Source organism: Apodemus sylvaticus, chromosome 2, assembly GCF_947179515.1.
Source record: "Apodemus sylvaticus chromosome 2, mApoSyl1.1, whole genome shotgun sequence".
Taxonomy (NCBI): Eukaryota; Metazoa; Chordata; class Mammalia; order Rodentia; family Muridae; genus Apodemus; species Apodemus sylvaticus.
In genome coordinates, this window is record NC_067473.1 from 38,354,062 (window position 1) to 38,426,150 (window position 72,089).

A 72,089-nucleotide genomic window follows, 5' to 3' on the forward strand; every position below is an offset into this window, starting at 1 on the left:
AGAGGTTCATATTTAAGAGTGAGAACCCCAGAAACTTAAAAGATGGCAATGATTAAATCATATTTCTTATTTTAAATAAGGATGGCATATGTAATGATCCGCATTGATAATTATGCTGCTATGCCCTCATGATGCCCATGGTCAAACTGTGGTAAGAGGTGAAACTGGTAGCTATCGATTAAAAAAAAAAATGACCTTTCCTAAGATGGCCCATTGCCGAGTCCTTCTCGGCAGAGGCTACAAGGTTCATCCTACCACTCACTCTAATCCAGCATAGAGATGTGACCAAAAGAGACTGACAAGCCCAGCACCTCATATAGCAGTCCTTTCAAATGTCCTTGTGCCTTTATTTCAATGTTTGAAAACATAGGTAATGTTTGAAAAGTCAGTTTAACCCAGTATTTCTTCTTTGCATCAAAGAAACACACAACTAACGAGTGTTTAAAATCCTTTGAAGCTTGTTCCTGTTTTGTTAAAATGCATGAGAACCTTTGGTGAGTTAATGTTACGAGAAATCAAATAGAAGAGGTAAAGGGAGTTACAATGATCATTTAAGGGAAGAATTCTCATTCTAGCACCTGTGCTCATAAAATAGTGCCTTTTTCATTAAAGAGATAAGCTATGTGGACTAGAACTCTTAAAACATAGAATTAAGAAAAAACTCCAAGCCTAAAAGAACTGGTGGAATGCTAACTAATTCCAACTTAACTTAGACCTGACAACAGAATATGAGGGCAACAATTTTAGAGATAATTTCTAAGGACTGCTTAAAGGAATTCCACTTGTATTTGATGGAAGTATGCATCTCAAAAAGCAAATATTTGACCTACATTCTACTTCAGGATGTTTGCATTTGGTCAACTAAAAAGTTAGAGTCAATGACTCATTTTCAAGGAGACTTGAGAAAAGCATGCAATTACAAGATTGAGAAATAATTGTATACAGAAAGAAACATTAGCAAACCACTAGGTATCAAATGAGAAGTCATTTTAAATATTTTATTTTCTTATAAGTTCATATTTTTGAGATATATGAGATGATATGTAATTTTATAGATAAAAGTAAATAAAAATATCATACTGTTTTCACCTGAACTTTCCCTGAAAGAAATTTCCATGAAAGATGACTGACTATTCAATAGGATCCCTCTCTGTGACATTTTTTGTACCCCAAGCTAGTTAAAAATATACTATTTTGCTATATACATGGATTCATATATGCAGTGTATAAAAGGACCTCCATAGAATAGTACATGGCTTTATATACTACAATTATTCAATAATGTTGCTGAAATAAATTGTGAATGAATCTTGACTGTGTTTCCACTTAAGTAAAGAAACCTCCATTATTTCATACCTTTATAATTACAGTAACCAAAATCACTGCTTTATTCTATGTTAACATGTTTTACAGTATGCTTCCAACTATACCTATTTTGCCTTACAATTTTGAGTTATCATCTCATAGCTTAAAATCACATAATGGGTATCGGCAAAGATTAGGAGTTTGTTCTATAAGTTCACCTTAGGATACAACTCATCTCCTTACTATGAGAAAATATTAACAACCACTCTAAAAAAAAAGAGCTATCAGGAAGAACAAACCAATTTAGTATCTATTATATTATTACTTAAGGCCTTATGTTCTATAGCAGGGGGTTTTCAACCTTCCTAATGTTGTAACTCTTTAATAGAGTCCCACATGTCGTTGTGACCCCAACCATAAATTTAGTTTGTTTATACTTCATAACTCTAATTCTGCTCACTGATGTGAATGGTAACATAAATATGTGATCTGCAGCTTCCAACACAGTTGTAAGCCACAGGTTAAGAATTGCTCAATAAGTGCAAAGTCACCTTGAAGCAATGATTACAGAATGTTAGAATTTTCATGTCTGGTCAACACTTATCATTAAAATTGTTCATTTGTGTTATAGTCTACCCATTCAACTAAATAAAAATAAACAAACAAAAGCATCGCTTAAAACAGGTTATTCACACAATTTGTAGAATTCCATGAAAATTTTCTAATTATTATAGAAGTCTTGGCTATAATTAGTTTATGAAAACCCTGACATCATAGGTACAAAGAGAGACAATGGTATGCACATGAAGTATAATGTGAGTGTGCATAATACATATTTCCAATTCAAGTTCTTATATTGCAACATATAGGGATATTTTCTTAAAGGCATAAATAGAAATTTTAATATATGATCTCTCAATATGTGCTGATAAAAGACACAATGCTAAATGAAAATTTCATGGCTAATTCTAGGGACCAAAAAAAAAAATTTCTTTCCGATTATCTGTGTTTTATCTATTTTTTAAAAAAACCATAGGAGAGAAATACTCTCAGGGAAAAAAATATCCAAAGCTTTACTGTGAAAGAAATGAATGCAGGAAATAGCACTTTAAATAGTGAAGAGACATGAAGCATTTCAACTTCACAGCCTGCTAAGGAGCAACAGCTGTACCTAATTCCAACTTGATGTGCTTCACATCTCATATTCATATAGGTATTTAATGATCCAAGCATAATGGTCCTATATAGAATAATTACTTATATGAAGGAGCAAACTTCATACGCATTCCTTTTTAAATGATCCTTCAAGAGAAAACTGCACTGACTTTGAACAATGACTAGTCTCTCCTGCCATTCCAAATGTTTGGGACTAAATAGCTTATCTTTCAAGAGAGAATAGCAACTGTGCCAAGCTCACTTTTTCTTGACAGATTCTCTTTGCCTCCCCCCTTCCCAGTACAGCCAGTACAAGGAAAAAAGATAGAACGCCAAGCCGATCATTAAGTCATAGTAGTAAACGGTTGCAAGAAATATCAGAAACAAAAGGAAATAAGGTATTTTAGAGTTGGTGGATATTGAAAGCAGAGACTCCCTGCCCTGAGCTTCAAGTTCCTGGACAGGGACAGTAGCAGAAGTAGAGCTCTCTGACTCTTTGTCACCCAAATAACATTGTGACTCTCCAGAATGTATTAACCCTTCATTTCCAGAACTTGCTTCAACCAGATTCTCAAGAGGCTTATTGATTAAGCTCATCAGGCCTTGGGACTTTTCCAAGCTACCTTCCTTTTGTTGCCAAATCGGACCCCTGCCTCGTTCTCCTCCACTCCCTGATTTCATTATTTCTGAACTGTTGAAAACATCTTGAGGTTTAGACATGCCATGACCCAAGATCTCACTTTCTGCATGCCAATTATATTCTGATTTGGTAGGAATAGACTGGAGAGTTGCGTTAGTAACTGCTTTCTCTTCACCATAAGAAGGTACTGATTTTTTAGAGCAGCGCCTGTAAACTTGAGAGCTGCCCTGAGAAGCGCTGGCAGTGTCTGAGTTAAATGCAGAGTGAACAGCACTGAAGTCTGTTCTCCTTGATAATTCTTGAAGCAGCTCAAGATCTGTATTTGCTGGGAATATTGCTCTGTCTGTTGATAACACTCCCAAATGTAAATCCAGTTTTGACGTAGCTTTTTGATTGCCTGTAATGACCTGTGAAGGTTCATCTATAGATGTTACACTTCCAATTCCATGTTTCTCCTTGTCATATGTCTTCCTAGGAGAGCACGTAGATGTGGTTTTCTCCTTCTCCATTTCATCTACACATACATTACAAATATCTGAATGTGACTCCCTTTCAAAATCCTTGTCATGGATTACACCTGCTGCATCTCCATGACAAAGGGAATAATGTGAATCATCCTTCCTCCCTTCATGTGGATCAAACGCTGTTTTTTTTACCTCGATGGGCCTGTCATTTCGTGCTGTCTCTTGAGGTAGCTTAGCAATTATTGCTTTTCCTCCAGCAGACACGCTTTCTGGAGTACTTTCTAATGTTGTCTTAATTACATAAGCTGTTACTGCTTGTGCTTTCTCAGTAATACTATGATCAGCTAGAGAAGGCAGTTCGTAGCATTCTGTCTCTTGGCAGGTAAACAATTGTTCTCTAGGAGTAGCTTTCCGATTCCCATTGTTATCTCCTTTTCCCCACATGTCTTTATACTCTGCTTGTTCTTTGGTATGCATGGTTATATTTGTTTCAGTCTCTCTTGTTTCTGGCTGACTTTCCAGAACGTTCCAATTTTTCCTGTGCTGTGTGTTCATATTCTGATCTTGAGGATTACTAGGGTCTGATTTTTCCTTCTCAGTTTGACAAAGATGATCATCACTCAAAAGACTGGACTTCCTTGGAGAACCAAGATCAGTAGTTCTTGGTGCTAAATTGGTACCATTTCCAACTTCTCTCCAACTCACTGTTGTATTTGTGGAAGGAGAGGGATCTACAGTTACGGCCCAGGTATTAGCTGTATTATCTTTGCTTAGTAGGGTTGTCAAGTCTTGGTTATTAGCTGTAGCCCCTTCAATGCTTATTTTTGGGTACCTCATTTGTTCCTCTTGGTTCAGGTGTATTGATTGAAAATTTTTGCTTGGATTCTCATTAACACCTAAGCATGTTTGCTTCTTTTTATCATCAACTTTGGCATAATCATCTTTGGAAGATGCATTTGATTCTTCCAAATTTGTGGATTCCTCTAAATAAGACTCTCCATGCAAATATTTGTAATCTTTTCTTCCAGGTTTCTTGATTCCTGCTTCATTATTCTTATGATCAGAGGAAGAACCCTCTCTGCCACTCCCATGGGCTGGGTTGGCGTTATCATCCAGGTCTTCTTTGCTGCAGAGTTCCAATGGCATTAATTCATCAGAAGTGGTATCTCCCAGTGATGGCCCTATTTCTCCTTGATCTGAAATAATTTCCTCTGAAGGCAGATGAACATATTCATCTCCTGGGGAATATTTTCTGCTGTGGTAGGAATCTCTATTTAAGGAAATTTCTGCTGATAAACTTGGAGACAAAGGCCCTCTGAATAAGTCAGTGTGGTTTTCATGGTGAGCTTGCTTCTTCTTTGATGCCTCAGCTTTATTTGAGAAATTGACTGCATCTGTTGAAAATGTATTCTTTTCATCCTGGGAAGTTATTAATCGTTGGTTTATCTTATGGAAAAAAAACAACACAATTATGACAATATTTAAATATATGAGAAGTGAATAAGATTTTATTAGTTCAAGTCATTATCTGGTAGACTCCCTTGACTCATTTCTTTTGTGGATTTCATACAAACTCTGGAAGTTGGATGTTTGGGGCAAGATTTTTGTAAGGTATGACTTGGGAATTAGATCAGTAAGAAAAGGGGCCCAAATTAATCACACTCCATCTCTGCTTCCAAATATCACATTGTATTATTCAACCATTCTTGCTTGTCATTGCACTTTTTCCTCACTTAGGATATACACATTGATAGCTCCATGCTAATCAATTAGAGAGCAGCTTCCTGGGTGCCCCTTGCCCATTTATACGTGCTGTAGGTGCCCCCATTACAGTTTCTCTTATTAATATGTTTTCTGCAAAGCCTCTGCAAACTATTAATAGCAAAACGTCACTCAAAGAAAAGTGAGGGAGTTAATGTCTCTGCAAATTCTGTTTTAATGACCCTCTGCCAACTGGTACTCAAATGTATTTGAGCTCTTCAGTGATGCCAACTGTCAGGATTTAACAGTGAGATGCCTGTGTTTTTTTTCCCTCCTCATAACTGACATTTGCATGATCTCAATAATTATATGCAAATCTTACGTCTTCCCCTTCTTCTCACATAAGGCTCATGTTACTTGTCAACTGCACAGCTGTCTTGTAAGCCAATGCCTGTGGGTTCCACAGATTTGGTTGTATTTCCATCTATTATGTGGCTTCATTGTTTTATGCAGTCACATCAGCATGGAGCAAATTAGCATCTAAATTACAGCTCCCTCTTCATTTATTGGGCGTACAATCTCAGTAACTTCTAAACAAACTTTTATATTTGAGGCTGCTCATGGTAATGAGGTGTATTGGTGATGTATGTGATTTTTCAGGGTCCTTTCATTATATTCTCTGGTTTGAAAAAAAAAGGTGATGTTAACTTTCAGCTGGTGAGGATTCTCACAATGGGTGACAACTTTGTAGTGCCTTAACGTTGGAGCACAGTAAATTGCATACTTTAGTGGTGCAGTTGCAGAGGTGAAATGAGGGTGGGGGTAGATGAGTTCTAGTTCTTTTCAGTTTCAGCATTGACACTTGAAGAGGCAAATGTCATTTTAATCTTAGATGATTATGAATCCATGTATCGCCATGCTAGGAGCCCCAACCAAATACAATGAAGAATAAATTGCATTATGTGACTCATTTGCTTCTGCCTCTCAGTGTGAGCTAAAAGTGCGAGCTGAACCATCTCCTCCAAATTTCAGAACCTATTTGAGGTTCACCAAGTGTGAAATTTGTATTAACAAAGTTTAGACTAAATTGTACAGTATTGAATTTGTTTCCTGTTTTAAAATTATGTAGCACTGGTTCTTTTCTTCTTTCTTTGTAATTTAATATTTTCCAATGCTGAGAAACTTTGGAATTTCTACTTGGGCAGAAATAGTGAAACCAAACAGGACTAAACATCAGCATTACAGGCTTCTTAGGTTAGATAGGACTTTACTCTTCCAGCCCTCTTACTTTACAGTTGACTTTATGCTAAGTGCACACCTGTCATGAAGATTAGAACTGTGCATCAGGATGGTGCCCCTTGCTTCTAATTCTTACAAACTATTACTCAGAGCTACTGGTAAAGAGATAAGAAATCATTGTCATTAATTTACCACTGCGGAGAGCAGAAGCAACATACTGAAATCAAAGTGCCTTATTGCTCAAGCTAGATGGAGATGCTGGGACAGAGCCATGCTTCCACATTTGCAAATTATATTAGCTGAAACCATTGAGAGGCAGGCATTACAGCATCTTTGAAGCATAAATATATCTGTCTTCTCTAATACCGTGGCAACCAGAACACTTACCGTCAAGTCTAATTCTTTTTCATTTTGTTCGTCATGCTTCTTGTTGATGTCTTTTACATTTTGATGATTGGCTCCCAAGTCATCCTTGTCCTCATGAGAACAAATGATTGTTGGGATATAGGACTCTGAAAAATTAATATGCTTGGCTTTTAATTATGACTGTTTTTAATGCAGATATTAACAAAAATAGATTTGGTTTAATTTTAAATAAATATTACCTGTGAACTTTAAAGTCTCAAATTTATTTTCTTCTGGTGTTAGCAATGGTTCTTCTTTACTGCTAAAATTTAGAAAAACATACATTTGTTTTGAAATTACATCTTTTAAAATATCTTCACATGGTGGAAAGTTATCAATAAGACAAATAGTTTGTATAATCTTTCATAATTATGTATTATGGTATGTAAGTAAAACTTGCATGGTGATACAGCAATAAATTCTGATTTTATGCAAACTTAAATAATCTATACAAAGGCATATTTCTAAATGAGATTATGTTGTGCTTACTAAAACATACCCAGAATAAAGCTATAATCAATTATAAATTTTTCATTATATTTTATTTAACCTTTCAAATCGAGAGGCTGGTCATTCTGGAATTAATGGCAAAGTTTTATGAATTGATTTTCCATTGTTGGTGTAAAATTGGATTCTAACATTTAGTTGATTATATTTTATAGCCTGTTTATCTTTCAACTGCATTGTTATAAAAGTAAGTTTCTCTCTGTAGAAAAGAAAAATAAAAAAAAAAAAACAGATCACTAAAACCTGAAAAGCAGTTAGATTAATGCTCAAAAATCTCATGTGTGAATAGTCACTGGCCAGTTTTAAGATGGAGACTTCAGCATGTTCATATACAAGTACATATCTTATTTCTCCACACTTCTTGAGACTGTGTTACTTTTTGTAGTATATTTTGCATTCTTATTAGTGTACTTTTCCCTTCTCAATGTCAGTAGGCAGATTAATGAGGTCAATAACTGTATTAGTCTCTGATACCCAACAGATAAGTATAATTAGTGAAAATTTCAATTTATGTACAATTACTCAAAAGCTAATTTATATCTTGATTTCCTTTTAAAATTACTGTCATTTTTACTATCATTACTAGGTACATCTGTGTACGTGGATGAGTTCTTGTGTGCCATTGCCCAAATGTGATGGCAGAGGACAACTTTTTGAGGTGATTATCTCCCTCCATCTTTACATGGTTCTGTGGATTGATCTCAGATCACAGAACACAGGTCTTAGCCAGCAAACACTTCACCCACTGTGTCCCCTCAGTCTTTTTGCCAGTCTTTTCTCCCACCCATCCCCAGAGTGTCTCTATATAGCATGCTGTCCTAGAACTCTATATGTAGACTAGGCTGACCTTGAACTCACAGATATCCATCTGCATCTGCCTCCCAAGTGCAGGGATTAAAGGAATGTGCCACCATGTCCCACCCTTAATCTGCTTTTCTTATACTGTCCCCCCCCCCCAGTGAGCTTCTACAACAACAACAAAATAAACAAAAATTACAAGAATTCTAAAAAGTGACAATTGCTGATAAACTTGTAAAAGTGAATCTACCCTTTTTTTCACTCAAAATTCCAGTATGGCTAATTTTGTTTCCATAAACCAGGTGTAATTTGTAAACTCTCCCCTCCTGATTCTGTAAGAAGATAACTTACTTTCTATATATTTTTTATCATTTCATTTTAACTTTACTGAAAATATTTCTAGGCATTACAATAAAACAAATATTCTATGTACATAAAAATTCATAAACTATAGAATTTGAAGTATGGAAATTGAATTAATCTATTAGCAAGACCTATAACTATACAATGATTTATTTTTATGAAATTCAACTATAAAGCAATAATTTTGCAAACAACAATATCTCTTTGAAGAAGATGCAAGTCTGAGATGCATCCACCCCTCTGGATCTTACAAACTATCTTCCTCTTGAGTAAAAAGATCTGGGTCTTGGGAAAAGGTATGTGAAATAGATAGCCTATTTAGGACTGAAAACCCTGTAGCATCTTGTTCAGTACTTTGATCAGTTTTAGGTCTCTATACTAATTGCCATATACCTGCCCCCCCCCCCCCAAAGGAGCTTCTCTGATGAGATTTGAGACACACAGTGATCTAAGGTTATAGTAATACATTATCTGTAGTTAGAGGTATTAAGAGAACTGTTTTATAGGTGTAGCAGGACAGCCATATGTTTGAACTCTCAGGGATCATGATATCATGCACATTACCTGTGCAAACTCAAGTCAGACAAAATGCTAGCATAAAATCCCACCTCCAGCTGCAAATGTATTGGCATTTGAGAGATGCTGGGAAAAGAAGAGTCAGTTTTGTAGATTAACTTAATGATACGGACTTTGGTAAATCAACCACAGCCAGGGAAGGACAATACCCAACAGAAGTCAATCAACACAACACATTGAATTCTATAAGTTTTATAAAGGAGAGAAGTGAGAGAGAAAAAGAGAGAGACAGAGACAGAGAGAAACAGAGAGAGGGAGGGAGGGAGGGAAGGAGAGAGAGACAGAGAGAGAGAGAGAGAGAGAGAGAGAGAGAGAGAGAGAGAGAGAGAGAGTTAGTTGGGTGTGTAGAAGAGCTGGGCTGCCTTGTATAGCCTCAGTGGGAGAGGAAAGAAGTGCCTACCCTTGCAGAAACTTCAAGTGCCAGGGTGGGGGATATCCTGGAGGCTCCAACCACTCAGAGGAATGGTGGGATGAGGAAAGGATTATGGGAGATGTGACTAGGAGGAGGTCAGTGACTAGGATGTGAAGTGGATAAGTAAAACAAAACTAAAATTGAATTAAAGGAATGAAAAAAATGAGTGGGTAGAGAGGTGGGACTGGGTCTGGGAGAAACTGGAAAAGGCATTAGATAAAATCAAACCACACTGTATTCTCAAACGGTGGATAAAATATTTTCAAGAGAACATATATACTCTCTAAATAGAAATATTTAGTTATTCCCATTTCTTATTTGCTCTTAAAACACAACTATAATTTATTTGTAGAGGGAAATTATTTGCTACTAAAAGGCTTTTATTTACCAAAACACTACCACTGAATTTTCTAATCAATTTTAATTGCTTCATTCAAAATGATTGTTTTGAAAGGACAAGAGCTTCATTTGTAAAACCTTATCCTTGAGACATGTAATTAGTGACGAAACATCCTTATTATGATTGAGTGTTCTCGAAACATGGACATTCCGTAATATAAGGGAAAATTTTATATTTAAGGATATATGTAAGGATGAAAGCTTGATGCTCCTAAACCAAATCATATAACACTTGAATATTTTTCTAAATGATAAAACTATATAAACAAATATTAAAGAAGTTACATATACCATGTTCATAGATAGTAAGGAAATATTGTGCAGGTTGATGTACAGATTCAATGAATTGCAGTCAAAATTATCAGGCTATTTTTCACAGAGTTTGGATATGTTCTTTTAAGGAGAAGAACAGAAGGATAATGACATCTCTATAATTTTAAGTGTTCTTATGCAGAGTGAACTTCAAAGACAAAGCAATAGAAGAGCTGCAATGTAGCTGAGAAATGAGACTCAAAGAATAGTGAGAAGGAGATGCATCATGGTCAAATCTAACGTTTTGGAAAGCAGGGAGATAAGGCGATATTCAGAAACAAAGACAGGGACATGACTATACTTAGAGAAAATAATGAAATATGCAAATAACGACAATATGCAAAATTCAGCTCTAGGTGAACGAAATTATTAGCATGCCAAAATCTTGAAAATTCCTAAAAAAATATATGTGATTATACCAAGCAGGGAGTATATATTAAATCATAAAAAAGTCATCATAAAATAAAAACTTTAGTTTGTCTCTTTTAAAATTTAAATACTTAAAAGACATTTCTTTTTATTGTAAGTGCATGTTTTAGAGCATGAGTGTCTGTGAACTGCTTGTATACAATACCAATGAATAACAGAAGAGAAGCTTGTATCCCCAGAAACTGGAGTTACATGTGATGTTGAGCTACCAAGTGGAACCACTCCCCTAGGACCTCTGTAAGAGCAGTAAGTGCTCCTATTCACTAATACATCTTTCTAGCCCTACTACTAACATTTGAGCTCTTTGTTCATTGAAAGGCATTAGAAAAGGTGACCTGAGAGGTAGCTTAGTGCTTGAAAACACTTGTGGTTTGCAGAAGACCCAGTTTTAATCTCCAGCATCCATACAGTAGTTCATAACAACCAAGAACTCCTGTCCCAAGGGATCTAATACCATCTTCTAACCTATGGGGGCACCAGGCATGCTTGCATAATACAGGCATACATGCAGGCAAACCATTCGTGCACATATAATAAAACAAAATATATTTTAAAAAGACTTTGTAAAATTGAAAAATGAAGATTAAATTTGGGGAAAAGATGCTTGTATTACATAAAATCAACACAATTAAGAACCACTACCTGAAAGAAATCTTGATTTTTCAGGATTGTAGTTACCATAGGTAAGGCAATTTAGGAGGAAGAAATCAATATATCTGATCATCAAAAGTCGGGATTTTGTTGTTGTTTTTGCCTTGTTTTTGCATAGAGTTAATTCATCATTTGCACTATCTAAACATTTCAATCCTATTTTTAGATAACGTATGAGAGCACATATATTATATATCTTTGCAATATATTATAGGATATGTGTAAACAAAGCATCATTCTTAACTTTAAAGTAACATTTATTTGACCAATTACATCTAAAGTGTTTAATTAAACAAATGGATGGAGCTGGAGAACATCATCCTAAGAGAGGTAACCTAGTCTCAAGAGATCACTCATGGTATGCAATCACTGAGAAGCCGATATTAGCCTAGAAGCTTAGAATACCCAAGACATAATTCACATATCAATTGATGTCCAAGAAGAAGGAAGGAGTGGCCCCTGGTCCTGGAAAGGCTCAGTGCAGCAGTGCAGGGCAATACCAGAACAGGGAAGTGGGAAGGGGTGTATGTGGGAAAAGGGGGAGGGAAAGGGCTTATGGGACTTTTGGGGAGTGGGGATCCAGGAAAGGGGAAATCATTTGAAATGTAAATAAAGAATATGAATAAAAAAGTATCATTAAACAGGTTTACTGTTACAAAAGAGTGATGAACCCAAGGGCAAGCACCAATCCCTGACACTATTAATGATACTCTGTTATGCTTGCAGATAGGAGTCTAGCATAGAAGCTCCACACAGCTGCTGGGTGAAACAGATTCAGAGACCTACAGCCAAACGTTGGGTGGAGCTCAGGAAGTTTTATGGAAGAGTTAGGAAACCTGCAACTAACTAACTAACCTGTAACTAACTAACCATAACTAACTAACCTGTAACTAACTAACCGTAACTAACTAACCATAACTAACTAACCATAACTAACTAACCTGTAACTAACTAACCATAACTAACAACCTGTAACTAACTAACTGTAACTAACCATAACTAACTAACCTGTAACTAACTAACCGTAACTAACTGTAACTAACTAACCTGTAACTATGTAGCTGACTTGCAGCTCAGCCTTCATTGCAGTTCCCCAACAATAGAAGCTGGGGTGGGGCAGAGGGGGCCTGTCACTAAAGCTGTTGACTGCCTGTGGATCCTGTGGACTGCCTTGTCTAGCCTCAATAAGAGAGGATGTGGCTAGGCCATCAGAAACTGTGTCAGGGTAGGGGGGATACTCCGGGTGGGTCTCTACTCTCTCCGAGGAGAAGGGGAAGTGTATGATGGGGGCACTGTGTAAGGGGGTCAGCCTGGAAGAATGGGCAGGCAATGCTCAGGATGATCAGGATGTAAAGGGAAAGAATGAATGAATAAATAAATAAATAAATAAATAAATAAATAGGAAAAATTGGTTATTGACAGCCGGACCCACCTCCATCAGTCTATCTAACTATGACATAGGTAAAGTCATCTTTTAGTATCTCTCAGATCTCTCTTTTGTTACTGAGAACTTTTTTCCTTTTTTTTTTTTTTTTTTTGTATTCCTGGTGATTGACACACTGCCTGATGCAGTCTAATAGCAACGAAGTGCCATTGAATAAATGCACAACACTCCTTCTAGCTTCCATTTTTCTTTCTATCTCTTGCCAGCATTTTAATGATGCTATCTCTTCTTTACCCAAAATCTAATCAAAGAAAAGCAGCAAATGATCATCTGTATATATTCTAAGGCTCAAAGTGTTATCACTTCCTAAGTTTAGAATTCTGGGGTCAAATAATTAAATGTAATTGTTTTAATTTAGGTTTCTAAAGTTAATTTTAAAAGTTGGTTAAAGCTAATCTAAGTTCTTTGGAGCAATAGCTATTGCCATACAGCTTACAGTTATATAGTATAGTTTTCCATATTATTTAATCTGGAGAGGCCATTCATTCTTCTACAGATAGTTTCTACAGATGCAGATGTACTATTGACCATAACAAATATTGAGAAATAAAACATTAGTAATATCTAGATACTCCAAGCAAACAATGAGATAATGACAGTAATAAATAAGTCAGTAAAGCATAAGTACAATGAATTATAAATATTATAATAAATAATGAGATATGTTAACTACTGCCTTAGAGATGGAAGAGCATTAAAATAATAAAAGTTGGGGACATTTCACAGATTCATTCTGAATTCACTAGTTGAGAAGTAAGAAGCTTCTGCTTTCAGAATAATCAAAAAATTACAAATAACAAGTATAAAATATAAACAGCACAAAAGAGGATGCACCTGAGAGTGATAAGACTCTCAGAAAGTTAGAATTGTTTTTCAAGGTAGAAAAATCAAGGATGAAACTGGCGTTAGTTTAAGGCAGACTGTGAAAAGGGCTACTGTATGTTTTTGATTGTTTGGGTTTTTGTTATTGTTGTTTTAACTAATGTATATTTGGCAAAGACATTAAATGAGGGAAACATGAGTTCATTTATCCTCTTAGAAAGGATTAACTAATTTAAATAGGATTTAGTTCTATATGGAACCTCATATTAAGAAAATACCATCCTATCATAGAGAGAGAAGAGAGAAGGAGAGAAGGAGGGAGTGAGGCAGAGAGAGAGGGACAGAGAGATGGAGAGGGAGAAAGAAAGGGAGAATCTGCTCTACAATGTTGGTAAAGTTACAAAAAGATATCTAGTGGTTAAGTTAGATATCCTATTGTCCTGGTTCCTAAGCCTGGATTCTTTTGAGATGATCAATAGCCTTGGTAAGAACACCAATTCAAATGTGTTTTTCCTGTTACTGAACTTGTATTTAGCTATCACTAGCACTGTGACTGCAGGCCAGATACCAACCATCTCAATACTTTGATTTCCTCAGCTACATCACTTAGTCTCTTACAGAGTGATTATTTTGTATCCTGTCTAATACATGGACCTGTTAACAGTTGTTAACATTAATACTGTTACTAATAATGATGTGTCATGATCACTACACATGCTGATACCACATTATAGAATAGCAGCTGATGCCCATCTCTTTTCTAATTCGAACTTTTCTGTTTTTAATATCTACCACATTTCCTCATTAATTCACAAGCCACTTATAGGACAAAAACCTGCAGAATCTCTTAAACCTTAAAAACAGTCTTTTATCATAAGTCCGCAATCCAAGAAAGCTCAGCAGACATTTTAAACAAGCAATCTTTACTTAAATGCATCCTCTAAAAAGTGGCCTGCCTGGGTGCCTGTTACCACCTTCTTGTGAGAATGTCACCAAATTAATAATTCTAGACACTTAAGGGGCCTGCTATTCTACCAATCCTGGGTTATGGTTCATTTTATCACTGTTGAAATGTAGTAGTTTTAGGATAATTAATAATAGAGTTTTTCCTAAACTCCTATAATGCCATGGTGCTAAAATCTCACATATGACCAATCTCTAACTTATTGGAGAAATTTCTCAAAGTCATGTTCAACACCACCATAGTCTGGTATGGTGAACGTCATCAACCCATCATGGTGAGTGGCAGAATGAGGGTTCAGGAGCAAAACATAACTACTCTTTCAGTGTTAAAAATGTTGATTATTACAAAGGACCATTTCCAAAAGAGTAATGGCTGTTGAATTTTATGCACCTTAACACTACTCCAAACTACATAAAACTGTGCAGCCTGTGTAGACTGTGTAAACCCCTAAAGGGTCAGCCTTCAAATATTTGTTCATCACCTCTCATTTTATGCTAAAAGCCATAATTAAGATACTCTACATGATGGTCTGTGTTTCAAGCTTGGGTTTCATTTATGCCTCTTATGAACATCTTCTACAAGACTTTTTCCTTTTTGTTTCTTTAAAACATGATGTTCTCATGTAGCCAAGGGACAACCTTAAAATTGTTGCCCCTCTTGCCTCAACCTCCAAATTGCTTGGATTGCTAGTACAGGTTAACTGTTACCCAAAGAAGAACACAATATTTAGCAGAGAACATTGCAATGTTAAAGCTGGCTCTGTGGTTTTATTGTTGTTGATTGTTTGTTTGTTTTTATCTACTAAGACTTCAGATTATTACCCAACATGATGTGCTCTCTCTATATTTTTCTTACTGTTTTTTGTTTGCTCCTTTTGATCTTTTCTTTTCTTGTTCGCTTTAAGACAGAGAGAGTATGTATATATGAAAAGGAGAAAGAACATGAAGTTGGGTGGATAAAGAAATGCAGAAGTTCTAGCAGTAGTTAGAGGAAAAGAAATATATAATAAAAATATATTGTATGTGAAACTGTTTAAGTAAAACAATAGAAGTAATTGTTAACTTGAAATTTTGCTTAACCTGGAAAAGCAAAACTATAAGGCTTTTTTCTTCTCCACTGTGTATTGTGAAATAATCACTTATTTCCTATTATTTTATACATGTTCAAGTAAAACTTTGCAAGTATTAAAACTGTTAATATGTACCATCAGTTAAGATAGACAAGTATATTAGGTAGAACCTAACACAAAACTAAATGCATAAGAATGTAAAATACAGTGAAAAGCCAAAGACAATAAAGCACACGATGGTTGGGTGAATTGAGTGAACTGCTCAAGCATGGAAGAGAATATGCTCAAACTCTTGGAGAACTTAAGGAGTTATTTTTCTGTTTTAGAGAAAGTATAATTACTGTTTTAATAACTCCTAGTCAGCTAAAATGCCATGGAATTTCTTCCAGCTTTTCATCTCTTCAAAAATTTTCAATTATTTGTGTACATGGGCATGTGCATGTATGCATGGGTGTATGTGTGTGTGTGTGTGTGTGTGTGTGTGTGTGTGTGTATGTGTGTGTGCACATGTATGTATGTCTAAAAGAAGAAATGTGGGCTTCTAGTGGGAAACCATAGACTTGGAACTCTTTACCTGCTGAACAATCTCTCCTGCTTTTTAACCCTACTGAGACCCTGAAACTATACTCTGAAATATATTTTGTTTCAATATACATATTTGAACATTGTGTTTCACCTTGATACTTCGATTTAAAATCAATGATACTTTGTCTTTTTTTTTTCCTGAAAAATAGGTTCAATAACAGAGAAAGAAGCAATTGAAAGTCACACTTTCATGGACCAATTCCAGGTAGATTTTTTGTTGTTGTTTGTTTTCTCAGATTCTTCATTATTTTCCATCAAGAAAAATTACAAGTCTGTATGTGTCTCCTCATGTCAGTGTGGTGGGCGCTGTTGTGTCAGGCTCCTCTCCATAGCAGAAAGGACATCTTACATTTTATTATTCTGTCATTGACTCAAGCATAACACATCTTGATGGAAGTGATGTGCACATCTCAAGGCACTGACTGAGGAGGATCTAGTACATCGTTAAGTAGAATCTTGGAAGTTGAGATGTGGACTAAAAAAACATTGTAGGTTTCTTGGGAATGTGATGTAATTACGAGCAGAATTCATGAATTTTAAGTAGAAGAAGACTATAGATAAACCTGGCTTAAGGGACTTCTCTGCTATCACCTGCCAATTATATTTTATGGAGAGAAATGTAAATGTCTTTAGGTGATGGGTCCCGAACAACTAAAGAATGTATATCAGCAACTTGTCTGGGGAAAAAAAAACTCTCAAACTTACTGCCCTAAGCTCCTTCCTTTATCTAAGTTCTTAGAGGACATAATTACACCCACGAAGCACGGAGATGTCAGGAAACTAGTGACCATCCATCTGAAACACTTGCTGTCTCCAAAGTTTGATTGCTCCTTCCTCAAAATCTACAATTGGATTCCTTAGATCTACCTACTGCCTCCATTTTTCAAAAAAAATTTTAGAATATCAATATATGTGTTTCCCCTAAATTAATACATTTCAACTAATACTTTCTTCAAATTTGTATCAATTTTTGTTCTATAAAAACTTATTTTAGCAGAGTTAAAACTGAGTGAGATATGTCAGAACACATATTAAAAAGCATGTGTAAATACGCTGTTTTCCCAATGAAATCTATAGTGTTCACAATTATCATCAAGTTTTTTGGTTTGCTAAACACAGTGGTTTAGGTACTGAGAAGTGGCTCCGTGAACAAAGTACTGACCATGGCATGTGAGTTCAGAGACTACCACTGATCTACAAAATCCAGTGTAGTGGCACCTGACATCCCAGTTCTGATAGAGCAGAGACATGGGGATCCAAGGAGCTGCTAGCTAGTCAATCTAAGCCATTGGTGAGATCCAGACCTAATAAGAGATCCTGTTTCAAAAAGTTAGATGGAGGGGCACTCAAAAAAGACACCTGAGGTTGACTTCCATCCTCTACTCTTACAATACTATATATTGAAAATATACATAGTATTTATACATATTTATATATTATACTTATAACACACACACACACACACACACACACACAAAGCTATAAGAGGGCTTCAGATCCTGAAATTATGAATCATCCTTAGCTGTAATGATGATTTTGGAAATTGATCCAGAATTTTCTGGAAAAGTAGCTGTTACTCTTAGCTTCTGATCCATCTTTCCAGCCTCAATTCTTCAATATTTTTATGAGACATCATAGACTCCATGTTTATTTTAAAGAATTAACTAGTATCGTTAATATAATAAATAGAATTAACTAGATAAAGAGTTCTAAGCTATGTAAAAATTTTAGGATACTAGGAATCTTGCTGTTTAACTTTAATTTGAAAGTTAAATTTTAAAATTATGAAATAATTCTTTCAGATCATTAGCTGTTCAGCCTATTATTAAATCAACTATGCCCAGCATTTCTTATATATATTTAAATTATTTCTACTTTTAATTGTTGTTTTTGCTTAGATAATGTTTCATAGCCTGTATGTTATAGTCTTTTGGAATCTAATTCCATTTTCCAGTCATTTCATTTTATAATCATACTTTCAAACTAGCTCTTTTCTACTTGCACTAAACATATCAGAAATTAATATATCAAGAAAGTCAGGAACCAAGAAAATTAGACTAGATGATTCATATTAAAACCCAAATAAGAGCTCCCTTATCAAACTAGTTTTGTTTTTAACTGCATTTAGGAACTTTTTAGGCAGTCCTGGTAGGTCTTAAGGCACCATTTCTAAATTTAATGCATTTGTGAACTTAAGTCACACATTAAAATTATTTTAATGGACCTTTTTTGTCATTTCTTCACAATAGTATTACAAAAGGAAGGGAAGAAAAGATACATTTAAAAAGCAAATGAAAAAGAACTCAATGGGAACCTATTTAGGCGACCTGTTGATGAGCCTGTTAGAGAGTCATTAATATGCGGATCATTGACATGATAGACCATAATGACTCCTCCAGGGACATATCAGTCTATTGTGTCAGAAACTAGTTAGGGATTCATTAATGTGAAGGCTCCTGACTTCTTAATATGCAAATCATCAATGCTAAGCAATGAGGCATACCTCTCAAATGTCCACATTTTGTTTTACACATTTTTTTTTACCACATCCACACCTCATTCCCCTCATCCACACCTTCTGTGAACTACTTTTTTCCTATCAATCTTCTGTGTCAGATTTCTTCACAAAAGAATCTTTGCTTAAGTGAAATCTACCAGTTCCTATTCAAAGACCTCCTCCCCTTCGCCCCCTCCCTCTTCTTTGATTTAAGCCAGGTTTAAATGTACAAACCACTTGAAGCATTTTGACTAAGTCAGTCAAAATTTAGTATTAAAATATGATTTTATATTTTTCTCCAATGTCTAATTCGTTTCGGGTTCACAACAGAGCAAACTGAAGAAGGCATTTTGAAAGGCCATGGGCTTCTAAAAGGAAACCAACCATTGCATAATTTGTAGTGGAAGTGAGTGGGGCAAGGAGAGTGCACTAAGGGATGAACAAGAGATCAGAGCAGACAAAAGCTCAAAGAAGTCCATAAGAAAGAAGGCACAATGAGCTCAATCAAGAGTAAATATCCTAACTAATGTGCTGAACTGAATGAGTAAATGAATACACAGCACACAGTGTCCAGCCACAGCCAGCAAGCCTGTACAGTGTTATTGTTTTGGAATTTTGCATACACGCCAATAGAGTAAAATAACTACTACCTATATTTCAACAATATATAAAATGATATAGAAGGAAAGTTATTCAGTCTTTGAACTAATATATGTTTACAACAGGCATCCAGGACATAGCACTGCATTAACATTATCTTGGAACCCATGGAAAGGTCCTGAGTTAGCCTGTGCAGCGTCTCATGCTTCTCACCTGAGATCTCATATGCTGCCTTTGTTCACTGTCTGCTAATTTAAAGTATTATGCAATCCCTTAAAATAGAAACAAATGTGGATTTATTAATATGCGTAAGAGATGCAATATACTTTGCTGCTATTTTCTGTGAAATTTCAGGAAACAGACCATTAGTTTTTAATTTGTAAATTCCGTACGCTGTACTGTCTTATGCTGTGTTCACGGAAGTCTTCAGCAATCTATCATAAAATATAACATAATGCCAAATCAGTCATACAAAAATTAAATTATGTTCTCACTACCTTGAATAGATTTTTACATCAGTTTTATTTTATTCATGCTGTTTACCAGAAAATAATATTAGTTTAATGTAACTAATGTTTATAGAATAATTATCACTGCAGCAAATTATTCTTCATATCCTGGCTAGCAATCATTTTAATGCTAAATGTCAGAAAGAAATCTAAACTTAATTGTCCTGCTTAGGTCCCAGACTGAAGTATAGAAACACAGATTTAGAATTTATGTGACCATGTAGATTTAAGGGAAGAAATTCAAGAAGCTCACAAATCAGATGCTATCGCATTGTCTCTAACATAGGTGGTTTTAGAACGGATCAGAAGGAATTCATCCTGTGAAGATAGATCACCAGCTGAATGTTAAGGCTCTGCTTTGAATAGAGTGGTTTTCATTATTAAGAACCCCTAAGAAAATGAAGTAAAGTAGGCTGAGACAGAATATGTTTTGAAATCTTCAAAATAGTAATATGGTGGTTAGGAAATTAGAATGAAATGCTACAGAAACCCACATGGAATTGCTCATTTTAGCTGAGAGAACCAAGTGTCCCTGAGATGGAGTTGCATAGACACAGATCTCAGCTGCATATGAGTAGTGCAGTCCAGAACTTGCAGTTATCCTTGTAACTAATTCTGTGGGTGATTTTTAAAAGAACGTAATACTACTATTGAATGTTTATAATAATGCTAGATAAAATTGGAAAAGCATTTGTTACAATGAAGTTTAGCAAAGGCTGGGCAGTAGTCTTGAAATTGAGCCACAAGGCAGACATTGAACTAACTGACTATGTCTTCATAAAGTTTCAAATCTAATGAAAGACAAGCTGGCTCTTTCAAAATCCCTTTCATGACTGAGTGAGATTTCCTCAATGCACAGTGCTTACTATGACAGCGTGTGGGCCCAAATTAAAATCTCTAATGCAAATGGTTCTGGTTTTGTCTGCTCACCTGCAGGGACTGTGGTACTGTGAAAAGGGTATCAGGACTGCAGGGACTTGCTGGCTGCCTCTCTAGTGCTAGTTTAAGTTCAAGGGAATGAGGCAGAGAAAGTGCTAGGTTAATGTATCTGAATCCATCCTTGAGACTCCACATGTACAGACCAGGATAAAACACATAAACGTCCTATGTGCAAGAAGAATGCATACATGCATGCATGCATGCATGAGCACACGCACACGTGCGCATGTGCACACACACATCCACACACACAGATACATGTCCACATAAACACACCAAAGCATAAAAATAAGTTTTAAACAACCTTAATTTCATATCTATGTTACATGATCGAGGTAGCATGGACCCCCTGGAGCACATGCAGCAATTAACAAGGAACTGCCTCACACATGGGGAAGTACAGTAGCCAGGCAAGGGTTTACTAGAAGTGGGAACATTTCATCTGAGATCCTAAGGGTATTGTAATTATGCGAAGATGAGTCAGTCAGGCATCGCCCATGCATTGAAAGCCAAGGAAGTAGATGGAGGGGGAAGATTTTATTGTTCTCCTCTTTCTAGCTTAAGGCAAATAATACCAATATAGTATATAATAGCTCAATAGTACAGATTGGGGTGATCATATATGTCCAAAAGCCCTACCTTCCAAACGACTAAGGCTGCCAATGGAGCTTCCTGTATTTTTGCAGCACAGACTAGGTCCCATGACCATGTTCTTTAGAAATGACATTGTTCAAAGAAATGGGAGTTATCTAACTCTACAGAAAGACAGGATTCTAGATCTATTACTGTCAACTGAAGCCATAGCCTAATCTGGAGTTATGTAACAGACACTGGTGATTGTTTGTTTCTGACTGCTCAGATGTCTTTTGGCATCTCACTATCTTTCTTCTCTAAACAGAATGCAGTTTGCATTTCCCCTCTTACCAAGGTGTCTTACTATCTGTCTTTAACCCTTCAGTGTCTTCAAAATGAGAAACACTCCTTAGAATTTCCCTTTATTTTTAAATGGAAATTTACTTTATACCATGCAACATAGTGTTCTTTTGTTCCTGAAAGAACTACAAAGCGTATCCCCTGCATTTCTGTCCCATGAACCTTAATGCTGCAGCTACAGATACATAGAAACTGTTCATGTGATCTTTTTCCAATGTATCATTTCATTTGTATTTCTGATTGCCATAGCTTAAACAGTCTTATTACATTTTCAGGATACAATAACTAATAACAGATTTTGGATATATTTAACATTACAATTCAATCACATTTCTATCATTTCTTTACTCTCCGTTCAATCTCTCATATACCAGAGTCATCTGAAAAGCTTTAAAACTTTCCTTGTACCAAGAACTTGTTCCTGAGTATGGATACATTACTAGTCTCTTTTCTCAAGGTATCCAGGTGGAAGACACTTTGGTTAGCATTAGTTTTTAACTATTAGAAGGTGTGACTAGAATAAAATTAAGACCTAGCAAAACCCCTTTCTTTGTTCCTGCAGATTTATTGTGGAGGGGGGCACTGAGGAGCACAATAAACATAAGCAAATGCCCTAGTGTTGATACAAATTGTGTGCATATTCTATTTCTGGTACAATTAGATCTATTAAACATTAATTTTAAGTAATCATAGAAATTACGCACTTATACTTTAGTGAATTCATATTTCATTTTGTTTAGTATTTTATAGTAAGCACATTACATATGATTCCTTTCTGTAAAATATATGATTGTATCAATTTATTCACTGTTACTGCTTTTTATAAAATTGACTGTGTTTATGAAGATTTGAAACTGACATAGCAAAATATTTTCTAGTTGTTGTACTCAGTGGCAAACTGCCAAACAATTACTGTAAATGCAAGCATCATAAAGCATATTACCAAGGGCACTATAGGACTAGATCCCATAAAAGAAATAATTAGAGTCTGCAGGTGAAAATAATGGGCATGAGGTGATTGTTGTTTAAAAAGGCAGAACATGCAGTAGATTGACTTGAATGCAAGTTAATGGATAATGCAAATAGTTTGGCTTTTAATAACGTGTAAAGGAATATTTCACATAACAATATGAGTAAATACATTTATTTTGTTCCTTATTTTCCCAATATAGGACATGAGTGAAGAGACTTGTTCTCATTCAGATTCATTTTTCAATTGTTAGCTTGACTTCTATGCACATTACACTGATTCATAGAAAACATTTTCCTCTCACAAAAGCCAGTTTACAGAAACTTGTCCACTCTGTACAGAAACCATAGCCTATATCCAAGACAAAGAATTAAGAAAACAAATAATGATATACAGTGGTTTAGAAATTTACAAGAAAATTCAGCTGTGGAATTTTTTTCTTTGATCACACTAACTCTTAACAACTCCATCTTCATTCAAACAGAATTACTAAGGTAGCCATTTAGTAAAAACCAAGATCTAAACAATAAGATTTGTAGAGAGTTTGGTGTCAGACAAGACAAGAAATCAATTCCTGTACTTATCCTTGTCTTTCTGGTTCCCCTTCCTTTGTGCTCCCAAATTGTTGGGTAGTAATCATCCCTGAAGGAAATAGGCACAGATATCCATAGAAGACTGTAAAACATGAAGGTCTTTTTTCATCATTCTAAGCCTTAAAACTCTTCAACAAGACTTTTCTCTTGTCTTCATTGTCAATTAAGACTCAATGACCATGGGACTGTATGTCAGTGCGGGATGGCTCCCTTGAGCATGGAACCCTTTCTCCTTTGATAGCTGCACTCATCTACTAAAATCTTGTATTAATCTTCTATTATTTATGTCAGTTTCTTATCTAGTAAAATGTGAGCTACAAGAGAACAAAGTTGATGTCTTTCACTGACATATCTACAGTGTTAAAGACAATACTTGAAAAATGAGTTCAAAAAACAGTTCTCAAATGAATGAATATCTGACAAATATTTTTTTCTGGTAATTGTTGTCTGTGCATTTAAGGAACCTAGTCACTGCTTTGATTTACTTACTCTGTGTTAACCAATATCCCAATCTTCTTAAAAGTAAGGTTATTATAGCAGCAATCATATTAATTTACATGGAGTCATTAAATATTATAGACTGAGATAATAAGATTATTGTGTGAATGGTGTGTGTGTTGTGTGTGTGTGTGTGTGTGTGTTTCAACCTATTTTTAAAGTTTGATTACTATAATCCTTGAATAGGAGAGAAAAATTGATCAAGTCCTTGACTTAAGAGCGGAAGAAGGAAGGCATAAAGAAAACAAAAATGGTTTAAGTTAGGGGGGCATAGAAATAGTAAAGAAATGTGAAAGAGCTAGAGGCTTCATTTTGGAAGATGTCTGTGCTTTCAGGAGAAATGAAAATACTCTAACAGGGATTACTGAACACACAACGCACTGATAAGACATTATGTTCTATAACATCCCTATTGCTACTACAGTTTGAGCATAGTTTTGTATGTATAAACTTTGAGGAACTTTCTAAATATATATTTTCAAGAACATTTATGGTCCATTACCTAATTGAGATTTAATATTCTTAGTATATTTAGTAAGGCAGTGGTTACTATGGAAGGGAACATAATTAGGATCAGCTGTAAGCCTAGCTTTGTGCAGGATTATATTGAGAAACCTGAGTTAAGTTTCTTTGTTTATATCTATAATAAGCTGCTTGCAGGTTTAAAGGAGTATAGTTTTGCAATTTAACTATGTTGGTCTAAACATTTACCCCCTACCCTCCCACTTATGGCCAGGAAAACGTAGCCTGTGATTTTTTTTTCAGTCGTCCTGAGTGAAGTAGTAAATAATTATTTTTGAAAAAAGGATTTAATGAAATGGTTGGCAAGGAAGTCCTTTTGTATTTTATACAGAGGAATGTAAATATGCATTAAGATATAAAATTTATAAATTATAATATACATTAGAAATTTTGAAGAGTAAAATCATTTGTATAGGAACTGTCCAAAATGCCCTATTGCCAATACACTGACTCAATTTGCAAGGAGAGCTGTCTGGCTGAGACTTTTGAAGACAGATACAAAAATATTAAACTAAGCAGGTTTGTGCTAATGTTGTTTATTTCCAAAAGTAAGCTGTATTAAATTTATTATGTCCAATGCAAGCCTTTTAGTTAAGGAAACCTGTTTTCTTTGTACCCTGTGAGCAGGAGACAATAGTTATTAGAGCAAAGAAAGCATGATAAGCAATGATGAGTAAGAGTAAGCCTTACAATGTGGCCACGTCCAAAGTAACACTAAGATTCTTACATAAACACATTTATAAGTCTTTAAAAAATACATTGGTGTTTTTATTATCATGATTGTCTACAAGTTAACCTGGTTTATAAATTTTAGCCTTGACAAGGATATTGCAATGCTGAAGCACAAAACCCTAACCAAATTGCTAGCAATTTGGAGAGGGTATTGTGAATACATGTGCATAGACATACCCACATACACGCAGCGGGGCATAAAGGAATATATATATATATATTCAATGATCTCTGCTTTAGATACAGTATTGACTTAATCATGCAATGATATACTGAAGCCATTTTAAATTCCACCTGTCTTACAGAACTTTGGTGTTTTACAATTTATTCAAAACAATCTTTAATATCTTACTTGTATAATTTCATTGAATGAAATTTTATTTTAAAATTGAGTATCTATCAATATAATATTATATCAATATCAATAGTATAATTATCATTCTAAACTATTCCCCACTTTTTTCTAAGAGGTTTAAGTTATTATTGTACAACTGTTTTGGTGTAGATTACAAACTAGGTGATCATCTGAGGTACCTTCAGCTTCTAATGTCATGAACTGAAGTCTTCTCTGTGCTGCACAGACATGCCATCATAGCAGTTCTGCCATTGGGAAGTCAGCAACGGACTGCAGGGTTGGGAAACTTTCTTAGCCAGCTGCCACTGACCCACACCATACCTCCAAACTTCAGATCTGGGAATGTAAGTTCCCTGTGATGATGATGTCATTCAGACCATAACCAGTTAATGGGTTAAAGGGTTCTATTTTTTCTCTGACTTTAAACTAAGCCACTGCAAGTCAGCTTATAAGTTTATTAACTCATACCTCAAGGAAAACATCTAAAATTATTGAAGACATTGATACAGAAAATAGAAATCAATGATAAAACTATATCTGCTTAAAGTGTAATCATAGAGATTCCAATATTTAATTCAACTGAAATCCAGAATAACTGAATGACTAAAAATGAAATATTATGAATAGACTTATTATAATTACAGAACTTTATGAAACATGCTACTGAATAATATAATATTCCCAGAAAACAATTAGGAAGAAACCATAAACACTTGGCAATTTTAAGCATTGTTCTGTCTGAAAGCATAGAATTAGACAAATTTTCCAAACATTTGAGTCAATGAAAATCATTCAGAAATCACATCCTACACACTAAAGTCATGGTTCAGCAGTACAGCATGAATCAATCAGGCAAAGGCACAAGACCCTGGGTTTGAACCCTTAGTACTGACAGAACAATGGGGAAAAAAGAATGTAATCATTTAGTCAAGTGATGTATTAATGTTAGAAAATATGATCATAACTTCATTAAACACAGTCATGCGGTGTTTAAACATATGGTCATGCTAAAGAATATAGCACATTTTCTGTTGTGCCTAGATATGATATTTCTGTTGATTACTTTAAATACTTATCTGTTGTCAACATTTTATAAAGCTAAAAATCTTAATCTTCAAAAGCAGATGTTGGTAATGTTTTGCCAGTTTCCTTTCATTACCTGACCCATGCTATGTGATTTGTAATTAGGTAAAGACATTTACTAAAATCTTTTAAGAATGGAAGCTTGCTGTTTCTCTGCTATACTATAGTTAATAAGTACATTTTCATCTTAGCTGAATTATGTAAAATAAGTCAGAATTCCATCAGTAGTGTTGGTACGCTGGTCCTGTCCAAAGACAAGCAGGTGTTTGTTCTTTTACTACTCAACAAGATTTACAAATATCAAGTTGAGAATATACTATTTTGATCTTAATGACCGCTATCAATTTCAAAAATCAAGTCAAGCTCAGAACTCATACACAGTACAATCTTTCTACACAATATTAGAATTCTCTGTGTAGTTGCATTCTGAATATGTCTCATAGCCAGCACTGAACATGCATAGGAACATTAAGGGAGACACTATCAAACAACCCAAAGATAGACTTATTGAATACATATTTGATCTCAGTGGTGGTGAATTAATTAACCAGAGAGTGCTGCACCAGCCCAAGAGCTCTCTAAATGAAAGACACACATATGCCACCTAAGTTTGTTAAGTCTTTACTAGCTCAATGGCTGTGCACTTCTAAACCTCCCCACAGCCAGAACAATCTCACCTCCAGCATTCCTGACTTGACACCTTTTAAATCTGTATTTTATCTTATTGCCCTGACTCCTTCTGGTCAGCTCCATTAACTTTGCTTCCCAATGCTCTTCTGGGAAGCCCTTCTAGGGACCACTTTCCTTCTTGTATTTATATTTATTTCGGCCTTTACGCCTTCCTGTTCCTTCGAAGGACAGGGGTGTTCCTTCCTACTCTCTTCCTATTAAGATCCTTCTTTTCTCCTGAGAACCTACAAGTCCCGCCTCTCTCACTGCCCAACCACTGGCCTTTGGCTCCTTATTAATCAATCAAAAATCAACTGGGAACTGGGATCTTCAGCTCCTGGACACACAGATTCACAATTTGGCAGCCGAATCAAGAAAGCATTAGAATCAATTCCCAGCAGATCTCTCTACAAACAAATAGTACAGAAGTCCAAATCATTAATTTATTTGGGTATTTTTCATTTTGTGTTTAGGAACAAAGGTGTATAATTAACCCTTCAAAAGAAATCATAGGTAAGTGCATATTAGTTAAGACATCAGAAAAGCACCAGGACAAATTTGAACTCTGTCTGAGGAAATGTGTGTACCTTGGTAGGATACAGAGCATTCCTTAAAACACAGAGGTTACAAACATGCAAAGATATATAACATATTATACAAATTTTATCCTCTGATCATGAATATAATTAGATGACATGGTGAAATCCAAGTAGCTAGAGTTGTTTGTTGCAAAGAGCATCTTCTAAAATACACCATGACTTTAAAACCGTGTTATAATTCATTTTAAAAAATTACTTAGACTCCAATTTTCAAATAGGCTTATATCCTCATTTATATGTATCATTCTCATATGTATACAAACACACACATATGCACTCACACTCTAACACACCTGCCTTCTCCCTCAAGAACAGACTCAGCCTTCGTAAGGGATATCATGTGCTCACTGAGATCTGAAGCACATCGACATTTGAGTTTGAATGGATAATGCAAATGAATTTTAAAGATCAAACTGCTGTGGGGAACAAGGCATATTTACATGGGTAATTGGGACAAAGATTGGGTCTGGAATAGTCTTCTCTACTTGGGTCCTAAAATCAGTAAAGTACAATACAAAGCAAATCCCGTCTTTGACTCTAGTTGCCATTTTAGCTTGGATAAACTGTATCTTGCCTCGATTTTATTGATGTAAAATTGGAATAATAATTACTACTGGGCAAAGCTGCAATAAGAAACATAAAAATTTACACACATATGCACCAAACCAAGTCGCTGCTGACATTTGGAGATATTCCAAAACGTCGTCTCAATGGCAGTGGTGATAAATTCCAGAGTTTACCATCTCAAATGTGTCTAGCTCTGTGCCTAGGGTAAATGGGAAAATGCTTCGCCTCTCATTATCATTCCTTCTGCCCCCAAGAAAGGTAATATAAATAGTTTCCAAAATTAGTCACATTCAGCAAGCTCTTGACACCAACTGGAAAACTGCAAAATTGTGCTTCTGTTGAAAAGTAACTTTCAAATCTCAAACCCTGAGTACAGCAAAGATTCAGAATGCAGCGTACCTTTTAAGTGCAACAGGACACTGGAGAGTCAAATCCACCTGGAGCTTGCTCTATACCACCATATTTTGGTAGATAATAAGGGATCTGGCTCATAGTTCTACTGTTCTCTCTAACCTTACAGGTTGAAGATAGGTGTCAAAGGAGGAAATGGACTCAGGGGGAACTTATCACAGGGACTTGCGAGATATGGCTTTAACTGTGATTCCTTTTACTAGAGATTGGTCGACACTGCAGGACAACCCCCTACTCATGTCTCCAGGCAGAAAGCTTCACACTAATGCAATAGTAGTCTAGGCCTATAAGGGTGCAGGCTTCCACAGCATTAGGAAGCCATGGAACCTTGGTGGGTCTCCAAGGACAGTCAGCAGGTTGGCCTCTCACTGAAGCAGCTGGCAGCTCTCACACCCTCTTGAGGGGCCTGCGCAGCTGTGTTTTATGTTTCCACGAGGCCTTGCCAGAAGTCCCTCCCCTTAAATAGGCCAAGTGTCCACAATTAGTATGTATTCAAAATGAGCTCTGTATGGGACGCCTTAGGTCCCAGAGGCCTCGTGGAGCTGTTTACACGGCTTTGGACCACTTCCAGGATCGCAGCCGATGTGGGATGTGTAAATTAAGGAAGTCTCACAGTCCAGTGGCTACGGCTGGAACATACACCATGGCTTTAGCTCAAACCCATTTTCTACTGCTTTTCTTGGCCTCGTTTTCACGATTTTATTGTTCTGAAAGATAAACGTTCTGTATTCTTAAAACCACACTTTAGAAAGAATTTCTCTCTCCCTTTCCTTCATGTGCCTGGTTCTGTACGTCAAGTATGAAGCAAAGTGAAGACCAGTCATTCTTTTCTTGGAATTAAGGCCACTTGGGGGCTTTACTTGCCTTCACCTGGCCAAGTCATAAATACCATTCAACACCTATACATACTGTTTCTTTAGTTAGAATAATAAATTGATTTCACTTAATAAAATAAAAAAAACCAGGTGAGATCATCTTGTATATACTGGAGAACACACATTAGGCAGGTGGTGTGGAAAAAAATCTGGGAAAGCCTCTTTTCTGACCTTGCAATCTAAAAACCCAAGTCACAAATATATATTATTTATTTGTTAATTTGTGGCTTCCACATAGCCACAGCCTATGGGATTGGCTCTGTTGGTTCTTTTTCACCCTCTCCCATACTCCTATCTGTCCTCTGAGCTCTGTTCTTCCAGAGTTTCTCCATATCTTCATAGGCCCAAGATTTTTGCCTCACTTACCAATTTGTCACTATGTTTAGTATCATAGGGCTCAGCACACTGTCCCTGTATTTACACAATTGAATTTTTTTGGGATCTGGACACCAAGTGTTTGATGTCAGGAGAAAAAAATAAATTTGAGTCCAAGGGTCAGGAAATTAGTTATTTGCTGTAGAATGTTAATGATGGTGACAATTCCGAGAGCTTAGGATGCCTAACTTGTATGTGTTCAAATTCATTTGAATTTTTAAAGATACAATATCAGTTAATTTTCATTCTGGCCATCCTGATATTCTTATAAGGCAGGTAAGTAAGCTGATCTCTTAAGAAGAATAGCAAGACGCCACACAGCCATCTACCATAGGTGCCTTTTATTTTTATTTATTTTGGCTCAGACTAAAAGGTGAGTTTGTTCAATGTCCAAAGTAATGCCTCCTTTACTTCTTCAAGAATGGTATTTGGGAACTGGAGAGATGGCAAATTGGGCTTTAAAATCTTGCTGCCAAACCTGATAACCCCAATTCAATCCCAGGAACCCACATGGAGGAAGAAGAGAAATGACTCCTATACGTTGTCCTTTGACTTTTTCATGTGTGCTTTGACACACAGCAAGCCCCACCCCACAACATTTCTAAAAAAAATAGAACTTCAGTTTCTGTCTATTAAATACAGAAATTTTAGCAGTGACTAGCTTCTCTTCCCATACTCAAAGGTCAAACATATCGCAAGATAGTTGAAACTTTAAGTTTTCTTGTTAGGCAAAATCTTGCAAGAATATTCTCCACCTGATGATATATAAGTCCTGAAATTAAAAGGTTGCAAAGAGGTGCCTTAGTATAGGTTTTTACAGATTCCTGAACTTAGTTAGTTTGGATTGTTTAAAGCAAGTAACTGGAACTTCTACTCATTTGTTAGTAAATTCCTAAGAAATGGAAGCTAATATACACATACATGCTACTTAAATACTCATGAATGCATATAATGGATATGTCAGGTATATCCTCAGTAGCCTATTGTTACTCACAATTAATGGAAAGGAACTTAATCCTACATGCCCAAGTCCAGGTGTCTACTCTATGGGAGAGACGGAATTCAAACGTAAATATGTTTAATTTTTCAAGCATAATATATCTGCATTCTCTTTTTAACTTATATAAATCAGTACATTGCTTAGTTTCTTTGCTAACACATTCTCAACTGCTGTATGAGTGGTGACACCTAACAAATGTCAAGATGCATGCTTTCACTGATACTAGAAACTCTGGGTAACTTGCAGTCATATACCTATTAGTAACTAACTCTGATTTTCTTTCTCTCTAAATGTTTCAAATCACATAGAGTAACAAGCCTCAAATAAAAATAGACACACCATACCAAAAAGACATTTACAAACTCTAACCTGAGAAAAATTTCCACAATGCAAATACCAAGCCTGTGAGGGAGATTGGCATAAGAGAAATCTTGGCACACCCAATGTGTGCATGTAGTGTGCTCTATACTTATTTGAAGGGACTGAAATCTTGGCACACCCAATGTGTGCATGTAGTGTGCTCTATACTTATTTGAAGGGACTATTGACACTTTCAAGAAACACAATCTCACAGACACTGATAGCAAATTACCTTTGGTATTAAGAGTAATTGAAATGAGTTGTTACTCTGTGCACTAGGTCATCCTAATTTTCATTTTAACTCTGAGTTATTTTGCACACTATTTATTCTTAATCTACATGTATGTAAGAAACAAAAATTCATGCAAATTTCTGTTTACTTTTATCTCAGAAAAGAAATGTCTTCAAATCAAACAGCACAGTGAATATAGAACTGTTGTAAAAGATCTTTAAGATCTTACAAGTCTTTTGTCTATAGGAAGGATATGTTGAAACTTTAATCTTTTATCAAATGACTATTATTTTATTTTAAGCATAAGTGCATTTTGTAAAATAATACTAATGAGGGGGCCTTCTTTTTTCCTAACCAAATTCTTCTCAGTGAAATCTAACTGCGCTATTCATTTAGAAATTTGATAATGCTCTCCTGTGTGAGTTTTAGGAATATTTGAAAGCACATTGCATATAAATTATATCATGGAAAAGCTGTATAAATATTCTATTATGGCACATGCTGTTCTGAGGATCTGTCAGGATTTCCTTTATACACTCCATCTTGAGTGGTATATAAATCAGATGTAAAAATTCATGTTGGACTGAAACTCAGCACAGAAAGCCTCCTCCAGAGGCAAATGCTTTCTTCAAAATGTGGTTTGAATTATGTTGGTCATTTTTAAGTTATAGAAGTACAGAAAATGTATTTGTGGTTTCGAAGGAAAGAGGTTTTTCCATTTTCATAACTCATTAGGAAACTTTACAGGCCTTCAGACCATTTTGTGGTTCAGTTTTTCTCAGTTCTTTTTTTCCTCCAAAGCAATATTAAAACCTGAGTGGTGTCTGCTGTGAACTGATGATTACTGTTCTGAATACAAAGGTGTATGTGAATATATATATATATATATATATATATATATATATATATATTCCAATCAAACCATGGCTAGAGTGCATGATTAAGCCAGGCCTATCAGCTGCCCCCTGTTTACTCTGGGTAGCAAATGAAATTTAGTTTATCCCACAAAAGACTTTTGAACTCAATTCAGAATGTACTACTTTTGAAGCCAGATTTTTAACTTGTAGAAACACATACTGAGTTAAAAACCACTTCTTTAGCCAAATATTTTTACATTTCTTAAATTCTGCTTGCTCTAACAGTGCCTGGCTGCATGGTTTTAAAGTATTAAATAAAGTTTTAAAACTGCATAGCTTTTATATGCAGAGGTTAGTTTGAATTTCATTGAATTACTGTTTATTTTTGTAGATAATGTTACTGAGTATTTTCACAAACGTCTAATTTTTATTTTAGCATAAGCAGAAGTTATGACCATGTTTTCTGTTAATAATATAAATTACAGATTAAGAAAGTTTAGTTTGAAATAAGGAACTTAGAATAGTTCACAAAGTTGACTAAGCTTCTTTCAAATGACATGAACATAAAATTAAAAGTGTAATATCGCATATATTTGGATTGCTTTAACTGACATTAGCATAATTCACGAATCCACTAGATCAACAATTCTGGTAATCAATACTTAATTTTTTATCCATTAAACCATAAAATTATGAATATCTTCTCGAAAGAATTTCTGAAAGTTTCTATTTAGCACTTAGATTCTGAGTGTTTTCACTCTTTATACATTTTTCTCTTCATCATATCAAAATGTTTCTTTTGAAGTTATTAAATTATTTGTTTGGCAATACTTAGGACTATCACACAGAAAATAATCAAACGTTTGCCCATCACTAGAAGAGGAAGTGGCCTGTTCCTTTCGGATGCAGGGTGGAGCACACAGATATCTGACTGTTTATGAGTGTTTTATCTGCTGACTTACTGTCATGGAAATTAGCCAGCTCTGTACTACAGAGTGAGCTCAAGGCTACTTCTATATTTCGACATTAACAGACAAGCCAGGTTACTAATGAGGGGTCATGTCCCAAAATTCTCATCAGTATAGCTGAATATCCTTATTTCTATCTGGGTCATTTTTTTAATTATTCTGCTCCACTTACTTTTACAAAATTAAAGTGATTTGTGTTCCATAATGTTACACTTGATATAATTATAAAGTTTTATGTGCAATGTATACTTCACTCATAATTGTCTTCTTGTTAGTTCATAAATAAGTTTTTGTTATGTTTTAACCTGGTATAGATTACTCCAAATGTCTTTATAGAACCCACTAAGCAATTAAAATCTTTATTACAGCTACTGAAAAATCTACAAATATCTGAGCACCAGGTACATATTGAAATACCATTTTATATAGATTAAGTATATTGCAGGGTAAAGCATGGGCACTTCAGAAGCATTACAAAAATGCACTCTAAATAATATAATTTTGTAAATGAAGCATCTATAATTCCGGGTTTGTAATCAAAGCAAATAGGATATACAACACATACTATTGTATTACACATGAATTTCCTAAATTATGAATATGAGAATGCTATTATTTAAGCAGGATTGACCTGTTAAGTCTGACATACCATTATTTTTATGAACAAGAAACACATTTTTCAATTTAATTGTCATTTCTTCTAACATCCAAAATAACAACATTTTATAAACATTCAAGTTTATAGAACATGTGCTCACCTTGATTTTACCTTTAAGCAGCCTTTTATTTGTCTGCTAGGAGCTTCTTCCAGTGGTTTTACAGGCTCTGGTTCCTTCTTTTTCTTTTGACAAACCAGTATATAATTTGTGCCATTATTATTTGACCAAAATATACCAGCAGAAGTTTCATAGCGTATACAGAACTCCACTTTACCACCATCTTTTTGATAAGGTGGAACCAATGAAATCTTAAAAGAGAACTGGTCAGTTTCACCATCACACGAATTAGGAACATATTCTGCTAAAATGTCATAATGTGTCTGCCAGTCATCCAAAGACATGCGCACATACACTAACTTCTCAAAAGAAATGTTCAGAACTCGAATAATGCCCTTCACACTTGTCGACCCAGGAAGATGTTCAGTAGACTCCAGCACTGCTTTCTGGACTTGAAGTTGCTCCATAAGCTTTTCTTTTGAAGAAGGCAAGTCAAACAGTGGAGATAAAACATATTCATCTGTGTGGAAAATATCCCCACGTAAGTCAAAATCAGTTGAAACACTTGGTAATTCCCAGCAATCAAATTCTTTAACAGACACAAGACTGAATCCAAGGCTGTCAGCAAAGGAAACTCGCCGGGAAGCTGAGGTTGGAGTGTCCAGATACAAGTCTTCAGAAGATCCTGACCCCCTTCTACTTGGCTGAGGGGAGAAGCCAGGCTTGAAGGTAGCTTTAACTTCTTCATCCTCACACACAGAATCGGGCAGATTAGGAACTTCTAAAAAGTTATCTTTGTTAATCTGACCAGGTACTTCAGCAGGCTCCATTGGTCTCTCTGATTTAGCAAATAAGAGTAAACTGTACAACTGGTAGAAGCTGGTATCTGAGATACCGAGGCTTAAAATAAGTGTAAGGTTACAGTTGACATTGCAAAAGAAGTCAGCCCTATAAATAGATCCAAATGGCTTGTAAACTATGCTAGCCTGACTCCAAGGCCTTTTATATGATAGCATCCAAGGTACTCTGGCCAGGATGTTCCAGATTTCACTTTTGATGTTTAAAGTTGCATGTGTTGATGAGCTCAGTTCTAAAGAGACGTCAAACATTACTTTTGTCATTAAAGAATATGAAAACTAAGGATAAAAATTCTGCTTGATCTAATTGATACAAACATATAAAAGAAATAAAAGCTGGGAAATAATGAATATGTACTATGAGGAGAGTCAATCCATGAAGCAGGCATGTTTGGACAGTGGAATGCGTGAACATCTGTAGCTTGCAGAGATTTAAAGTTTGCTAAAAATACAAAATCATAACTAGCAGTTTCTTGAGACTTGCAGTCTCAAACTTTGAGTGTGAAGGGATCAAGTACAGGTGCTGAAAATAAGCAAAATGAAAAATGTGAAAAATGTAAATACTCATATGCCTTAGCACAGAAATTCTCCAGCAGGAAATATGTCCTATTCATGGGGAAATGTGTATAATAAATGTCACTGTGTGCTCATCACCTCATAGTTTATTTTCTAAAGTCTCTACACAATATTGAAAAGGCTGGCATGAAGTGGGAAAATACTGCTACACACTAAAATTGAATCCTTGCAGCAATTAAAATAATTAAACAGCTGAGTAGACAAAGGGAAAAGAAAACAGGTGTGTGAGGCAAATTCCTGGAAAGCTTCAAAAGAAATTTTTAGTAGTTTTAGTACTCATCATGGAGACCTTTTGAAATGGTAAACACAATGAGCATGGTACCTTTAAAATATCTGTAATTTGAACTCAATTAAAATATAAAACATACAGTAAAAGTGGTGACTGTTTTTCGACACCAGGAGCTGCAATGGTGTCCTGTCTTTCAATGACAATTTCATAAATACTGTAAGTTATTATATAACTTGAATTGTGTAAATTCTGTGAATGAGAATTTATCCTCCGAAGGTGGAAATGGATGGGACCTAGATCAGAAGAAAATGAAAATATTTAGGTTAAATCTCATTTAGATAGCTAGGATAAGTATTGTATGTACCACACAAATCATTTCAGAGCAGCCGATTGATAGAACTGCAAATTGGACGGTTAAAGATAGGCATTTTTAAAGATATATATAAGGTGCCATATAGGTCACGTGAGGAAAATATCATTAGTTTAGTTTATTGACACATGTGACATAGTTTGTGTTTATAGTCTTATAAATTGGATGCACATTTGAAAATGGTCCTGTTCACTTGATGTAGTTTCTTCTGTTTAGACTTCTCATTTTCAATAAAGAATATTTTCTTAATTTGTGCTAACTACCACAATTTAGAGTTGAAAAGCATTACATTACAGGATCTGGCATGTCCCTTTGGTCAACACTTTGCTAACATAGAGTGACCTCATCTTTCTAGTTTCTTCTTACTTATCAAGCCTCCAGTGCTTTCATGCTTTTTTAAAAAATTGTTTTGTTACTCCTGTCTGAACTCTGTTCCTCTGTTAATGAGCTGACCCTAGTTGAAGTGCCTGTGAAGCTTATAAAGACAAAAAACAATAAATACCATGCTCATCTTCATGACTTGATATTTGTATCTAGTTAAAATTTAATATTATTTGTTTCATTTTTGAACAATAGAAAAATATTCCATTTTTGAACATCCACAGTGCTTAATTTTAACATTTTATCCCTGCCCTCAGCTGCGCAGGTAAAGTAATTTTAGCATAAGCAGAGCATTTGAAAGCTAAGTTTTCCACTTTTATTTCCCTACCCATTTTGTATTAAAACATTTCAAAGTACCTTTTTTTTCACATAAAGAAAAAAGATCATCCGGCAGTCAAATAAATAGGATGTAGGTGGTACACTCAAGTAAGATAATCCCAAGCGTCTATTTATAAGGCTCTATTTATACACTCCAAATCAGGATAGGTCACATGGCTAGTATACCAAACTCAGATCAGTTGCATAATAACTATTCCCATTTCTTAAGGCTCAGAAAAGGAAATGAGTATAAGAATTTAAAAGCAGAAAGTGTCATGAGGTATTTACTGGATAGAAATTCATAAGTGGATATTAATTAGCCCAGAAGCCCTGAATACCCAAGGCACAAATCGCATAACAAATGACTCCCATGAAGAAGTAAGGAGAGGGTCCTGATCCTGGAAAGGCTTGATCTAGCATTGGAGGGGAGTATCAGGACAGAGAAAAAGGAGAGAGGTGATTCGAGAGTGGGTGGAGAGAAGAAGGCTTATGAAACATATGGGGAGGGGGGAACTTGGAAAGGGGAAATCATTTGGAATGTAAACAAAGAATATAGAAAATAATAATATATAATAATAATGATAATAAAGAAGAACATCCTTATCCCGGACATGAGCTTATCAGTGTGCTTTAATGTTCACACTTCAAAACAAAGGGAATAAGGACTCCCAGGATCTTGGATTAAAAAAATAGATGTCTTATATAAGTAACAAATGTGTAAAACTTAACTCTGATTTATGTTTGGGTATTTAAAGTACCAATACAGGGCTTAAGTATAATTTCTAGTATGTATTAAAAATGTGATGTTAAATATGTAATATAGGTAATATCAAATAAAGTTTAATAATTTTAAAAATTAAAAAAAAGAAACTCATTCAAGGAACAAAACTATCTGGAATAATCTTGCTAGGAGCAGTACAGCGTCACAAATACACTTGGATACATTATGACTTTGATCAGGCATCCTACAGGGTTTACTAATGTCTAAGAATGCATGGAGACTAATGTTTCCTTCTGATTCTCTGTTTCCCGGAGGCACAGACAAGGTGGAAAAGATTGAAAGCACAATGAAACTGGTGAATGGAACCAGAAATGTAGCATACACATTCTTAACATATACATATCAAAATCTCTGTTAGATAATCATATTATAGCTCATATGCACTATCAGATCTACAGACTAAGATTTCCCAGGATGAAGATCTTCTCCAAAGAAATTTAGCACACAGGCCTGGTTTAGTTTAATGATGATTTGATATGTTGACCTTAAAGTTGGGGACTTGTATTCTACTCATGGAAACAATTGGAACCAACATCGCTCTTGTACTATTTGCTCTTTTTGGTACAGTTCCTATAAAATACTTGTACTGTATATTATCAATTGAGGTATACTTAACAATCATCACTTAGGCTAGCCTTTTACATAGGAAAACAGATTGAGGTTGGTGATGTATCTCATAATTTAGTAACAGAGCTGACAGTTGAACAAAGTGCTTGTTTTCAGTCCATGCACTCCACATTCCACAACACACATACGCTCTCTTGCTTTAGAATCATGATTAGCAAATTAACCACTCTTTAAGGATTGTTACTAAAATCCATTTGTTCAAGATTTGATTTATTTTTAATAATTAACTTTTGTGAACTTTCCCTTTTTTCCCATTTGATGAATGATCTCTGGGGTGTCCATATAATTTTTCTTTATGATATTGTCTCTCAACTTTCAACCCATGTGTTCTACTTGAATACATTATTTCAGTCTATACTTTCTCACTCACAGAAACTTCTGTTTGTGAATGACAGAATTACTTTTAAAACAAAATTAAAAAGGATCATAGCCTCTTTAGATCTAATCTTGTCGAACGATTTTAATGGACACTATTCCAAACAAAGTTTTAGAGAAAGATTTTTTTCCATTAAAACACCAATCATTGATCTGCCAATAAACTGTGGACATAGAAGTGAGTAGAAAGTAGAAAGTTTATATAGATAAAACTAAAATTTATAGACATGACATTCAGTCCTTGGATAATTGAATGAAGCAGTATCTACAAATAATCTTGCTATAGAAAAGAGCATTGTTACCAAAGCAGCATCTCAATTCTTTTCATTTATATGGCCAAAGCTAGTATAATACTCAAATGTCAAGACCTTATTTTACATGAACTATAAAGTCTGAATTACAATCAATCAGTCATTTAATGATAGAATGTGAATATAGAGCTCGGAGGGTACGTATCAACAGTGTATAGGGTTACATATTTCATTTTGCATATAATTAAACTGAAACTCAAAAGTTCTCATGTTATGCTGGTGGCAATTCTACATTATCTCTAAAAGAACAATAAACCTACTTAAGACAGATATTATTGATAATGTATATAGCAAATTAGAACTTGACCAATAAAATGTTTATGATATAATTTGATATTTAGAATTATAGCTAAGTATTAGAATTAAATATGCCACATGCTTAAAATTACATTTACAAGAAATAATATAACTTTAGAATCAAAGAGATGGTTTTGAAAGTGTACAAATATGTACAATCTCAAAAAAGAAAATATTTGAAAACATGAGCTACTTATTAAGAAAGATAACATTTAGTTTAAAAAAAAACATAATAACTCCCTGTTGTAGATCAGACATTGTGTTTGCAGTAAGTTTACAACAGAGGTCTAAAATCTAAGATTTATTCTCATTCTCAATCACCTAACCCCTGTGGCCCACCATATAGCATTTACTACTTTGTGTCATCACAGTACAACTTGAAAAAATAATTATAAAAGTGACTTCAAGGACTCTGTCCACTCTCCTATCTTCATGTACAAATTAGACTGTTATTTCGGGGAGAAATTTGAAATAGCTTATTAGAACTATTTGTTCTCATTTCAAGAAGTTGATACTCCATGTGCTGCAAAATATTGACTCTCATGGTTTCTATTTATTTTATTAATTTGGTTAACTATTAATTTGTGTTTGATCCAGTTTTAGAATGCAAACCAGTGATGCTAATTTTTCATTTCACACTGTCACTCAAAGTGAGAGTACCAGAAAGACTTAAGAATCTATGACAGAGAACAGTCTCTTATATAATACAGTTTAGAATTATTGATTGCCAAATTATAGAAAAAGTAAAACGTAATACACCTTTTTCTCTTTTTAGTGTAAATTTTACCCATACATGTTTGGTGACTATGAATCTGAAACTAGATAGTCCAGAATTTAGGGTGAAAACAAATACTACTATTTTAAAAAGAAAATATATAGCAATAAAAAGTCTTCTAATGGCATCCTGTTATATGCAGAGATAAGAGCCTTGGTGATCAGGACATCCGGAAGAAGAGAAAACAGAAAAGATGTAAGAGCCAAAGAGCCAGAGTGGGTGAAGAACATGAACACACACAAGCACACACAGAGATAGAGAGGGAGAGAGAGAGGGTGGGGGAAGGGGGAGAGAGAGGGAGAGAGAGGGGGGAGAGAGAGAGGGAGGGAGAGAAAGAGAGAGAGGGAGAGAGAGCCGGAGAGCGAGAGAGAATGAGAACAAGGCCTGTTAATCAGCATCATATAAAGCTTATGTGAACTCTTGAACTCAAAGCTCATAGGGATTGGGACAGCAAGCACTGAGCCTTCAGAGGACTACACCCAGTTATTTGATTATGTATTATATTTTCCATCTTAGTGTGTTTATGGATTCCTGAGCATGTGTGAAAGAGTAGGCCTCTGCTTCTTCTACTTTCCCTTGTAATCTTTTCCTGCTTCTTAATTTCATTGTGTTTGCTTTTGTCTTATCATATTATATTATATTCTAATATATGTTACATTATATAATATTATTATCTCTTAGAAGCCTGTTGTTTTTTCTAATGAGAAACAGAAATGTAATTGACCCAGATAGGAGGGGAAGTGGAGAGGAAGAAAGAAGAGCAGATGAAGGGGAAATCATAATCAGGATATATAAACTGAAAAAAATATTTTCAATTAAAACCTTGGGAGGTAAATAACTCCCATATCTCCAGAAGTCTATGAAATACATATGATTTAGAAAGGCCCTCACTCTACGTTTATATGATCACCAAGACTGCTAAGGAAGTGAGACACTCATTTCTTGGGCCCCTGTACAGTGTGCTCCATGGCTCCAGCTTTTGTATGCTATTTCCCATATTGCATGGGTGTTTGATGTAACATCTGTGTTGGAATTATGCAAGTTCCTTTAAGTAACTCCAGTAAACATATGGTTTCACCTCCCACACATACACCACATAAGTTCTGTTGTTGCTGCTCTGTACTTTGGTGATATTATTCTAGGAAAGTTTCCAGAGAGAAACTGTTGTGTTGTTTTGTTAACAGTTGTATCAGTAGGTGTTCCCATAGTATGCCATTGATACATTGATTATTTCATGAATAGATGTGTGTGTGTGTGTGTGTGTGTGTGTGTGTGTGTGTGTGAAGCTGTCCTCAGTTACATCAGACTTGATCAGCAACTGTTGTCATGGTTTCATTCTTCTCTCACTGCCTTCCCATACATCCCCAGCTTCCCTTCCAGGTAGCTTGTTCGAAATAATTGTGGGAAGTTACATATGTGTGTGTCTGTGTGTGTGTGTGTGTGTGTGTGTTAAAATGTGTGAATAATTCTTATAATTCTATTAATAGGAGCACTTATTGTTACTTCTATAATACACAAAAATCAACACTCTAAAGATCCTAAAGTAAGTTTTTATTAATTATTACTAAATTGATACAACAATTTTTTTAATTTATTGATATATTTATTTACATTTCAAATGATTTCCCCTTTTCTACCCCCACTCCCTGAAAGTCCCGTAAGGCCCCTTCTCTTCCCCTGTCCTCCCACCCACCCCTTCCCACTTCCCCGTTCTGGTTTTGTCGAATACTGCTTCACTGAGTCTTTCCAGAACCAGGGGCCACTCCTCCTTTCTTCTTGTACCTCATTTGATGTGTGGATTATGTTTTGGGTATTCCAGTTTTCTAGGTTAATATCCACTTATTAGTGAGTGCATACCATGATTCACCTTTTGAGTCTGGGTTACCTCACTTAGTATGATGTTCTCTAGCTCCATCCATTTGCCTAAGAATTTCATGAATTCATTGTTTCTAATGGCTGAATAGTACTCCATTGTGTAGATATACCACATTTTTTGCATCCACTCTTCTGTTGAGGGATACCTGGGTTCTTTCCAGCTTCTGGCAATTATAAATAGGGCTGCTATGAACACAGTGGAACATGTATCCTTATTACATGGTGGGGAATCCTCTGGGTATATGCCCAGGAGTGGTATAGCAGGATCTTCTGTAAGTGAGTTGCCCAGTTTTTGGAGGAACTGCCAGACTGCTTTCCAGAGTGGTTGTACCAATTTGCAACCCCACCAGCAGTGGAGGAGTGTTCCTCTTTCTCCACATCCTCACCAACACTTGCTGTCTCCTGAATTTTTTAATCTTAGCCATTCTGACTGGTGTAAGGTGAAATCTCAGGGTTGTTTTGTTTTGCATTTCCCTAATGACTAATGAAGTTGAGCATTTTTTTAAGGTATTTCTCTGCCATCCGAAGTTCTTCAGGTGAGAATTCTTTGTTTAACTCTGTACCCCACTTTTTAATAGGGTTGTTTGATTTTCTGGAGTCTAACTTCTTGAGTTCTTTATATATATTGGATATTAGCCCTCTATCTGATGTAGGATTGGTGAAGATCTTTTCCCAATTTGTTGGTTGCTGATCTGTCCTCTTGATGGTGTCCTTTGCCTTACAGAAACTCTGTAACCTTATGAGGTACCACAATTATGAATGTTAGAAGATTGTGATTATCTTCTACTTTTATTGGTGGCATTGAGTTAAAAATGGCTTGAAATTATAAAGTTACTTAATACAGAAGTCAATAAACTGGAGTCAAGATTACTGTGATAGCTTACATAATTCAAAATGTAAGAAAGTACAATTTTTCAATCAGTTGTAAGGTACTAAGATCAAGATATGCTACTTGTATTTCAAAGGATGTTGTGCTATTTGACTTACTCAATAAAGGTAAAATACTCAGCAGTAACCGTGAGCACCTTCGAAAGTTTCAATGGTTAATGCATGCAGTGCTTCGTGCTCTCTGAGTGGTAGTGAGACTTGAGATTGCTCTAATACTTTAATGAATGACCTGAGTTTAAGTTAGCAAGCCTATGGTATTGAAAGCCAGAAGTATTGCTAATATTATTTATCTAAATGTATAGTTACAAAGTACAGAATTTTAATCTCAGATTTCTGAAATACCAAAGTCTACACACTATTATTATTATTATTAGCTGCAAAAGAACACTTAATATTTAAAAGAAATTAATCTGATGAGCTAAAAGTGAAAACAATTAAAAAAAACAAAAAACAAAAAACAATAATCTGCTTAAACATACAGTTTATTACCAGCACTACAGCTAAGTCAGGTCTGTTGCATAGAAATTGAATTAGGATGGTGAAGAGATTGAATATCATCTGGTTCAATGCTCACTGGCCCTGAATGATTTCTCTGGTACTTTAACTTTAATCCTACTTTAACAGTGTTCTAACCAGGGAGTCTCACTGAGTCTCTGCCCAGAGTCTAGAGTTTTGCAGTCTTAAGAATTCTTTGCTTCTTATCTTAAAAAATGCTCAACTTCATTAGTCATTAGGGAAATGCAAATCAAAACAACACTAAGATTTCATCTTACAGCAGTCAGAATTGCTAAGATTAAAAATTCAGGAGACAGCAGGTGTTGGAGAGGGTGTGGAGAAAGAGGAACACTCCTCCACTGCTGGTGGGGTTGCAAATTGGTACAACCACTCTGGAAATCAGTCTGGCGGTTCCTCCGAAAACTGGGCACCTCACTTCCAGAAGATTCTGCTATACCACTCCTGGGCATATACCCAGAGGATTCCCCACCATGTAATAAGGATACATGCTCTACTATGTTCATAGCAGCCCTATTTATAATTGCCAGATGCTGGAAAGAACCCAGGTATCCCTCAACAGAAGAGTGGATGCAAAAAATGTGGTATATCTACACAATGGAGTACTATTCAGCCATTAGAAACAACGAATTCATGAAATTCTTAGGCAAATGGATGGAGCTAGAGAATATCATACTAAGTAAGGTAACCCAGACTCAAAAGGTGAATCATGGTATTCACTCACTAATAAGTGGTTATTAACCTAGAAAACTGGAATACCCAAAACATAATCCACACATCAAATGAGATACAAGAAGAAAGGAGGAGCGGTCCCTGGTTCTGGAAAGACTCAGTGAAACAGTATTCGGCAAAACCAGAACGGGGAACTGGGAAGGGGTGGGAGGGAGGACAGGGGAAGAGAAGGGGGCTTACGGGACTTTCGGGGAGTGGGGGGGGCTAGAAAAGGGGAAATCATTTGAAATGTAAATAAATTATATCGAATAAAAAAAGAAAAAAAAAAAAAGAAAAAAAAAAAAAAAGAAAAAAAAAAAAAAAAAAAACAATAATCTGCTGCTTTCGGCCATGTAAAGACACTATTCATCACAAACTGAATAAGTATTATGTAAAAAAAATTCTCTTTTCTATATAAATATTAAAAATACATGATAGTGTTTATATGAATGCATATATGCATTATATGTAGCTAATCTGAATATTTTGGGGGAGAAATAAATAGAACTTGCTTCATTTTTCATAATATTCTTTCTCCCACAGTGGCTAGATATATTTAGCATTACTCTAAATTTTACGGCAGTAAATCAGCTTTCACCAATGGAAGTCAGCTATCACTGGATTATTTTGGGTGTTTTCTTAAAAATAGGAGATTTTTAGAAAAGAAATTTGTGCAGATATAATCCCTTGTTTACACTCAGTGACTCAGTCATATGTATAAACAATACATGTGCATGTAATAATATAGCAGTTGGCTAAAACATAAAAAGTGAAGATACATGCTCCACGGGTAGAGCCTCCATAAAAGTTTAAAAGATTTCTTCACAGATGGAAATGACTGATGACAGAGTCTGTCAAATCATGTGGTAGCACCCAATGTTATACAGCATGAGAAGACATAAAATTATACTTTATAATGAAAGTCACTTAGAGATCACTTAGTTCAGAACCCATTTTGGGAAGATATTCCCCTCTTGAGACATCTCACTGAGACACCTCTGTGCTCAGAGTATGTTCATCCAGGGATGGTTGACAACAAGTCCTCTTTTCAATTTAGTTCATTTATTTTTTTACAAATGAAAAAATAATATTGTTTTTGATTTTTGCCACTCTGTAACTTTCATTGTTTGTATTTCATTTTGTTTTAAAAGAACAATATGATATCCTTGAATAGCCAATTTTGTGATCCAACATCTTTATAACAAGTTATTGTATCAGTTGACATATTATCTTGTAGTAATAGTTTAGTTTAGCATGGTCATTTTGAACTTAGCTCTATAACTCTAAGCAGTTCAAGTAATTTATTACTGATACTAAAGACAGGAATTTGTTCAATGCAAATTACCATTATTTTGATATTTATCATTGCAAAATACCATAAATATTATTTTGATGATTTTTGCAGTTAAAAAAGAATCAAACTCTAGTATATAGATTTCATTCTGTGGTATTATTTACGATTAATTCTTAGTATATAGTATTTTATTTTATGCAGCAGAGATCCCTAAGTAGCTCGCTGTTCTAGTAACACTTAGCTGGGATTGAAACACTAAAGACAATTCTGCTCCTGGCAGTTTTTGATGTGATGGTTATACACAGGTGCCAGTCAGGTTCCACTTCCCTGCCTATAGCAGCATAATCAGCCCACTATTACAACTGGTGGATCCTTGGAGGAGAAGTAAGACAGGAAGGCAAGGAGCAGAAGAGACCACAGGCAGTGATGAGTTGAGTAAGAACAGATTCTCAGGAGGCAGCTTCAGTGAGACAGCTTGCTTAACAGGATAAATGGGGGCGGGGAGGGGAGTACTTAAATCTTCGGGGAATTAGTAGGACTTTAAAATGAATGTACATCATTGGCTGGGGCCAGGGTGCTGGGGTTGTCTCAATGAACAATGAAGACTTTCAGTGCTGTCAGACATGGCCTTATAAGGGAGAGGAAGTATAACATGGCTACTGGACTACTTGACCTCTTGCTTTGGGGTAAACACGGGAATATGTGCACTGGGACACAGAGGCCTGGCCTAGTGGGGAAAAGGATCCTACTCCTGCTGATCTCAGAATGATATTTCCTTGAGTTTAAACAAGCCTTGACCACATTCTTGACTTAGGATTGGTCTCCTAGACCATTTTCTACCCAACTTCCATTAGGTTTTTCTAAGAAATGGTTTCATTGGCACATAGGAATGCATATTTCCAATGCTAGAGGAAAATACCAGTTTTCTGAAGCAGGTCAAATTTACACTCCCACCAAACAGAAATGTTTGAAAGACACAGCTACCCCTTGTGCTTTCAGCACTTAATGTTGTGCTCTTTCTTTGGCCATTTGGATGGTTATTTATGGAATGGATATCTATTGAGACAATAATCGACAGACACAGAGATGAATCCTTTATCATAAACACGTCTTTCGGTATAGGTACAGTCTTCTTCTCTCCTCATGTGCCTTACTTTCCACTGTGCTACCTTTTGATGAACAGATTTCTTTCAAATTCAGCCCATTTTTCCAGGTTTTCAGCATATTCCACTTTTCTTCTAGTATGTAAACCTACAGACAATCTGGAGTTAATGTGAGGGCATCCACGGAAGCTACTATGGATGCCTGGAAATGCTTGCTGACAGGATCCTAATTTGGCTGTCTCCAGAAGCTCTGCCAGAGCCCAAAAAATACAGAAGCATATACTCATAGCCAATCATTGGACTGAGTGCAGGATCCCCCATGCAGGAGTTAGAGAAAGGACAGAAGGAGCTGAGGGGATTCTGGGGACTGGACCACCAACCAGAGTACACATGGAGGGACCCATGGCTCCTAACACATATGTGGCAGAGGATAGCCTTGTTGGACATCAGTGGGAAGAAAGGCCCTTGGGACTGAGGATGCTGGATGCCCCATTAAAGGGGAATGCCAGGGCATGGGTAGGCATGTGTGGTAGCACCCTCATAGAGGCAGAGGGAGGGGGGAATGTATAGGTTGTTCCTGAAGAGGAGACATGGAAAGGGGAAAGCATTTGAAATGTAAATAAAGAAAATATTCAATAAAAATGCATAAAAGAAGAAAGAAAGAATGAATAAATGAAGATTTACTTTTATGGCATAAAGCTTGAATCAACCCAAAATTATTTGTTGAAAAATTTATTTTTATAACAGTATGTTGCTCGCAACCCCTTGAGTAAAAACTTATTCTCAAGATTGTTTGGATCGATTTCTCTAATCTGGACAGTTGTTTTATGTCTTAGTGACAATCTTATTGCTATGAAAAGATACTATGACCTGATACAGGACAGGTCAACTCTCCCAAAAAGAAAACATTTTATTTGAGGATTGTTTATACTTTCAAAGGCTTAGTCTCTTATCATCAAGACAAGGATCATGGCAGCAGACAGGAGTGATGATAGAAAAGTAGATGAAAGTTATATCCTTATCAATAAGCAAAGAGAAAGAATTATAAATAATGTGAGCTTTTGAAGTTTCAAAGCCCACTCTAGCAACACACTTCCTCCAACATGGCCACACCTTCTAATCCTGTCAAGGAGTTCCATGTCCTGATGTCTAAGCATTCAAATATATGAGCTAATTGGGAGCATTCTTATTCAAACCACTACATTATCTTTCAATGTTCTTCTTAAATATAAAATTCTAATTATTGGGGATTTTGATATCTTCACATCTTGACAGGAATGTCTCAAGCACATCCGTCAACTTATCTTTGGCCCTTTAAAATTCTATTTAAGTCGTAGAATTATCCTATCATTAAAAATCTAATAATAATATTTAGTTCTGAGTGCTAGCAATTTCTAAAGAATTTGATGAGAATGTTCTGTTCATAAAAGCAGCTTGTTTGCACACTCTACTTCCAAACATGCAAATACATAGCTCTCAATATTCTAGATTATAGTTGATAATTTCTAATAGCAATTTGTAGTTTTCAAAAAAGGATACTCAATGTATTGTGAGATTAATGGCTCGGGATTTAGTATATTGTCTTCCAGAACCTCTGCAATATTACGAGGTCCTATTTGTTGATTCTTGTTCTTAGAGCATAAGTCATTGGTGTTCTGTTCAGGAAAATTTCCCTTGTGCTCGTGTGCTCAAGGCTCTTCCCACTTCTCTTCTATTAGTTTGAATGTATCTGGTTTTATGTGGCAGTCCTTGATCCACTTGGATTTGCGCTTTGTACCAGGAGATAACAATAACTTGATTTGAATTCTTCTAAATGCTGACTGCCAGTTGAACCAGCATCATTTGCTGAAAAATGCTGACTATTTTTTCCCACTGAATGCTTTTTGTTCCCAGCATGCAATAAGGATACATGCTCCACTATGTTCATAGCAGCGCTATTTGTAGTAGCCAGAAGCTGGAAAGAACCCAGGTGTTCCTCAATGGAAGAATGGATACAAAAAATGTGGTATATTTACACAATGGAGTAATATTCAGCCATTAGAAACAATGAATTCATGAAATTCTTAGCCAAATGGATGGAGCTAGAGAACATCATACTAAGTGAGGTAACCCAGTTTCAAAAAAATCAATTTTGGTATGCACTCACTGATAAGTGGATATTAGCCTGGAAACTTGGAATACCCAAGACATAATCCACATATTAAATGGTTTCCAAGAAGAACAGAGGAGTAGCCCCTGGTTCTAGAAAGACCCAGTGCAGCCATATAGAGGAATACCAGAACAGGGAAGTAGGAAGGGGTAGATGAGGGAACAGGGGGAGGGAAGAGGGTTTATGGGACTTTCTGGGAGTGGGGAGCCAGAAAAGGGGAAATCATTTGAAATGTAAATAAAGGATATATCGAATTTTAAAAAAAGGAAAAAAATAACCAGTAGCTAGAAAGAACTTGTATGTCCCTCAACAGAGGAATGGATGCAAAAAATGTGGTACATTTATACAATGGAGTACTACTCAGCTATTAGAGACAATGAATTCATGAAAATCTTAGGCAAATGGATGGAACTAGAAAATATCATCCTAAGTGAAGTAACCCAATCACAAAAGAACACACATGGTATGCACTCACTGATAAGTGGATATTAACCCCAAAGCTCCAAATACTCAAGATATAATTCATAGACCACATGAAGCTCAAGAAGAAAGAACAAAGTGTGTATGCTTCAGTCCTTCATAGAAGGGGAAACAAAATACTCATGGGAGAAAATATGGAGACAAAGTGTAGGGCAGAACTGAAGGAAAAGCCATCGAGAGACTGCCCCACCTGGGGCTCCATCCCATATACAGACACCAAACCTGGACACTATTGTGGATGCCAAGAAGTGCTTACTGTCAGGAGCCTGATATGGCTGTCCCTGAAAGGCTCTTCCAGAGCCTGATAAATACCGAGGTAGATGCTGGCAGCCAACCATTGGACTGAGTAAGCAGTCCCCAATGAAAGAGTTATAGAAAGGACAGAAGAACCTGAAGAGGTTTGCAACCCCTTAGGTAGAACAATATCAACCAGCCAGACCCCCAGAGCTCCTAGGGACTAAACCTCCAACCAAAGAACATGCATCAAGGGACCCATGGTTTCAGCAGCATATGTAGCAGAGGATGGCCTTTTGGGGAATCAATGGGAGGAGAGGCATCTCACTGATTGGTCCTGTGAAGGCTAGATGCCCCAGTGTAGTGGAATGCCAGGGTGGGAAGGCAGGAGTAGGTGGGTCAGCAGATGGGAAAACATGCTCACAGAATCAAGGGGAGCAGGATGGGATAGGGGGTTTCTGGGAGGGGGGAAATCCTGAAATCTATGTGTGATATTACACTGTCTTCTGTGAATATTGACAGTTTACTTGTTAGTTTTTGCACAGCATTTACTAATATTGTCTGATTGGCATGTTCTCATTCTGGCAAAAGATAAAAAAGGTACTACTTTTTCTTTTTAAAATATCGTGTTTATCTTAAGGCAGGTATCTACAGACAGATGTTTTCATTTTTATTACTTTCTGTCATATTTAAAAGTAAATTCAAATTGGCATTAAAGATGTTCAATGGAAATGCAAGACTATAAACTTTCAGACAGAAATAGGCATGTATTTCCATGTCCTTCAAATATAAATGGCTTTTGTAGTTATAGATTCAAACCACAAATGAACAAAGCAAAAAAATAGTATGTGATCAAAATTGAAAGCTCTCATGATATACAAAATACTGTAAAGGAAAGTCAAAGATAATTTACAGAACAAGATTATAACTGCATTACATATCTGACTTACATTCTATAAAGAGACCTTAGGAGTTCTCAATCAAAAGCGATATAGCCCAATGGAAAATTCAAATTTAACCCAATTTCTGAGAGGAAAATCTGTATATTACTTATCAACACAAATGCATATTTGATCTTTTAATAATTAAGTAGATGTGAATAAAAAAAGATAAAAATATCTCATTTCTCACCCATGGTAATGCCTACAACAACAGACAATAACAATTGGTGTTGATGTTGGAAAATTAGAATATGGAACATGGAAAGACAGAGAACTTCAAGGTGGAACACTCAAAAGCCATACTAGACTGCATAGTAAATTTCAAGACAACTGAAACTATACAGTAAGACCTTACTTCAAAACAAAACAAAGTTCTTTCCTGATAAATAATTCTAAAGAAATATTTTCAGCTGTATTAACAGGTTAATAAATCCCCCATAGTTATTGTATCACAACAGAAAAGTTAATCATATATTTGAATAAAATTTCCAGTTCTCATCCACTTGGCATTTGTGTAAATTAACCTTGTGAAGTTATATCAGTGGTTTTTCATTAAAAGCATTTTGAGCATGTTTCTTTCCCTTAACTCCCTGCAGATCTTACCCACCGATCCACACACCCTCATGTGTCCCTCCCTGGAACAGACTGATGTTTTCCTATGGGTTGACAGTAAAACTAAGCTTGATCTCCATTAGTGTTCCTGAACAGAGTATTATATTTCTTAGTCAAGTTATTTCTGAATACTCTCACTGGGTAGAAACAAACTTCAGATAATGTGCCAGGCTAATCCAGGAGATTGAGTAGAAGAAGCAATGGCTCCAGGGTAAATCAATGAGTAGAAAGATACATTCTAAGGCCAAGAAGAAAATCATTATTTACATGGAAGAGCAATCTTTTTGTTTGTTTTAGTTTTATTGGATATTTTCTTTATTTACATTTCAAATATTATCCCCATTCCTGCCCCCCCCAAGGAAATCCCTTATCCCATCCTCCCTGACTCTGCTTCTATGAGGGTGTTCCTGCACCCACTCCACTCCCACCTCCCTGCCCTCAATTGCCCTGCTCTGGAGTATCTGCCATGCCTTTATAGGACCAAGGATCTCTCCTCCCATTGCTACCTGACAAGGCAATCCTCTGCTACATATTCAGCTGGAGCCATGTATACTCCTTGGTTGATGGCTTTGTCCTTGGGACTCTAGGTGGGGGGGGGGTGTTGTTGGTTGATATTGTGTTCTTCCTATGAGGTTACAATCCTTCAGCTCCTTCAGTCCTCTAACTCCTCCATTGTGGACTCATTGTTCAGTCCAATGGTTGGCTGCTAGAATTCACCTCTGTATTTATAAACCTCTGGCAGGACCTTTCAGGGGACAGTCATATCAGGCTCCTTTCAGCAAGCATTTCTTGGCTTCCAAAATAGAGTTGAGGTTTGGTGACTGTATATGGGATGAATCCCCAAGTGGTACAGTCTCTGGATGGCATTTCCTTCATTCTTTTCTCTATATTTTATCTCCATATTTATTCCTATGAGTATTTTGTTCCCCTTTTCAGAAGAACTGAAGCACCCACATTTCGGACTTCTTTCTCCTTGAGTTTTATGTGGTCTGTGAATTGTGTCTTGGGTATTCAGAGCCTTTAGGCTAATATCCACTTATCAGTGAGTGCATACCATGTGTGTTCTTTTGTGATTGGGTTACCTCACTCAGGATGATATTTTCTAGTTCCATCCATTTGCCTAAGAATTTCATGAATTCATTGTTTTTAATAGCTGAGTAGTACTCCTTTCTGTAAATGTACCACATTTTCTGCATCCATCTTTCTGTTGAGGGACATATAAGTTCTTTCTAGCTACTGGTTATAAATAAGATTGCTATGAATGTTGTGGAGCATTTGTCCTTGTTATATGTTGGAGCATCTTCTGGGTATATGCCCAGGAGTGGTATACCTAGGTCCTCAGGTAGTACTATGTCCAATTTTCTGAGAAGCCCCCTAAATGATTTCCAGAGTGGTTGTACCAGCTTGCAATCCCACCAACAATGGAGGAGTATCCTCTTTGTCCACATCCTCACCTACATCTTCTATTACCTAATTTTTTTATTTTAGCCATTCTGACTGGTGTGAGTTAGAATCTCAGGCTTGTCTTGATTTACATTTTGCTGATAATTAATGATGTTGAACGTTTCTTTAGGTGCTTCTCAGCCATTCAATGTTTCTCAGCTAAAAATTCTTTGTTTAGCTCTGTACCCCCTTTTTATAGGGTTATTTGATTCTCTGGAGTCTAACTTCTTGATTCTTTGCGTATATTGAATATTAGCCCTCTTTCTGATGTAAGACTGGTAAAGATCTTTTCCTAATCTGTTGGTTGCCAATTTGTCCTATTGACAGTGTCCTTTGACTTACAGAAGGAGCTTTAAAATTTTATGAGATCATATTTGTTGATTCTTGATCTTTGAGCAAAGGCCATTGGTATTGTATTCTGGAAAATTTCTCCTATTCCTATGTGTTAGAGGCTTTTCCCCACTTTCTCCTCTTTAAGTTTCAATGTATCCTGTTTTATGTGGAGGTCCTTGATCCCCTTGGATTTGATCCCTCCTTTGTACAGGGAAATAAAAATTGGTTGATTTGCATTTTTCTACATGCTGCTAGTTGAACTAGCACCATTTGTTAAACATTCTGTCTTTTTTTTTCCAGTGAATGCTTTTAGCTCCTTTGTCAAAGATCAAGTGACCACAAGTGTGTGGGTGCATTTCTGTCTCTTCAATTCTATTCTATTGATCTTCCTGGCCTTCTCTGTGCCAATTCCATACAGTTTTTTATCACTATTAATCTGTAATATACCTTGATATCAGGATGGTGATTCTGCCAGAAGATAGTCACAAATTATATTACATACCTTGCTGTGACTCTAACCAAACAAACAAAAGATCTGTATGACAAGAACTTCAAGTCTCTGAAGAAAGAAATCGAAGGAGACCTCAGAAGATGGAAAGGTCTCCCATGTTCATGGATTGGCAGGATTAATTTAGAAAAAAATGACCATCTTACAGAAAGCAATCTACAGATTCAATGCAATTTCCATCAAGATTACAAATCAATTCTTCATAGAGTTAGAAAAAGCTATTTGAAAATTCAGTTGGAACAACAAAAAGTCCAGGAGTGAAAACTATTCTCAGCAATGGAAGAACAATCTTAAAACAGTAAAGTGTATCTGTAGAACAGTAAGTATCTTTAGCTAGCTACTCCTTTAAAATAAATAAACAAACAAATAATAAATGTGCACATAGCAAAGAGAGTCAAAGTACTCTGTTGCCCTCCCATCCAGTTAGTAAAAGGACAGCAGTAACCTCATAGCTAACACACATCAGTTGATCCTTACACATTCTTATACAAAAATTCCTTTAAATAAAAATTTACTGTGAAGGGAAGCTTATTATTAAAAGACCATTCAAGTCAAGGCAATTCTTTTCAAACTGTTGTTCTTACATAGGACACCACCCTTGGGACCTTGAGCAACTGAGTTTTTGGAAGGATTGTCATTTTCTTTAAGTAGGTAAGAAACATAGATGATGACAGTACTTCTATGAATAAAAACACTAAAAATCTAAGCAAAGTAGCTAACTGTCCTAGAGTTTTACTGCTGTGAACAGGCACAATGACCAAGACAACTCTAATAAAGACGACATTTAATTGGGGCTGACTTAGTTCAGAGGTTCAGTCCATTATCACCAAGGTGGGAAGCATGACAACATCCAGGCAGGCATGGTGCAGGAGGAACTGAGAGTTCTACATCTTCATCTGAAGACTGTTAGCAGAATACTGGCTTCCAGGAAGCTAGAATGAGGATCATAAAGAACACACCTACAGTAACACACATACTCCAAGAGGGCCAGACCTTCTAATAGTGTCACTCCCTGGGCTGAGCATATAGAAACCATCACACTAACACACCACAAATGCTGAAATAGTAGGAGTGTATACCAAAGTTAATGATGAAGCCAATTAATGCCTTAAATTTGTGTAAAACATCGCATATTCAAATATCCATTATATTTTATTGCTTTCATAGCATTTCCCCTACCTCTGCAATTTCTGTGGACAGCTTTGTTTTAAAGGATGGTAATTTTTAGTGCTCTATTTATACTTGAACAAATAAAGGTCCATCATTTTCAAGAATCATTTTACCATCTATAAGATGTATTCTAATAAAGTCTACCAATTCTAATTTCAGTTAACCTACCTAATTCTAATAAGGTCTTCCAATTCTACTTAATTTCAGTTAACAATTCTGATTTCAGTTCCTACCAACAAAAAGCTACCATATCACCCTGAAGAAGTCAGCTAGATTCCCACCTCTCATCAAAACAACGCTACAAACACAAGTAGTGCCCAGTCATCTTAAGAGAAAGGAGCTGCAGGAGACAACTTTCCACTGCTCCTTTTGACATTTCTGGGATATAAATTTATTTTATTTGATAATTCCCTCAGAAAGGTTAAACATAAACTTTCTTAACACAGCTTTTTCAGAATGAGTGTGTGATTTCTACATATGTTCTTTCATTATAACAAAATCTCATTTAATAAAATAGTTGATCTCCAAGGTCCTGTTTAATTTTGTAATTCTGACTGTGCCCCACAAACTTTATTGCACAGTTACTGAAGCTGTACTTGAAATTGTGCCTAGTTTTTCAATATGCATGCAGACATTTTGGCACAGGGAGTATTGTTCATTTCCCAAGCCTCTGCTTTAGAATACATTCCGACACTCTTATGTGATGTGTCACATATTAAAGAGGTGACTGTGAAATCTCCCTGGCTTGTGGAGACTACAGTCTATCACAGGAAAACTAATGCAATGTCTATAATTCCTGCTTGGTTGTCCTTCTTCTGGGAATGTTCTGTTTTGTTTTTAATTTTACTTGATTGCTTTATTCATGCAATTTATGTCATTTGCATGTATCAAATATGCATCAGATTGGCCTACACCAGACCACCATAAGCAAACATTGTTGTGATCTTATCCTGCAATCTATATAACAATGAATCAGGCAATAGTAATAGTATCAGAAAAATCATCAGTCCAGACAGCCAGTACTACGAGGTGTTAATGTTATTTTCAAAGAGTATATTCAAATATACTCTTCTATGCTTGCAGACAGAAACCTAGCGTATGTGTCTCCTGAGAGGCTTCACCCATAAACATATGTAAACAGATAGAGATACCAAATATCAGACAGAGCACAGCTTGTAGAAGAGTGGGTGTGTAATTGAGTGATATGGAGGGGTCAAGAACACAATAAGAAGACATACAGAGTCAACTAAACTAGGACCACAGAGACTGAACCTCTGACCAAAAATCAAGAGCATGCAGGAGCTAGACATATGGAGCCTACACATTTGTAGCAGATGTGAAGCTTGGTATTCATGTGGATCCCCTGACAACTGGAGCAAGGCCTGTCTCTGAATCTGTTGCCTGTCCATTGGATTCTCTTTCCCTATTTTGACTGTCTGATTGGACCTCAGTGGGAGAGGATGCTCCTAGTCCCGCTGGGACTAGATAGGTATGATAGTACCAAAGGGGGCTTTCCCTTCTCTGAGGAGAAGGAGAGAAGTTAATGGGGGGAAGAATTTTTAAGGGCAGGACTTGGAGGAGAGAAGGGACAGGACTGTGATTGGGATGTAAAATGAATAAAGAAAAAATTATTGAAAAGAGATTTAAATTAATTTCTATTACTTTCAGACATGATGAAGTGATGGTTGTCACTCAAATGGTTGGGTATGAATATTGTATTTCCACAGCTCCAAGCATGCTCTGTTTCCAGCAGATACAGTCTTCTAGACTACAGCCTTTCTGCCTAAATGTTTTTTCAATGACCATTGGTAGGTAAATATATTAACAGATGATAAGCCACAAGTAAACCATTATTACAAAGCAACTTTGGTACATACATACAATTTAGCAATAACTTGGTACTTATATGAGAGCAAATTTACACAGCAATAAAATGGTTGTACCAATTTACTTGTTTGTAAGTGCTTACATGTAGCTGACAAAATGACACTTCAGGATGCTGGCCATCACCATCATACCTTAGGTGAACAAGTGGACCTCATGACCATTAGCATTAGTATGTGTTCAGTTGGAACACAATGTGTATAGGGTTTATAAGTTATTGGAAATTGTATCCTCATTTCAATCCAAGGTTCACGTAACATTTTAATGAAACTTTAGCAATCAACTCAAACATTAAATTCTAAAATAAAATAAAAAATATTGTGTAGTCATACCAACAATAAACTAATTTGTCATTATCTGTGGTTACTTCCTGAGTCATGCAGCAAGAAGATAGTAAATGTCCTTATTTTGCACAATAGAACCATCGCACCCCTCCTAGAGCAGCAGTCTAAGTATATATCACAAATGAGTGAAGTACACAGCATGCAATTACCTTGATTCTGAGTGTAGTGTTTCAGGTAAGATTTATCAATATCCTGTGTGAGTGCTGAGGCACTATGGTATGCTACAAGGAAGGGCTCTGCCAGAAACTCCCCTATGTTTGACTAAGAATTACTTCTTGATCATAGAACTTAAGACTTTTGCTGTTGCCAATTATTTCCCAACTCCTACATTCAATTGCAGTATCTTTTATTGGAGTCTTGATCCACAATTTAAGTCATGTAGTAGAACACTTTCAAACCAAAAGGCTAGGACACATTCAGATCCTCCTTATTTCACTGAAAAAAAAGGTTTCAGACTAAGCCAATTGAGGAAAGTTTGTTTGTTTTGTTCTGTTGGTTTTCTTTTATTTGTCTTTTTTCGTCTCTTTTATTTACTTCTGCTTTCCTCTTCCTCTTTTTCTTCCTCTTCTTCTTTCTTCTTCCTCCTCCTCCTTTCTTCTTCTTCATCTTCTTCTTCCTCTTCTTCTTCTTCTTCATCATCATCATCATCATCATCTTCTTCTTCTTCTTTGTCTTCTCTTCTTTGTATTCTTCTTCTTTGTCTTCTCTTCTTCCTCTTTGTCTTCTTCTTTGTCTTCTCTTCTTCTTTGTCTTCTCTTCTTTTTCTTCTTTCTTCTTCTTCTTCTTCTTCTTCTTCTTCTTCTTCTTCTTCTTCTTCTTCTTCTTCTTCTTCTTCTTCTTCTCCTTCTCCTTCTCCTTCTCCTTCTCCTTCTCCTCCTCCTCCTCCTCCTCCTCCTCCTCCTCCTCCTCCTCCTCCTCCTCCTCCTCCTCCTCCTCCTCCTCCTCCTTCTTCTTCTTCTTCTTCTTCTTCTTCTTCTTCTTCTTCTTCTTCTTCTTCTTCTTCTTCTTCTTCTTCTTCTTCTTCTTCTTCTTCTGTATCAGAGATAGCCACTGGTAAACTGTCTCATAATCCAGTAGTTTCTCACCTTTGTTACTTGCAGAATAATTTAGATACATTCAAATATTTTCCTATTCCATTCCCAAAGAAGTCTTGTAGCAAATAGATTTATTTGTTAGACATTTTTATCATAGCTACACTTAAGGCTGGCATGACCAATGAAGTGGAAGTTTGAGAGCCAAGCAAGTGGCCTGAATGTGGAACTGAACCTCTCATCTCAGCAACTACAGAGTGATCATTACACATACCTAGTCAAGAGGAATGCCCAATGATTCCCCGGCTGATAAAAGAAGCCTACAGCACTGTTGATGCCACTAGCACACTGCTCATTCCCATAAGATTTTTCTACTAAAAATATTACCTTATATTTTCAAAGAAACGCTTAAAATAACAAATAAACAGGGTTTATTTTACCTTTATGTTTATTTTTCATGTTAATTTTTATTTTCAGAGTAGCTTACAAAGTAGTAGGGTTTCATGTGGAGTTGTACTTTCTCATTTTGAATTTTTATTTATTATTTAAATTTTTCATATATATTTATGAAATCTCTTAATCATATGCAACTGAAATACCACTTACACTCTGAACTCTTCCAATACTTACTCCATCCTATTTTCATTATTTCCTCTTCTTCTTTATAAGCCATTGAGTCCAATTAGCACTATTTTTATATGCATGGATGTGGGACCATCCACAGGAACATGGAAATCAGGCACCAGTCACACTCTGAACACAAGATTACTCTCTCTGCCCCAAATGATTTCAATTGTGAAATATCTTCTACTTCCTAGTAGAGACTTTTCTTCTCATCTATGTTAGAATGTGGACTGGCTATATCTTGTACATGCCCTGTGTAGATAACCATAGCGTCTGAGTACATGAATGTTAAAATGTCCCTATCATGTCCAGAAGATAGCATTTCATAGCATTTGTCCTATTTTCTTCTTATGTGGTTTCTGATCCCTCTGCTATGATACTGCCAGAAGCCTGATAGGGAGGGTTGATATGATTGCACTATTTGAGGCTGAGCACTCAACACTCACTTGTTATCATTTGACCACTTGTGGGTTTCCTCATTGACTGCCCATTGCAAAAATATTCTTTGTCCAAGGTGGACAGAAGCACTAATCTATGGATATAAACTTTGGTATTTTGAAATAAATTTAGAAATAAAAACAATTAGAGTTTCTACTATGAAACTAATGAACTCTTCTTCCATGAACTTTTGACCAGATCACAATACCTATCATTTTCTTCTTTCATTACATTCAGGGAGTGGTTGGTTACCTTCATAACAATTATGCCACAATTGCATCAGTAGAGATATTTTGTTTGGCAAGTTAGTATTTGTAACGCAGGGTTCATTGTTGGGTAATTCAAATTGTTACGTTTTCTCTTTCAGAGAGCTGCATACAACTTCTACCAATGTGAAAGGTAATCAACCAAGAGGATGTTTCCATGTCTGATACAGCTTAATTTTTCTATGTTCTGAAATTTATATTGTGTCTTCAGCAAAAGGATATTACCATCTAGATATGGAGAGGAACAAAGAGCAATATAATTAGCACATTTTAGTTTAAGGGAATTTGAGACATCGCTAAACAAGTAACCAATGGGCGGTATCTCATGACTTTTTTTCCTGAGAATAGTATAGTCCATCTTTTAAGAGTATCCTGTTTTAGATCTATTAATTGCTACATAGCCATTAATTATATTCTATATCATCTGCAAAGATATTATAATGTTCCTAGTCAAGGAAAACATCAGGTGATCCTCCAGTAGTTCCATATTCACGCACATAAATGTAACATTACTGGACTCAATAGATAATGAACAAAGAAAAGGAGGAGGAAATGGTGAAGATAGGAAGGAGAACATATTGAGAGTCTGGGATATGAGGGGATTTTGACTGAATATGAAAAAGCTATTTATACACATGAAATTTTCAAAGAATCAAAAAATTTCAAAAAGAGAAATATATTTGTAGATATTTTAAAAATAAGATAAAATTTAAAAGTAAACAAAAATAAGATTTAAAAGTTTGTATATAATTATTTATATATAATATTTATATATAATTATATATAATTTTATAATAATATATTTTAATAACATTACCCTCCCTCCATAAACTCTTCTAAGACTCACCTCACTTTCCTTCTCACTCAATTTTGTATTTTTTTCTTCTTTTCTCATCTATGACAATTTTCCTGGCTTCAATGTTCTTGGATATGTGGTTTTTCATGGGAACTTGGCTGAATTATCAGAGGTTACACTGCTAAAGAAAAATGGACCTTCTCACTCCCAGCAGGAAATATTTAAGACAACTCCTTGGATTGTGATGAAACTTTATGCCCAAATTCTTTCTCTATATTGAGGTTAGGTCTGCTTTAGTCATGCATAGGTTCTATAGGATTGTACAATGTCACAATCACTGTGAATTCATGTTCACCTACTCTGCTGTGTCCACATATGTTTTCTTGAAGTGATCTACCACCACTGACTCCTCCATTTTTTCTGTCTCCTCCTCTACAATTATTCTTGAAACTTTGGAGGCTATGTGTGTAGGAAGATCTGTTTTAGTTCATTAGATCTGGATATTCTGTAGTCTCCTATTTCTTGTACCTTGGCCAGTTAAATCTCAGCATTAGCCATCATCTACTATAATCAGAAGCTTCTGTAATTGGTGTTGAAAGATGCCTTATGGGTACCATGATAAATAATTAGGAATTGGTTTGACTATATGCCAGTTTAGCAGACTAATAGTAATAGTTTCTCTCCTAGGACCTGTGATCCACCCAGCCATAGGTCAGGTATATATTTCATTGAGTGTGAGAGGCCTTAAATTCAATCAGAATTTGGTTGGGTGCTCCCCGGACATTCTTGCCACTACTACACTAGGAAACATATTTTACCAGACTGGCTGTTACTGTAGCTTATATATTCCATTGCTGACTAAGATGGCTGATTTTATTTTAATCTAGAAGTTTGTAAACTTCCTCCAAGACTATGTAAGGTAGGAATAATAAAGCTTCGATGACAGTTATTGGCTTGAGTTCTTCACATTCTGTGACTCGAACATATGTTGTGTTCAGCAAAGGCTCTTGCTACTGAGGTCTGGAGCTTAGCCAAGAGCAATAGCAAGACTCTATTAACAGCCATGCAAGATTTCTAATAAATGAGGTTCATATCTCATAATATGATTCCTATTGGATATGGGTGCTTTGTTTTGCATCAACATTTCAAAAAAATTAAAGGGGAAGACAAAGTTAGAATCTACACATGAGTGGACAGACAAATTTTACATAATTTTCTGGTATATTTTTATAGGAGGTGTGAAGACATCAGAGAACCATTCCCTTAAATCTGGTATATTGAAATTAGAACCATTAGAGAAGAAGATGTGGTAAATAGATACTGCTTCTATTGAGTTGCAAAGATTTTAAATTTAGGAACAGCATACTTTCTTTCACTGGGAAGTTGATAGAAATATAGAACTGAATCAATGAAGAAAAGAAGCTGTGTAAGTGCTCCCATCCAGAACTTCCCAGATGTGGCAGTAATTGTCTACAATTTTGCTGGGGATATTTGTCCCATTTTCTTCTACCCTTTAAACGTGCATTAACCATCGTATGACATTACAGGTTAAATATTCTGAACATAAGTGAATATGAATGCAGTTTGTTTATCTTCTCTAAAATTCCCAAACAACATATCAGTCTGTCTCTAAGACCCAAACCCACACATTATATGGCATTCAAGGTCTGTGGTTCCACACAGCAAATTTTGCAAAAGGATACCGGATTATAATCATCATGTGGGTTCTTTTGTTCACCTGATGCTAAGACCTGAAACATGGCTGCCAGACAGGTGAATTTTCTTTACACATTACCCCTGGAGCTTTGTATCTAAATTATCTTGCCACATAAAAGATCAGCTTGAAACTTATTGCTCACCTCTTATCTATTCAATGGTTTGATGGAACAGTGAGGAATATCGTTAAAGACAATGAGGCGTCAACTCCTTTAATTATTCTCTCCTGAGAATCTTCCATTTCAGACCATCTATTTCAGATTTGGAATCCTGACATTTTAACCTCTTCTTGATTAAAGGTTTCTAACTCCATCTCAGAGAATTCTTGCTTATATGTGGCTTCTCACAAATGGCTTAACTTTTCTGCATCTAAGTTTCAGCCCTTACAAAACAGGAATAATTACAGTGGATTCTTTCTGCCCAGCATGTGGCAGACATGCTACATGTGTAGACTCCCTGTAAGCTCTTTATGTAGACTTCTAAATTCATCCTATGAACAAAGACAAGACTGCAACAGAATGTCTAAAAGCAAGGCAAGTCTAAATTTAGAGCAAAGTGGACACTCAGGATCAAGAGGCTTGGGTCATCATTCAGCCCTGTAAATATTCGGTCACTTACTTGAAGAAGCATTTGAAGAATTATGCAAAACAAGGAAATAGAAATGTAGAGCTAGTATAAGGGTCAGGGAGATGGCTCAGATGGAAAGCACTTGTAGAGCCAGCTTGGTGTAGTTTATATGAACCTGGCCCTCTCATGCATATTCATCATACACACAATTCTAATAAGCAAAATTAAAAATGTAAAATAATGGTATAGTTTTCTTTTAAATTTTCTGTTTTTAAAAAATTGTATTGTATATATGTAAGCTCACCAGTGTGGGGGTGGCAGGATGAATGTATGTAGGTCAAAGGTCAGCTTGTGGGAGTTAGCTTTCTGCTTTCACCATGTGGACTCCAGGTGGGGCTCAATCACCAAGCATGACAGTAAAAGCTTTTATCTGCTAAATCATCTTTCCAGCCCAGTTTTATGTTTTAAATAGACATAAAAGCATAAAATTGAGAACTTATGGGATGTTACTTTTTTGAGGGTGATAAAGGGTGAAGGAGATACTGATTATTTCATAGAGAAGTGAACTATGGTCTCCTGATCTCCTCTTTTTATTATTTATTTATTTATTTATTTTCTTTTTTTTTTTTATACTTCAGATTTTATTCTCCTCCTGGTTCACCTTCCAACTGTTACACATCCCATACATCCTCCTCGCCCCAACTGTCTCCAAGAGGATGTCTTCACCCCTACCCAACCAGGCCTCTAAACTCCAGGGAAAACAGCTTTAAACTGCAAACAGATTTGTAACTGAGGGGGCGTTTTAATTTTTGATATTTTTGTTTTTCAACCATAGATTCTCATTTTGTGTTGAAATGTTTTATCTCTAAATATTTTAATCATCATTAGTGCTAAATATTTAAGTCTAAAGGAAAAAGTATGAGGTGAATATTTTTACATAATATTACGAATAGTCAACAAATTCTAATAACTATGTATGCATGCTTAAAGCATTTGCTCTGCATTACACTGCCTATTGTTCAAATGTGCTCCATACTCAGACATCAAGTCAACACTATTACTAGTACAAATGTGACTGCAAGTGCTTTAACCATAGTCACTATTAGCAAAATGTTAGAAACCTGAGTGTCTTCTTTTGTGACTTAACTTTAATTCGATAGAAAGGAATATAAATTAATTTTAAAACCAAATCCAACCAGAATATTGTCACACATAATGCCCTTCAATTTAAAAAAATAAGCGAGGTCAAGATATTTCCAGAAATCAGTATTTTTTATTAACAGATGACAACATTATTTTTAATTCAAAAAATGGTCAGCTGAAACAATGTTATTTTCTATAAAGAAAGTTTAGATAAAATATGTAATTCCTAAATTGCCATTATTATTTTCTATATATATGAATTTTATAAAAATCATAACCTTATAACTTTTTGATATGGAAATATTATTTGTCAATAAATAAATCCTAAATGTACAATAACATTCTTTGTTGGTTTGATTACTATAAAATATCCTACTACTTTAAAATTTCCATCAGCCATAAATAGAGTAACATATATGGAGAATAGTAGCTGAAGAAAGTAGCTCATCATCTCTGTGGACATCTTCCCAATGTTAAAGGGATAACACCGCACTCAGCCCATTCTCACACTGTGATAGTGTAACTGTAGACTATGCTACTGATTCAACTGATTCACCAAGTCTACTGCAAGAAGGATGTGTTCTCTGGTGTTTCCATGAGGGTCATAAGTACATTAATGGTCAAGCAGCCCTCAGCTTCAAGCTTTTCCCTAAAGTATAGAAAGAGATAACAATTTTTATGCACATAAAAATGAACATCAAAACTAACACTGTCTAACTTTCAAAAACAGAACATTTATTTAGGATGAACAAAAGTCTAAAGCAGCTTTGAAGTATTCAAAAATATCCATATGATTTAATTATGTATCATCTCAAATGCAGTGGAAATGAGAGAAAGAAAATGAAGAGAATCCCACAATCTAGCATTGAACTCAAACTAAATTCTACAGTGGATATGGTGAACTAATATCTTTTTTTTTTTATTCGATATAATTTATTTACATTTCAAATGATTTCCCCTTTTCTAGCCCCCCCCCCACTCCCCGAAAGTCCCGTAAGCCCCTTCTCTTCCCCTGTCCTCCCTCCCACCCCTTCCCAGATCCCCGTTCTGGTTTTGCCAAATACTGTTTCACTGAGTCTTTCCAGAACCAGGGACCACTCCTGCTTTCTTCTTGTATCTCATTTGATGTGTGGGTTATGTTTTGGGTATTCCAGTTTTCTAGGTTAATAACCACTTATTAGTGAGTGCATACCATGATTCACCTTTTGAGTCTGGGTTACCTCACTTAGTATGATGTTCTCTAGCTCCATCCATTTGCCTAAGAATTTCATGAATTCATTGTTTCTAATGGCTGAATAGTACTCCATTGTGTAGATATACCACATTTTTTGTATCCACTCTTCTGTTGAGGGATACCTGGGTTCTTTCCAGCATCTGGCAATTATAAATAGGGCTGCTATGAACATAGTAGAGCATGTATCCTTATTACATGGTGGGGAATCCTCTGGGTATATGCCCAGGAGTGGTATAGCAGGATCTTCTGGAAGTGAGGTGCCCAGTTTTCGGAGGAACCGCCAGACTGCTTTCCAGAGTGGTTGTACCAATTTGCAACCCCACCAGCAGTGGAGGAGTGTTCCTCTTTCTCCGCACCCTCTCCAACACCTGCTGTCTCCTGAATTTTTAATCTTAGCCATTCTGACTGGTGTAAGATGAAATCTTAGGGTTGTTTTGATTTGCATTTCCCTAATGACTAATGAAGTTGAGCATTTTTTAAGATGCTTCTCCGCCATCCGAAGTTCTTCAGGTGAGAATTCTTTGTTTAACTCTGTACCCCATTTTTTAATAGGGTTGTTCGGTTTTCTGGAGTCTAACTTCTTGAGTTCTTTATATATATTGGATATTAGCCCTCTATCTGATGTAGGATTGGTGAAGATCTTTTCCCAATTTGTTGGTTGCCGATCTGTCCTCTTGATGGTGTTCTTTGCCTTACAGAAACTCTGTAACCTTATGAGGTCCCATTTGTCAATTCTTGCTCTTAGAGCATACGCTATTGGTGTTCTGTTCAGAAACTTTCTCCCTGTACCGATGTCCTCAAGGGTCTTCCCCAGTTTCTTTTCTATTAGCTTCAGAGTGTCTGGCTTTATGTGGAGGTCCTTGATCCATTTGGATTTGAGCTTAGTACAAGGAGACAAGGATGGATCAATTCGCATTCTTCTGCATGCTGACCTCCAGTTGAACCAGCACCATTTGTTGAAAAGACTATCTTTTTTCCATTGGATGTTTTCAGCCTCTTTGTCGAGGATCAAGTGGCCATAGGTGTGTGGGTTCATTTCTGGATCTTCAATCCTGTTCCATTGATCCTCCTGCCTGTCACTGTACCAATACCATGCAGTTTTTAACACTATTGCTCTGTAGTATTGCTTGAGGTCAGGGATACTGATTCCCCCAGATTTTCTTTTGTTGCTGAGAATAGTTTTAGCTATCCTGGGTTTTTTGTTGTTCCAGATGAATTTGATAATTGCTCTTTCTAACTCTGTGAAGAATTGAGTTGGGATTTTGATGGGTATTGCATTGAATCTGTATAGTGCTTTAGGCAAAATGGCCATTTTAACTATATTGATTCTACCGATCCATGAGCATGGGAGGTTTTCCCATTTTTTGAGGTCTTCTTCCATTTCCTTCTTCAGAGTCTTGAAGTTCTTGTCATACAGATCTTTCGCATGTTTGGTAAGAGTCACCCCAAGATACTTTATACTGTTTGTGGCTATTGTGAAGGGGGTCATTTCCCTAATTTCTTTCTCAGCCTGCTTATCCTTTGAGTATAGGAAGGCCACTGATTTGCTTGAGTTGATTTTGTAACCTGCCACTTTGCTGAAGTTGTTTATCAGCTGTAGGAGCTCTCTAGTGGAGTTCTTTGGGTCACTTAGGTAGACGATCATGTCGTCTGCAAATAATGATAGTTTGACTTCCTCCTTTCCAATTTGTATCCCTTTGACCTCTTTATGTTGTCGAATTGCCCGAGGTAGTACCTCAAGTACAATATTGAAAAGATAAGGAGAAAGGGGGCAGCCTTGTCTGGTCCCTGATTTCAGTGGGATTGCTTCAAGTTTCTCTCCGTTTAGTTTGATGCTGGCTACCGGTTTGCTGTATATTGCTTTTACTATGTTTAGGTATGGGCCTTGAATTCCTGTTCTCTCCAAGACTTTAAGCATGAAAGGATGCTGAATTTTGTCAAATGCTTTTTCAGCATCCAATGAAATGACCATGTGGTTTTGTTCTTTGAGTTTGTTTATGTAGTGGATTGTATTGATGGATTTCCGTATATTGAACCAACCCTGCATTCCCGGGATAAAGCCTACTTGATCATGGTGGATGATCGTTTTGATGTGTTCTTGGATTCGGTTGGCAAGAATTTTATTGAGTATTTTTGCATCGATGTTCATAAGGGAAATTGGTCTGAAGTTCTCTTTCTTTGTTGGATCTTTGTGTGGCTTTGGTATCAGCGTAATTGTGGCTTTGTAGAAGGAATTGGGTAGTGTTCCTTCTGTTTCTATTTTGTGGAATAGTTTGAAGAGTATTGGTGTTAACTCTTCTTTGAAGGTCTGGTAGAATTCTGCACTGAAACCATCTGGTCCTGTGCTTTTTTTGGTTGGAAGACTTTCTATGACTCCTTCTATTTCTTTAGGCTTTATGGGACTGTTTAGATGGTCTAGTTGGTCCTGATTTAATTTTGGTATTTGGTATCTGTCAAGGAAATTGTCCATTTCCTCCAGATTCTCCAGTTGTGTTGAGTACAGGCTCTTGTAGTAGGATCTGATGATTTTTTGGATTTCCTCAGTTTCCGTTGTTATGTCTACCTTTTCATTTCTAAGTTTGTTAATTTGGATACTTTCTCTGTGCCCTTTGGTCAGTCTGGCTAAGGGTTTATCTATCTTGTTGATTTTCTCAAAGAACCAGCTCCTGGTTTTGTTGATTTTTTGTATGGTTCTCTTTGTTTCTACTTGATTGATTTCGGCCCTGAGTTTGATGATTTCCTGCCTTCTACTCCTCCTGGGTGAAATAGCTTCTTTTTGTTCTAGGGCTTTCAGGTGTGTCATTAAGTTGGTAATGTATGCTCTCTCCATTTTCTTTTTGGAGGCACTCAGGGCTATGAGTTTTCCTCTTAGCACTGCTTTCATTGTGTCCCATAGATTTGGGTATGTTGTGTTTTCATTTTCATTGTGTTCTAAAAAGTCTTTAATTTCTTTCTTTATTTCTTCCTTGACCAAGGTGTCATTGAGTAGAGTATTGTTCAATTTCCACGTGTATGTGGGTTTTCTGTTGTTTCTGTTGCTATTGAAGACCACTTTTATTCCATAGTGATCAGATAGGAGGCATGGGATTAGTTCTATCTTCTTATATTTGTTGAGGTCTGTCTTGTGACCAATTATATGGTCGATTTTGGAGAAGGTACCATGAGGTGCTGAAAAAAAGGTATATTCTTTTGTTTTAGGATAGAATGTTCTATATATATCAGTTAAATCTAATTGGTTCAAAGCTTCAATTAGTTTCATTGTGTCCTTGTTTAGTTTCTGTTTTCCTGATCGGTCCATTGAGGAAAGTGCAGTGTTGAAGTCACCCACAATTATTGTGTTAGGTGCAATGTGTGCTTTGAGTTTTAATAAAGTTTCTTTTATGAAAGAGGGTGCCCTTGCATTTGGAGCATAGATGTTCAGGATTGAGAGTTCTTCTTGTTGTATTTTTCCTTTGACCAGCAAGAAGTGTCCCTCAGAGTCTCTTTTGATGACTTTGGGTTGAAAGTCAATTTTATCTGATATTAAAATGGCTACTCCAGCTTGTTTCCTGAGACCATTTGCTTGTAAAATTGTCTTCCAGCCTTTTACTCTAAGGTAGTGTTTGCCTTTGACCCTGAGGTGTGTTTCCTGTAAGCAGCAAAATGTAGGGTCCTGTTTACGTATCCAGTCAGTTAGTCTGTGTCTTTTTATTGGGGCATTGAGTCCATTGATGTTAAGAGATATTAAGGAATAGTGATTGTTACTTCCTATCATTTTTGACGTTATTTTTTAAATTTGATTGCTTAACTTCTTTTGGGTTTGATGAAGGGTTACTATCTTGCTTTTTTCAGGGTGAAGTTTCCCTCCTTGTATTGGTGTTGTCCTCCTATTATCCTTTTTAGGGCTGGGTTTGTGGATAGATATTGGGTGAACTTGGTTTTGTCGTGAAATATCTTAGTTTCTCCATCTATGGTGATTGAGAGTTTTGCTGGATATAGTAGTTTTGGTTGGCATTTGTGTTCTCTTAGAGTCTGCATGAGATCTGCCCAGGACCTTCTAGCCTTCATAGTCTCAGGTGAAAAGTCTGCTGTGATTCTGATAGGTCTTCCTTTATATGTTACTTGGCCTTTTTCTCTTACTGCCTTTAATATTCTTTCTTTGTTTAGAACATTTGGTGTTTTGATTATTATGTGACGGGAAGTATTTCTGTTCTGGTCCAGTCTGTTTGGAGTTCTGTAGGCTTCTTGTATATTCATGGGCATCTCTCTCTTTAGGTTAGGGAAGTTTTCTTCCATAATTTTATTGAAGATATTTGCTGGCCCTTTAAGTTGTAAATCTTCACTCTCATCTATGCCTATAATCCTTAGGTTTGGTCTTCTCATTGTGTCCTGGATTTCCTGGATATTTTGGGTTACAAGCTTTTTGCATTTTGCATTTTCTTTAACTGTTGAGTCCATGGTTTCTATGGAATCTTCAGCATCTGAGATTCTTTCTTCTATTTCTTGTATTCTGTTGTTGATATTTGCATCTCTGTCCCCTGATTTCTTCCCAAGGCTTTCTATCTCCAAAGTTGTCTCCTTTTGAGTTTTCTTAGTTGTTTCTACTTCTGTTTTTAGATCCTGGATGGTTTTGCTTAGCTCCTTCACTTGCTTGTTTGTGCTTTCCTGTAATTCTTTAAGAGATTTTTGTGTTTTTTCTTTCATGACCTCAGCCTGTTGACCAAAGTTCTCCTGTATTTCTTTAAGAGATTTTTGTGTTTCGTCTTTCATGACCTCAGCCTGTTGACCAAAGTTCTCCTGTATTTCTTTAAGTGTTTTTTGCATTTCCTCCTTGTTGGCTTTTGTATTCTCCTGGATTTCTTTCAATGATTTTTGTGTTTCCCTTGCAAGGGCTTCTAACTTTTGTTCCATTTTCTCCTGAATGTCCTTCATGTGTTCCTGTACCAGCATCATGACCAGTGATTTTAAATCCAAATCTTGTTTTACTGGTGTGATGGGGTATCCAGGACTTGCTGGTAGAGGAGAATTTGGTTCAGATGTTGCCATATTGCCTTGATTTCTGTTAGTGACGTTCCTGCGTTTGCCTTTTGCCATCTAGCTCTCACTGGTGTTACTTGGTCTTGTCAGTGCTGGACTCACCAGTGCAAGCTGCCCCTTCCCCGTTGGCCTCTGGTGCACAACTTACACTCTGCACTGCCTGTAGACAGGGTGCTGTTGTCCAGGCTGTTCAGATCCCGAAGCAGGCACCTGAAGGCTCCCGCTGGGGCCCGCAGGATTTATTGGAGCACACCGACTTCTCCCAGCTGGCCGCCCGGAAGCCCCCACTAGCCTCTTGAGGGACCTGGAGATGTGGCGGCCACCCAGGCTGATCTGAAGCGGAGAGAGTTGAGCTGGGGGCTTCTGCCTGAGGCCTTGCCCCAGATTGTGTCTGTGGACCAGGTGGAACCCGTGTGCACCCCCAGGGAGCTCCGAAGGTGAATGTTGCTGTGACCTCCCCTGTGCTCCGCTCACTCCGCTGGGCAGCCGATTTCCCCAACCGGGCTGGCGCACACTAGGTTAGCCTTGTCGCCCGGGCCCTGAGTCCAGGCAAACGCCTGGGAGGCCAAGGTCCGAGCAAAGTTCCCCTAGGGCTATGTCTGTTATTTGGGTCCGCCAGGTGACCCGGATGGCGGGCGTGCGCGTCCGCGCTCCGCGAAAGCACCGGGAGAGTCTGTTGTGCTAATAACCTCCTGGGCGGGTTGACACACAGATGGCCCACCAAGCCGCCCAGTTCTTGGGGTCAGTCCTGTGCCTTTTGGGGCCTAGACCCCCGTTTTGTTAGCCTCAGGCTACGCTTGTTAGCAGTCTCTGCCCTCCCGAGCACTCTGGCTCCTGTAGGCAAAATGGCGGCGCGTGCGCAGGCCGGGGCAAAAAAAAACTCCTGGCTGGGTTGGCGCCCCGATGGCCACTCGAACAGCCCAGGGCCTGGGTGCAGGCCAACGCCCGTCTGGCTCAGACCCCTGCGGTGTTGGGCCTAGGATTATGTTTGTGTACCTCAGTCTGACCGATCTCTGGAGCCCGGGATCAAGATGGAGGTGAGTCTCTCCTGACTGGTGGGAAGCCGAGTTCTGAAGTGGCTTCCGTGCAGCGAAAGACTCCGCAGAACCGCAGTTGCTTGCCGCCCGGTTGGTTAGTGAAGGTCAGTGGTCGTGGGCGCAGGGCCTAACTGGAACCTGTGTCGCCTTGGTTCCACCGCTGATGGCCCTTCAGCTGGAGCAGCCACTGCTACCGCCGCCGCCGCCGCCGCCGCCGCTGCCGCCGCCGCCGCCGCCACCGATCACATTTGTGAACTAATATCTTAAGGTTATTTGTTATTACATTGAATAAATTCATCAAAATAAAGGTAGTCCATTATATTTAATAATTAAAAAAGTGACAAAATTATGAACTCATAATGCTTCCTAATATTTATAGTATAATATTTCACCTATTTGGTTTTATCAAATATTAGCAGCAACTATCAACTATCTGGATTTTGTGCACTAAAATAGTATATCTTTTAACAATAAAACCAACACTTAATAACTTGGAGTGTTGGTTTCATGATTCTTCTGGATATCAAAATCATTAGATTTAGTTTTTACATATAACTTATCCAGATGGCCAACTATATATAAATACATCACAAATTACTTAACATATAAAATATTTTGTAAACATAACATAAATAACAATTATGCTGAATTGTTTAAGTAATAATAAAAATAAATGACAATTCTGCACCTGATTAGTGTAGGTGCTAATTTTGTCCATAATTACTTTTGTTTGGTTGACTCTACAAAGGGAGAGGCATCAGATAAGAAGGTGGCAAGTGAGGTATTTCTGTACATTTGACAGAGGATAACCATCAAATATATATTTTAAAAAGGTTCAAAAAACAAAGTCAAAAAAGGAAATGACCCACTTTAAGAAAAATGGTTCTGAGTGGAGAGTTCTCAAAAGAAAACAAAGAAGGATTAAAATTATCTCAAAAATGTTCATTGTCCCTAAAACTTTAAGGAAATGAAATTCAGGAACATCTGTATGATTTCATTATATGCCAGTCAGAATGACAAAGATCAACAAAACACCAAATAACAACAATTTCTGGAGGGGACTTGGGGAAAAGAGATCCCTCTTGCACTGTAGTTAGAATTTCAAACCAGTGAGGTCACCATTGAAGTCAGTGTGGAGAATTCCTTAAAAAATTCTAACTCCCTAGAGACTGTTTGAGAACATTTAATCTGAGGTCCACTGTCCATAGAAAAAGATTCATTAAGGGAATCTTTCAGAAAAGAAAGATGGAGATGATTAAATCATCATAGATGGTAATTCAGTGTTTTTCTAGCATCTGCTATGTGGCTCCATATGCAAATTTGCAAGAGATGCTCAGGTAAAGATGAGGTTTGAGTCCAAAACTGAGAAGGAAAATGAGAATGGGAGAAGCAAAGAAACTGTAATATATTGAGCGATTTAAAGGATTTTTGAAGGTCCAAAATAAATCATCAGAATTGAGAAAAGTTTATTTTGGTTCAAAGTAGTTCTGTTTTTTAGGATAATATTTTATTTAATTTTACTTTAATTGTATGAGTGTCTGCATGAATGCATGAGTGCATGGTGCCTGTGGAGGCCAGAAGAGACCATCAGGTTTCCTAGCACTGGAATTACAGATGGAAAAACAAAAAGCATGCCTGCAGCAAGACCTCAATTCTCCACAAAAGCAGCAAATGCTCTTAACCACTGAGTCATCTCTCCAGCCCTAATAATGAACTCTTGCAAGAGCTTGTAAATGAACCAA

At 36.4% G+C, this 72,089-nt stretch overlaps 1 protein-coding gene across 1 annotated transcript; it reads right to left on the reverse strand.

The window, feature by feature from the left end:
- Positions 1-2,718: 2,718 nt before the first annotated feature.
- On the reverse strand, positions 2,719-34,930 carry Ppp1r3a (protein phosphatase 1 regulatory subunit 3A). The gene is made up of 4 exons (XM_052172432.1): positions 34,143-34,930; positions 7,110-7,168; positions 6,892-7,016; positions 2,719-5,010 (listed from the first exon to the last, which is right to left on the reverse strand). Exons 1-4 carry the CDS (start codon positions 34,928-34,930, stop codon positions 2,719-2,721), a joined length of 3,264 nt encoding a protein of 1,087 aa, XP_052028392.1.
- Between the last annotated feature and the right edge of the window lie 37,159 nt (positions 34,931-72,089).

Excerpts from the sequence above, each read along its gene's own strand:
- Ppp1r3a (XM_052172432.1), bottom strand. The coding sequence starts at position 34,930 with ATGGAGCCTGCTGAAGTACCTGGTCAGATTAACAAAGATAACTTTTTA. Across the intron at positions 7,169-34,142 it reads TGCTTAAAGGTAAAATCAAG|TAAAGAAGAACCATTGCTAA; the intron begins GTGAGCACATGT and ends AAATTTTAGCAG. Across the intron at positions 7,017-7,109 it reads TGAGACTTTAAAGTTCACAG|AGTCCTATATCCCAACAATC; the intron begins GTAATATTTATT and ends TTAATTTTTCAG.